General features: G+C 32.4%; 2 protein-coding genes across 2 annotated transcripts; both read right to left on the bottom strand.

The window, feature by feature from the left end:
- Window positions 1-25053: 25053 nt before the first annotated feature.
- Window positions 25054-25551, bottom strand: LOC115887044. Its single transcript, XM_030906367.1, has one exon. It carries the CDS (start codon window positions 25549-25551, stop codon window positions 25054-25056), a length of 498 nt encoding a protein of 165 aa, XP_030762227.1.
- Window positions 25552-53548: 27997 nt separating this feature from the next.
- Window positions 53549-67249, bottom strand: LOC115887043. The gene is made up of 3 exons (XM_030906366.1): window positions 67115-67249; window positions 55141-55428; window positions 53549-54949 (listed from the first exon to the last, which is right to left on the bottom strand). Exons 1-3 carry the CDS (start codon window positions 67247-67249, stop codon window positions 53549-53551), a joined length of 1824 nt encoding a protein of 607 aa, XP_030762226.1.
- Window positions 67250-72089: the final 4840 nt, after the last annotated feature.

The following is a 72089-nucleotide window of genomic DNA, read 5'->3' as shown; positions in this document are numbered from 1 at the left end:
CCAAAAAGGCCTAGATTTGACACTGCAGCATCTTATAGTGACAGCAGAAGATCATCAGTCATTGAGTGTTATACTTGTGGGAAGCCTGGACATATTGCCAGAGAATGTCGTCTCAAAGGTACACTAAGGTGTTATTTATGTAATCGTTTTGGACACAAGAAGGAAAATTGTAGATTACGTAATACTGGTGCTTCTACCTCACAAATTGCCAGTGACGCAAACAACACCAAAACAGTCAAGATAGTGAATACCAACCTCAATGACAATTATCGGAAGATTTGCTGGGTCAATGGTGTAGAAATGGTAGCTTATATTGATAGTGGTAGCCAGGAAAATATTGTACATTCCAATACACTGAGAAAATGATGCGTAAGCACTTATCCAACTAACAGTGTGTTGACTGCTTTCGGGGGTAGTTCTTACATAATCAAGTCTGCTGTTAAGATTAAACTGAAGCTGGATGAGATTGAGGTTGAAACTGTCGCTTTAGTGACCGATATCAAGATGGGCGATTTCGACATTATAGTGGGCCAGCCGGTCATAAATGCACATGGAGTATCACTACTTGTCCATTCAAATACAGTGACGCTGACCAAAAACGTCGTCAGTTTATTAGAAAATCTTACACTAGATGCAGAAGAGCCACGGCTACTTATTGTTTTGGAGGAAACCACAATCATTCAGCCATGGACGACCACTATGGTGCCAGTGCAAATCCTGAATGTTCAAGAGGATGATTCCATAGTAATAGACAGCAAGAGGTATTCCATTGGGCGTTCGTTCATCGGCATACCATCAACAGTGATCAGAGGTACCAGCTCCTGCCTTCCTGTTTCCAACCTGAGTGATACCGAGGTCACTTGGTTGAAAGGCCGACTAATTGCAAGAGGACAAAAGTGTGAGGAGGCTCCAGAAATGAAAGAGGAGGAAACGGTGAGTCAGATTAAAAGTAGTAGAGTTGGTAGAATATCTGTTAGTGGCGTAGATATAAATGAAAAATTAGATAGGGAAATAAAAGAAAGGGTGTTGGAAATTTTGAATAAATGGCAACATTGTTTTTCTAGTAGTACCAACGAGTTAGGTACGGTACAGGGTTGTGAGTTGAATATTAAATTAGTTAATGATGCGAAACCTATATGTTATCGTCCGTATAGACTGCCTGTTAGAGAAAGAGAAATAGTGAGAAATAAGGTAGATGATTTGTTGTCAGCAGGAATAATTAGAGAGTCAAGATCAAATTTTGCTAGCCCTATAGTTCTGGTTAAAAAGAAAAATAACGACTATCGGTTATGTTGTGATTATAGAGCATTAAATAAAGCGACAGTTAAAGATATATATCCCATGAGTAATATCGAAGAACAGTTAAATTTATTAGGCGAAAAATGTTTCTTTACGAGTTTAGATTGTAATCAGAGTTTTCATCAAACCGGATTCTGTGGGAAAGACTGCATTCGTTACTCCTGACGGTCATTTTGAGTTTCTCAAAATGCCGTTTGGATTAATAAATGCACCAGCTGTATTCCAGAGAGCCATAAATAATGCTTTGGGTAATTTGCGATATCACGAAGTTCTTGTTTACATGGACAATTTGTTGATACCATCAGTTACCACGGAGCGTGGTTTAGAGTTACTAGAGGAAGTTCTAAAGTTATTGTGTGATGCCGGGTTTAGATTGAATTTAAAGAAATGTTCATTCTTAAAAGAAACTATTCAATTTTTGGGTCATGAGATTGGTTGTAATGGGATATCTCCGGGTAATATCAAAGTAGAAGCTGTCAAAAACTTCAAACAACCCACCAATGCTCATGAAATTCGCCAATTTCTCGGTCTTGCAGGATATTTCCGGAAGTTTATCCAAAATTTTGCTGTCATTGCTCTCCCTCTCACTAAATTGACTAAGAAAAATGCCAATTTTCAATGGGACCTGCCACAAAAGTCAGCTTTCTCTCAACTAAAGGAATTGTTAAGCGCCAAACCTATTTTAATGCCCTTCAACCCTAAGCTTCCAATCGAAATTCATACAAGTAGGTATTTTATGAGAGAGCCTCCTCCTCATTTTCTGTGATTTTCCCTCCTTGTACCATGAGAGAGCCTCCTCCTCCTTGTACCGGTATGAGAGAGCTTCCTCCTCATTTTCTGTGATTTTCCCTCCTTGTACCATGAGAGAGCTTCCTCCTCATTTCTGTGATTTTCCCTCCTTGTAGCCATAGTAGAAAGTCTGAGACGGTTTAGAATTTACATCCTTGGGTATCATTTTAAAATTGTGACAGATTGCTCAGCTGTCCGGTATACTTTTTCCAAGCGAGATCTGATTCCTAGGATAGCTCGTTGGTGGTTATCAGTTCAGGAATTTGATTTCGAGATCTTTCGAGGTCAGTCGAGATTATTATTGTTTATTGTAAGCTTCGGCAAGTTTCGAGCGGAATAAATTTATTTTTGTTTTTGATTTTCGACGTTTATTTTCTAAATATCCCTTATTTTAATAATTTCTTTACAATCCAAACTGTCGTTCCCCTTGGAGCCTCCGCGTCGTATGAAAGGCGCCATCCTGTATTTTGGAGACCATCAGAGACAAAATCACTGATAAAAATATTAGGATAAATGCAAATCCCCAGATCCTTGCTGACGATCGTAGAACAGTGTCAAGTGTGTAGGAAAATTAGCTCATATCACCCGAATTTGTCTTTTCACATGTAGGTATTGTTTTGACACTTTAGGAATGATTATTTTTATGTGAAATTTATTAATTAAATTACTAAATCGATATTTTTATTTTGCTTAAAACGGAGCAAAATAAAAACACTAAATCACCACAATACACCAAAACACTTTTACTTTTACACTGGACGCGCGTTTCGCTAACAATGTTAGCATCATCAGCAGATGATTATAAACTAAAGTACAATCTACAAGGTGAGCGTTTATATACTCGCTCAGTGGGCCCCGAGTGGGCGTTAAAACGGAGCAAGTATTTTTTCTAGGCTGCTAGTAACCAGATAACATACATATGCTCACAAAATTTCATTTCAATACAAACTGTCGTTCTTCTTGGAGCCTCCGCGTCGTATGAGAGGCGCCATCCTGTACTTTGGAGACCATCAGAGACAAAATCACTGATGACAATATTAGGATAAATGCAAATCCCCAGCTCCTTGCTGACGATCGTAGAACAGTGTCAAGTGTGTAGAAAAATTAGCTCATATCACCTGAATTTGTCTTTTCACAGGTAGGTATTGTTTTGACACTTCATATTTCCGCCATTATTGTACATAGGCGTCTACAAGGGAGCCTCTCATAATTAAAATAATGTCTAATTATATTTCTGTGAATTTTTATCTATTAAAACAAGAACATAGTAGCCGGCAATTGAATTATGATTCGTCTCAATTTCAAACTGTTGTAGATGAAAACAAATTTGAACATAAACATTGCATTGGACAGTGGTTTTGCCATTAATATTTGAAACATCATATTTTTGAAAATATCGTCTTATAATTTACAAAAAAGGAATGGAATGAAGATTTAGAGAGTATACTTTGAAGATAATTGTGAATATCATCTTCAAGTATTTTTTTGCAGGAAACGAACTTATGTGAGGGATGTATATATGTAGCAGTGATTTTTCTAACCTGAAAAATGCGTAGGAAGAATTTGTTTCAAGTGAAAGAAGTTTGTAAGACTCCAAGGAGGCGGACTAATATATTACAGGTGACTGTAAAAAGATTAAAAAACCGTGCCACTTCTATGAAATATCAACTGCGTTATTTGAAAAAAAAACTATGATCTCAGATTCTAGTCTAGAATAACAGCAAGTAGTATATAACAAAGTGTAATAGTTAAAATACAATTGTTGTTTTTGCAGGCTTCAGTACCAGGCCCCACTGTACAATTATTTAATAAAATGCTAGAAGGACCGTCGAAGCAAAAACATGATCCACCGTTAAGATCGTTTGCCTTGACACTGGCATTTTATTCTCATAGGGCGTATAAATTTTCCAGAGAAATCTTTAATAATACACTGCCCCATTTAGGGCCAATATCCAAGTGGTATAGGTCAGTAGACGGTAGTCTAGGTTTCACCAATGAAGCTGTTATAGCTTTAAGCCTAAAACTGAAGGCATCATCCAAGCCTTTGCTATGCGATCTCATTATGGACATTAGGCATCAAGTGAAATGGACAGGTCGCAAATTTACCGGTTATGTACGGATATTTACCGGACATAGGCACCGATATATTTTTTTTATTAGTAAAGAAATGCCTTGAATTTATTCATACTAGTGATACAATTATATCAATCAATTAACGAAATTTGATGGAGCTTCTGTAAATATGTTCATGGCGGAAGAATTAGATGAGAATTTTTCCATTCAACAATAACTAAAAACAAGCTTTAAGCACCCAGTTACAAATTGTAATATATATATCTGGATCTGATATCTGTAAGATATAATAATCTGATATCTTGTAAGAAACTGTTTGGCCTCACAAACTGATATCAAGAACGGAAATGCCAAAGACATTAAGAGAAGTTGCTTCATCCAGTTAGTTCAAAAACAAAATGTTAAAGGTCTGCACGCTACACAAATTAGAATGCGACATTTACAGTGGACGAGGGAAAAAATGAAAATGCGTTTGGCGAGTCAAGTGATGCCATGTCCTATCTCCGAGATGATTTAGAGTGCCCCGAGTTTAGAGAATCAGAAGCAACTTCAGATTTTGTTTTAATATATAACAATTTATTCGATATTTTCAACTCTAGGAACTATTTTGTTAAATTGACAGGGTGTCCCAGAAATAAGTGCAAGTATTTAAGGCGTTGTAGATCTGGTCAAAAGAAACATTTTTTCTCTTTACTATTTTTCAAATAAGTCCAAAATAACAGATTTATTTTACTTTCAAAATTTAAATATAAAATGCTTTTTGTTTAAATTTTGAGAACAATTGGATCTTTTCTGAATTTTCTTTCATGTAAATTTAATATACTACCTATGTTGCCATATTATCAAGAAATTATGTTTTTTAACTTAAACTAAAAAAAAAAATTCCAAATTTTTTTCCAAAAAATTCCAAATTTTCAAAAAAAAGGTTTCCCAAAAAACCTCATAGGCGTATTTCTGAAGCTGAACACTACCAGTTAAAATACTTGCACTTATTTCTGGGACACCCTGTATATAAGAGATCTTTTTGTCCAGAAACTGCTGAAGAATTCTCTAAAAATTTTTGGACGAAGTAAAAAAATACATTCTGGCACTAACACTTAAAGGTGTATCAGTACTTAAATCGTCTAGAAAAAGAGGATTTTTGAGCTCCTTAATATGCATAGAAAGTTTTGATAGAAATGTATAATAGACAAAAAGGTTCTAAATTATATTTTAACTTTTTTAAATTTCCCAAGACCACCTTGAGTTTTTTTTAGTGCAATTCGTAGTAGAGATTACGTTAATAACTACCAAATAATTAGTAAGGAGCCAGATATCATCAAAAGACACAGGTAACGCATTAATCTGGAGCAAATCACGAATTTAACTTGTTCATGCCAACTTAAAACTACAGAAACTGGCGATAATTTGGAATAATCAAAGGAGTATTTGTCATTTCGTGAATATATAAAAAATGACATTGAAATGAATTACAATTCTGTACCTGCATTGGTCTGTATTGGTTATCTGCATGGGATTTGACGTAGAAAATGTGGTGGCATATATAGCTGGCTTTGTAATCAAAGGACTAAAGACATGTATAACATGCCCAAAGTGCCTATCTTTATTAGAGTCCGATGCTACCTGTTCACTGCTTCAACCAAGGAAAGCATATGGCAAACTTGTAAAGGCAAGTCAATTAGTTATAGAAAAATGCAAGGCTTGTAATGAAGTTCATATTTTTTATAATTAAACGCATATTAACACATTTGTCGCTGAACTGACATTTGCTTTCAACACGTCCCGTAACGACTCGATTGAGAGAGTTTTAGTTTGTGCAATGGTAAATACATTATGTTTATCGGATCTTAATTTAAAATCGGATTTTATCGGATATTAATTTAAAATACGACAATCGAATTAACTCCTGCTTTCCGGAACTTTGGAAGAGAACTCGAGCTGCCGAAAACTCTTCTGCGCAATGAACAGCCGTCTGTTCCGTCCCAAAACCCCGGGCCGACATCGTTTAAAAGAAACCTTCGAATTGGTCCCTTTAAATTTATCTCGCGCCTTCGCGTCACAAAGCCATTATTATAATATAAGGAGAGAATGTAATATCGAGCGATCAAGAAATGAAAAGGGAACATCCTTGATCCTCCGCTGTGAAAGGTTTTGCTGCTAAGCTGGCACGAAATACTCCGGACCTTATACCGTCACTCGAAAAATAGCTCCGGTAGTCTATGATTTGGCTGATAAAAATAACCGTAAGATACAACGCGTACACATAAAAGACCTAAAACCAGCCCGCTAGAAGTGCATACATAACCATAAGTAAATGTCTGTATATACATTCCTCATATGCGTGCCCTGAGACCGGTGGCGTAAATCCGAACCCCTGCTCTGATTTCAGAGCAGCAATGGTTGTGAAATAAACTGGGGTTTCTTATTAAATAATGCGGTTTATAGTCTTCCAAACATCAGCGAAATAGAGACATTAAACCTGGTTAAATATCCAAGGTGCGTTTGGTATCGCGCTGGAGTTTGTATGCCCTGTAAACCTTTCCAAATGCCAGTGCAATAATTAACCACAGCTAAGTTCGCATGGGTTATGAATGTTTTGAGGTTATTATTATTTTTTTTTTCCTTCAGTTTAACGGCCTTTAGCTGCCTGGACTATACGGCCCGTGGATAGATTTCCTATCTCCATTTCTTCTATTTCATCACTGAGAGCGCCCTTTCAGGCATCTGGAACGAATCCATACCCTCCGTGTTTGGTCTTCAGAATGGACTATTTCTTCTATTCTTCAATTAAACTTTTTCAACTTCTTTCTTATATTTTATACTAACGGACTGAATTATTGATCGGGTGCTTAAATGATTAGACAGTGAGAAGATAATAATAAGATGAATTCAAATATTACTCCTAAAACAAGGGATAAGGCAAAGGTAAAACCAAAATCAGCCTTAAAAGTAACAATATTTGAATCAGCCACCACTCTACAATTTCATGCTGCAAGCGTTTAAAAACTGGGAAATAGCTTTAACTATCACCGGGTTGATAAGCATTAATGTCGCAATATTATAAGGTTGAGGGAGGTGTAATGAGTTTAAGGTATCCATTAGGTCGACTCTGAAGTTACTATACTCAGGACATGCAAAAAATAGATGATTGAGGGTACCTTCTTCTCCGCACATGCATAAGCTGCTTGCCTGGACTCCTATTCGATGCAAATGTGTAGGCACATGACAATGCCCGCTTCGCATTCTCATAATTGTTGTAAGTTCGGATCTACTGAAGTCTTTGTATTCTCGGAACCATTTTTTTTAAGAGGAGCGTCAACAAATCCACAATACCATCTCCCTTTATTAACTGAAATCTCCTTCCACCTGTCAATCCAACTCGCCCAATATCTCTCCTTTAGTAACGGTAAAAATTCCAATGAATTGTATTTAAAATTAAGTAGTCTACCATTATTTCGGCCTATGTTTGCCAATATATCCGCTCTATCGTTTCCTGGTATTCCAGCATGACTAGGAATCCAAGCCAGCTTGATATTATATTCATCATTTTCTAACATTATTAATTTATGCTGTATCCAAAGTGTTAAATGATCTAACTTAGGACACATATAGCCTTTAATTTTCTGTAGGGCGCTCAAGCTATCACTAAATATTACAGCCTTCTTACAAACATATTGTTCTACAATTTCAATAGCTTTTCTGATACCCAATAATTCACCCGTACATATAGAATATGAACCAGATATTTGATAGGTAGCCTCAACATTTAAATTAGGACAATACAGGCCAATCCCAACACTATTACTATCAGTTTTAGATGCATCAGTAAAAAACATAGAATACCCATGAAACTTTGATTCACATATCTCCCTGAATTTGACATAAGCAACTCCTGTCTCCTTTTTAATATTTGTATTATGAAAAATAATTTCCTTCTTACAATAAGGAAAGGTGTAAAAAGGAAGAACTCCACAAACATGTATGTCCTGCACATATGGAAATATGTTATCTATGGCCTCCACCAATGGTGGTCTAGGATACCTAGCCCAGAAATTATGAAACTCATTAAATGAGGCATATGCTAGCGTGACATGTTCAATGACTGGGTTGTTTTCTATCTGAAATGTCCTAAGAATGAACTTGGTAGCCAAGCCAAACCGTCTATAATTTATAGGAATTCTACCCCTCACTGGGTTTAATGATCTAGAAAACATTTTTACCCTCTTCCAGACAGTACTCATAGAAGTAGTAGGAGATAAACTAGAGCAGAATTTTACAAAGCTAGATCTTCTTTTTGCCCTTAGAATCTTCCTACATGCCGCCCTAGTTTTCCTAAAATTAATATAATTCTCTGCACTATATTCCCTTAAAAGTTCTTTTAACGCATTTCTTTGTTCAACAATAGCCAGATCACAATCTACATCCCACCACGGATTACCAATATTTTTAGTTTTCTTAAAACAAGGAATGGCCACGCGTGCAGCTTGATGTATTTTACTTGTTAAATATGAATAATTGCAATTTTCATCGATATTTATAGGTAATTCCCGTTTAAATTTAGCCCAATCTGCTTTTTTGAAATTATATCTACGGATCAAATTTACCCTATCTAGAGGGTCAAGGCCATATCTACACAAAAGAGGAAAATGATCACTCATCCCTATCTCATCCACCAAAACCTCAAACTCAAATTCATTAAATATATCTGTACGACAAATATACAAATCTGTTACACTTTTATTCTGAAATGGATGTACTAACCGAGTAGATTTATGGTTATTTAAAGTTGTTAAATCATGCTCCTCCATTATGCCGTATAAGATCTGACCATTCCTATTATTTATCCCAGAACCCCATACAATATTTTGGGCATTAAAATCCCCCATAAATATTAGATTTTTATTATTACAAGAATTGATCACCCTGTCAAAGAAATGAGGTAAAAGAGTCACATTTGGTGGATTATAAATTAACACAATATAGTATTTATTAGTTTCAACTATTAGGTATTGAAAGTTATAAGGGAGTTCACCTATCTGGAGTGGGACAATATTGAAGGGAATTTGATTCCTAATCAACAGGGCTACACCTCCATATCCATCATCCCTATCATTTCTAACAATTACATATTTAGATATATTGAAATTTAAATCGTTTTTCAACCACGTTTCAGCTAACCCTATTATATCCGGTTCATAATCCCTAATAAGGTTTACAAGAGAGTCTCTGTTGGAGAGAATACTCCTTATATTCCAGAATATCAAAGACATGATATTGTATATTGTATATACATAGAGTTAAGAGCTAAACCCTTACTCTTTTGAAAGATAGCAAAGAGTAAAAATACTTAAGCTTGAATATAAATTACATTTTCACCCAACTAACTGTAAATAAGAAGCCAATTTATATTGAAGATTCCTACTCATAAAAAAAAACAGTATAACCTGATAATAAATTCGTCGATAAATTGGAGAATGAGCTTTATGATATTAGAAATAACTTTTTAGCTGAAGGTGAAATACAATTTATAATATCACAAGCCTTTTTTGATATTAGAAAAAGAACTAATAAGGTCTCTTCGTATGACGTAACAGCTTTTCCTCCATTTTTAGTGGTTATTAGTAGTTCCAGGGAACTACATCCAATGAACATTGGCAAATTTCTATTTGAAAATAATGTTGAGGGTATCCTACAAGTAGAAAGCAAGGGGAGAAGAAGAATAGGAGTTAATTTTAAAACACCAATGTATGCGTACAATTTTATAGAAAAAGGCCCACGTAGAGAAGGATGGAAAATTTTCATTCCCGAACGTATGATTACCTCGAAGGCTATAGTAAGAAATGTTGGAGAGGAGATATTTGAGGAGGACTTTGTCAAATACGGTAAAGGGATACGAGGACCTGTAAGAACAGACATAATAAATGCAAAAAGGATGTATAGAAGAGTCAAGAGCGACAATGAAACCAGGTATGAGCCTACTAATACTTTTGTAATCATGTTTAAAGGTAATTTAATTCCCATGGAAGTAGATTTATACAATACTATTCACAAGGTTCAAGCATACAAGAACCCAGTTATTATGTGTTTAAAATGTTACCGATTTGGACATAGTCAAAGATATTGTAGAAGTTTGCCAAGATGTATCAGATGTCATCAGTCTCATGAGGAAGAGATACCATGTGAAAAAGATGTTGCCAAGGTAATATGTATAAATTGTTCTGGAGATCATCCTCCATCTAGTAAGGAATGCTTGGAATACAAAAGACAGGTTAGGATCAATGAAATTATGGCCAATCAAAATATATCATTTTATGAGGCTTATAAATTAATGCCAAAGAATAATGAGGTTGAAAATTCTAATTCCCATTTTCCCAATACTCTTAGGGCAACTATCCAAACCAGAACACCCAGATTTGAAAAGCAGCATTCTTATGTATCGGTTCTCAAGAGAAAAAAGACAAGATCACCTTCCCCTGAAACAGTTAACAGGAAACAAATTAAGGAATGTCTATTTCCAGATTCTTCAAGAATGGTCAGTTCTCCAATACAATCCAATTACTCGCAGATGTCTGTCCAATCCAAATCTGAAATGGAGTTGGAAAGCATCATTGCAAACTCACAAGGGGTTCCTGAAGGAGGAATGTCCAATCAAAATAATATAACAGATACAAGAACTAATATCAAAAATCAAATAGCTGGGAAGATTATAGTCAAACAATCTGTAGGGAACTCAAGTAAGTCAACAATGTAAATAATTTTTATTTCAATTTCAATAGCTTTCAGGTTATTATTTTTAAGTTAAGAAGAAATGTTTACTTTGTGCGATGATTATAAACTGTTAAAAATACAAATTGAAAGTGATAAATTCGAAGTTCTTGTGCAATGTAAACTTTTGCGCTATGAATGGATAAAACAGTTTTCACAATTATTAACAAATACAAATTGGATTACAAAGCGACGCTTTCCCAAGCCTGTGCGATATGAATTTCGTAAAATATTTTTATGCCAACATTCAAGTTTAAATAAAAGTGACAAACCTAGCAAAAATAATACTTCTCGAAACCTAATGTGCCGTGCAAATATTGACTTTAAATTTAAGGCAATTAACAGGAACACAGTGAAAAACGATCCTTTGTTGAAAAATGACCTTAATGTTGTAATTAAAATTGACAATAGACACTTACATAGTCTCAATGTAGCACAAGCATTCCGTTTACTTCGCTGTAATGATCACACAAAGGAACCATTTTTGACGGAATAAAACTGTCCGCTTTAGCGTTGGGGGATAATTCTACTCCTGATAATTTTTTTGATGATAGACTAGAAGAAGAAAATGAAAATATTGTTGAACAAAAAAAAACAATTAAATACTTTTTCAGGAAAAGATCTTAATGACAATTTTGAAGCTCAAACAAATGTCGAAAATGTTGTAGAAGTAATCCCTATGAATGATAGCAAGTGTTACGAAAATGCAATAGAAACAGTAAAAACATAATTTTTAAGAATTAATATTATAAAAAAAAATCCTGACCTTTCGTCTACGGCAACAATAGAGCGTTTTGCTTCAGTTCTGAAGAAGATCGAAACACCTACACAGGCAATAAGTTATATTATATATATAAAAAAAACATCAAAGTTCAACTGACTTCCATTTCAAGAAGGAAAAATAGAGGCTTGCCCAATTGTTTATACCGCATTTAGCTTTACCAATAATAACACGTTAAATTACTGACAACCCAGATAGTGCAGATCTTATACTATGGTGCAAATAGGTGCAGTGTACTGTGACGTTAAATGACTAGCAAAAAATGAATAAGAAAGATTGTTTACATGGTAAATCAATTAGATGTTAATTATTATGATTTCGTAGGTTTATTAAGGATTACCAAAACGTGCTGAAGAGTGTGAAAAAGAGCAAGACGAAGTAATTGCTGGTCCAAGTGGTTTTAATTTACCTGCCTCACAAACAGCCGAGGAACTTTCTATTGAGACTGAAGTTGAGTCGGAATTTGCTTGTGGTAGTATTGATGGAGAGAAACCAGAATTTAAAAAGAAAAGATATGCTCAAAAATTTCAGGAGAGTTGAACGAGTAAATATCCTTGGCTCAAAAGTGCCACATATAATCAAGTGTATTGTAAAGCTTGTAATAATGTGTTTAGTTGTAGGACATTTAATATTAAAAGACATGAAGCAACTAAAATCCACTTAAAAATTATGATTAAACAAAGGAACGCTCCTAAAATAAATACAATTATTACAGATAAAAACATATTACAAAAACATCAACTTGTTAAAAAAGGAGAACTGAAAATATGTGCATTTTTGCATGAACATAATTTGCTATTTTTATTAGCCGATCATTTATCAAAATTGATTCCTAGTATTTGCCCTGACTCTGCTATAGATAAGCAAATAAGTTGCTCTAGAACAAAAGCTACCTCTATTACTAATAACTGCCTTAACGTAGAACAATTTGAAGAGATTTCAGTAGTTTTAAAAGGACATAAATTTTCCCTGAAAAATGTCTTTAAAAAATTGTCATTTTATAGGCATAATTATATGGTGAATATCATCGATCGTCATATTCAAGCTAACTGGTCGTTTTTTTCTAAACTTACCGTAATATAACATTTAGTTGAACTTCTTTAAAAAAAATGTTTTGATATATATGGAGCAGGAAATATGAAAAAAATGAGGTTCCGGCAGATTTTCAGTCAAGCGGAAAGGGAGAAATTGGAACAACTTTGTATGTCTTTACAAACGATATTACTCTGATATCCTACTCTAAAAAAGAGGAAAGGGGTTATTTTATTTTCCTCAATGGGGCATCAGCAAAAACATACAGATTCTGATACAGATACGTATGTAATAATATCCTACTACAACCGAAACAAAGGTGGGGTAGACTTACTAGAATAGAATTGAACATTCAATGAACTCTAAGCCGTCGTACACAAAGATGGCATATGGCAATTTTGCAAACAAAAATGCTTGTTCTCCACCAGTCCTTCACAGATAACCCTGTAGTTTCGGAGAAGTCCAAATTTTTTAAGGACCTTGCCATACAAATGGTTGAACCTCATCCTCGAAGAAGAGAACAAAATCCAACATACCAAGAGAACTGAAATTTCGAAAGACTCGCAAAACTTAGGAAAACGAAAAATTTATAGTGTGGTCACCAGCAAATATAGAAGAATGACTAAATATTTAGGTGAAACCTGTAAGCAGGCAATATGCCTTCAGTGTGCACGGATTATGTGATTTTGTGACAAATTTCGAATGACAAAATAAAACAACCAAATAACGAATTTAGACATTTTAGTCCATAAAGGTTGCCATGACGACCTTTACGGCCTAGGCCGAAAAAGAAACATTTTACGGACTGAAATGAGTCCGTAAAATAGCTGTTTTTGGGAGCGTATGACAAAAACATGTTTTTAGTGGTAATATTGTCCCGGGTTAGTTACTATTAATTTTGTCCTACTAAAATATGCGTCTATAATATGTAGGAATAAAAATACTGATTATTTGAAATAAAATTTTCACCAAAAATATGTTATTTCATATAAATACAAATTAAAAAAATTCACAAATAAATATTAAAAATTAGTAATTTACTTTTCTTTATGAGTACGTGTGTTCTGGTAGAAGACGGGTCAGAATATACGTATTAATCAAATCAAGTAGATAATGTAAAAATATTACAAAATATATCTTACATAAACGTAGTACAAACATGTAAGTCAATAAAAAATAGTTTAATAGAATTATTAGAATGTATGGGAAAAACACCTGATGTCATTGAAAAAATTCAAAATAAGTGGCAATCAATCAACCTCCTATCATGGAATAAGAAACAAAATACAAAAAAATGTTGGTATGAAGTACATAATTTTAGAATCTGTGCAAATGTAAATCCATTTGAAGAACTGTCGGACTTTGCGCTAGAATTATTAATAATACCTCATTCCAATGCAGAGGTTGAAAGATTTAGTAAAATAAATTTATTTTTATTTATGAGTAGTCTGGTAGTCAACGAGTCAGAATATATATCCCACTAATGGGATCATTACTGAAGGGTTAATCTTATGACAAATTTAAAGACGAATTTTAATGGAAGTGACACAGATGAAACTTCGAATGTTAGTAACTCTAGTAGTGAAGAGGAACCCTTATTTCAAATAATGCTTTAGTGAGATGAGTACAACGAAATATTTCCTCGATGAAATATATAGCGATAGCACATCAAGCGGTGTGAATCAAAAAAGATATTACGCCATTCTACAGCAGCATAATTGGACACATACTTTGTTCAAAAAAATTGATCCTATTTTAAAAGGTTTCCGCAATGATTGTTCATTTACCTTTTGAACAAATAAAATATATCCGAGCGGATAAAAATATGCCCGTATATGGCCTTAGTGCCGACAGTGTTTTGAAAAATGACATTTTGAATTAGTATGGAAGAAACAATATAACAATTTAGGTTAGACAATCAAGCGGTGTGAATCAAAAAAGAAATTACGCTATTCTACAGCAACGTCACTGGACACATACTTTGTTCAAAAAATTGACTCTATTGTAAAAGGTTTACGCAATGATTGTTCATTTACCTTTCAAAGAAATAAAATATATCCAAACGGGTAAAAATGTGCTCATATATATAGGCTCAGGGCCGATAGTGTAAATCAACCTAAATTTGTACAGTAGATAACATGCCTGAGAATATGTCAAGTTAAATTATAATAACTGCCAAAATTATGAACGGTAGCTCTGCAAACAAAGACACTGCTTTAAAAAATACAACTAGCAGGAGAATTTAGACGAAATATTAGTAACATATCACTTTCAACTAACATGGCCCCCAGCCAATTAAGACGAAAAATGGCTTTAAAATCAGATGATGTAACCTTCTTACGCAGTTTAAGAACACTAAAACAAGCCAAATATGAATTAGTCGCAATGCAGCGCTCCGATAATGAATAATAATAATGGCTATTTGGAAAATGAAATGTGAAGTTAGTTCTTTGTTCAAAAAATTGATCTTATTTTAAACGATTTAAGCAATGATTGTTCCTTTACCTTTCGAGGAAATAAAATATATCCAAACGGGTCAAATTATGCCCTATGTGGGCTCAATGTTGACAGTGTAAATGAACTTTAATTTGTACAATAGATAACATGCCTGAGAATATGTGAAGTGAAATTATAACTGCCAAAATTATGAACGGTGGCTCTGCAAACAAAGGCACTGCTTTAAAAAGACAACTAGCAGGAGAATTTAGACGAAATATTAGTAACATATCACTTTCAACTAATATGCCCCCCAGCCAATTAAGACGAAAAATGGCTTTAAAATCAGATGATGTAACCTTCTTACGCAGTTTAAGAACACTAAAACAAGCCAAATATAAATTAGTCGCAATGCAGCGCTCCGATAATGAATAATAATAATGGCTATTTGGAAAATGAATTGTGAAGTTAGTTCTTTGTTCAAAAAATTGATCTTATTTTAAAAGGTTTAAGCAATGATTGTTCCTTACCGAAGAAATAAAATATATCCAAACGGGTCAAATTATGCCCTATGTGGGCTCAGTGTCGACAGTGTAAATGAACCCTAATTTGTACAATAGATAACATGCCTGAGAATATGTGAAGTGAAATTATAACAGCTGCAAAAATTATGAACAGTGGCTATGTAAATTAAGACAACTGCTTTAAAAATGCAACTCGCAGGAGAATTCAGACGAAATATTAGTAACATATGAGTTTCAACTAATATGACCTCCAGCCAATTAAGACGAAAATGGCTTTAAAATCAGGTAATGTAACTAATAAAATCAGAGTAGTTATTATAAGGGGTATCCTCCTCCTCCTCTTCCTCCTCATCACTCACATTCGCATAAGGGGCCGTTCACTCCTCCCACTCCCAATACATATCTTTTCACATATATCCCGACATGCATATACCTCAGATCGCATAAGGGGCCGTTCACTCCTCCCACTTCCAATACACATCTTTTCGCTTATATCCCCACCACATCTTCACCATTTATTATTAAATCGTTAGAGTTGTTCGATCATATTAGTAGTCTCTCCAAAATGAGTGAATCAATTAGAAATAGTATTCAGTCAACATCTCAAGAACATAACTCTTTATTTAGTGTGTTAGAATCTCCACCTAGAGAAGAGGAAGAAACTCTAACTGTTTTAAAAAATAAGACTGAAAATGGAGATGATGAGAAGAATAAAAAAGTGGTCTGTGCTATATGTTACGAAATAATGGATTTCAATGAAACATATGTCCCAAATAAGTGTTGTCATTTCTTTTGTTTACATTGTATACTTAGGTGGAGTGATGTAAATTGTGGTTTAAGGGCTATAAATAAATGTCCAATGTGCTGTTCACCATACACATATTTAGTACAGATTCGAGAAGATGTTATTAGATATCATTTTACCATCACAATAAAAAGAGGACCTAATCTGTAAAATAATAAAATTTTAAGAAGAGATATTTTCAGTTTTATTTTACTACACCATAGTTACATTACATACACCAAACCGAAAAACAAATGTTGAATATTAACTAAGAAAGCTGAAATATTAACATTAAAATATATAAAAAATAAAATATATATCTTAGATAATATGATTTTCATAGTACTAAAAACAAAAATACTTTTAATAATATTTATAATGATGAACACAGTATAAACCGAAAAAAAATGTTGAATATTAACTAAGAAAACTGAAATATTAATATTAAAATTGTATGCATTGTTTTAGCAAGTGTTATTTAAGAAAAGTGTGTATATTCAAATAATACATATATAACTCTAACCAAAATCTTAAGCAATGCAAAACTAATTAAAACTAATTTTAACAAATATATATATATATATAATATATAAAACTATGTAAAATTATATTATGGTAACATATCCTATATGTAATGATAGAAATGAAATATTACCATATTTCATTTTTACCATTACATACAAAACAACATGTAGGATGTGTTACTATAAATAGTTTTACGCCACATACATCACACTTATAATTTTCTAGAAGTAAACACATAGGTTCACTATTAAGTTCTGATGTGAAGTGTGATGTGACATGCCGATGTCTAGCATTATCATTGTCTATGTGTTCTTGGTATAAATTAAAACATTCAGTACACACATTATTTTGTAAAAACGGTCTTTCATCACTATCTGTTATCCGGAGCACTGTTATAAAATGTTTATATATGCAGAATACTCCGGATGTCATAGAACGTCTATACTCACGAATGTTTAAATAATGTGTTCGTACGTTGAGTGAGGTGAGGTGATCTTCTTGACAATCTTCCTCAATTGCCGAATCTTCGGAATTTGACAATTCTGCAAAATTATTTAAATCTTCTTGAGAATGAAGAACCGCGGGATTTCATGTTCTTCACGGTTAAAGAGGTACTATAAATAGGTCTGTTTCTCCGTCAGATGATACACTTTACCATAGAGGTGACGATTATAAACGTGGTAGCTCCGTGAAAGTGAAAATTATTGTGTTTAATTTCTGTGCTATTTTGGTAAATATATATTTTTTTAATAATGAATCCTTCAAATAAAATTAATATTTTACAAATTATTGATTTAAAAAATGTTTCCAATCATCAAGTTATATTTGATTCAAAACTTAACTCTACAGATAACACTAACATACAACAACCATCTAACGAACAAATTACAGACACAACTATTTGTATTGATGAAACACTTGACTCAACAAACAATACTAACATACGAGTACAACAACACTCTAATGAACAACTTACAAACACGACTATTTGCACTGAGGAAATATTTGACTCACTAGACAACAGTAACATACAATAAATAACTAATGAAGAAACTACAGACACAAATATTAGTATCGAGTTCCAAAAAACTGCACTTAAAAATTTTTTAAATGAGTTCGAAAATAAGGAACTGATATTATCTGACAACAAACTTTCCGAAATACAAAAAATCTTTGACGAACAACAAAATATGACACATCAGGAATCTTTATTGAGTTCCAAAGAATCATTTAACCAATTTTTCAATTACAATTGTAACGCAAATTCATTATCACCCAATAAAGATTCTTGTACAGATGATTGGATTCAGTTAGGGCAAAACTCAAATCCGAATTTTATTGAAAACAATTCTTCCATATCTAAGCAACTATCCCCATTCATAGAGCAATTTAGTTCAGAAGCTATCAATATTTCCAGTCAAAAAACATCATTTATTGTAAAAAAAATTTAAAATTTCAAAAAAAAACAGTTTAGTACAATTATCTAATATAAATCTTTAGGTTTTGCCCTTCAAGTCTTAATTGAATGTGATAAAAAGGACAAAACCTATTATGAAAAGCTTAAATATGCGAAGAAATGTTTCGATTCGATGGGGGATTCATTAAGTTAATTTTTTTTTTCATAACCTTTGAAACACAACAATTTAACTTTAATAAAAAAATATCTAGTATATACTTAAAATATTGTTTTAGAATTAAAATATCAAAATGTATAATTGTTCATCTTGTGGTAAAATGTTTACACGTAAAGACAATCTAATGCGTCATATGAAAAGTACGTGTAGCAAGTCAACTTTTTTAAATAGATGGCTTGGAAGGGCTGATGCAGTTGAAGAAAAACGTAAGATATTTTTTTCTTTGAGTTTATAACTTTTTACACCAACAAATTATTTCTTTTACAGAGAAATTTTGTAAAGATTGTAAGACATCTATTTCAACAAGTTTGTGGGCTGGTCATCTGCGATCTAATTCCCACAAAAACAATTCCAAAGTAATAGAAGAAAAGGGAATGCAAATAATAAAGTCTGCATTCAAGGAACGTATAATATCATACAGATTATCAACTGAAGAGAATATATTAATTATTAAAAATTATTTTCTACATTTGGAACCACAAATTCTGAAAATATGTCATGATCAACTGGCAAAACATCAATGTATTAAAATTAATATGGAACTCTTTGGATATTATTTTCATCCTAGTACTGAAAACTATGATATCAAGTCATTTAATACACCCTTTAAATTAATTTGCCACAGTGGAGAAGTAAAAAACACCATAGAGAATTTTTCAATAATCATAGAAGAAAAGGCCGACGAATTTGCTGAAAGGGATTCTGGTAATTTTTTCAATTTTTTAATATAAAATTATATTAATTTTATTTTATTTTTTTCAGGATGGATAATGCTTAATCTTCTCTATTTGGAGGTAAACATAAATAAATTCAATCCTTTGAAGGCGTCCTCATTTGTTGAACTGCCAGTTGAGATTGCAAGACGTCGAGCCGTCATCAATATATGGAACAATGATAACTACTGTTTCGCATGGTCCATAGTGGCAGCTCTTCATCCTCCAACAGGTCTTCCTTTTGAGACATCATCATATCCACACTACTCAACAATTTTGAATATTGCAGGTATTGATTTTCCTATGTCATTAAAAGACATAAAAAAATTTGAGAATCAAAACAACATGTCTGTTAATGTATACGGCCTAGAAAAATATTACGATAAAATTCAAAATGAACAAAAATATGAAATAATTGGACCCTTACATTTTTCAAGTAATAAAAAACCCACACATATCAATTTATTACTAATTAGTGATGATGATGGAAATTGTCATTATTGCTACATTTCCGATCTGTCAAGCTTAGTATCTAAGCAATTAAGTAAACATCATGAAAAAAAAACATTTATGCAATGGTTGTTTACAATTTTTTTCAACCAAAGAAAATTTAGAAAACCATAATAGCCATGACTGTGATCATGTAAAAATTAATTTACCTTCAAAAGAATTGCTAAGGGATAAGTTTGGAAATGTAGCATATGATAATATATTGAAATATGTGAATTTTCAAAAACAGATGGAGGTGCCTTTTGTAATTTATGCTGATTTTGAGTGTATTTTGAAACCATTAGACAATGAAGATGATAATGCAAATCCAGATAGTTCATATACATTAAAAAAATTTGAACATATTCCATATTCTTTTGCAAAATTTTGCAAATGTTCATTTAATGATGCAAATTCCAAATTTGAGAGATTTAGAGGTTTGAATAGCGAACAAGTTTTTATAGATTCTTTGGAACAAGGTGTAACAAATTTGTATAATATTTTTTTAAAAACTCCTAAAGAAATGAATACTTTGACTGAATTAGAAAAAATTAAACACAATTATGCCACAGATTGTCATATCTGTGAGAAACCACTTTTAAATGATAAAGTTGCGGATCATTGTCACATTACTGGGAACTATAGGGGACCAGCACATTCTCTGTGTAATATAAACTATAAAGTTCCATATTATATTCCAGTTATAATACACAATTTAAAGAATTATGACTGCCATCTGTTTATAAAAAACCTATGTGGAGATAAAGAAAAATTATCAGTAATTGCTCAAAATAAAGAGAAATATATATCTTTTGAAAAACATATTCATGTAGACAATTATTTTGATAATAATACAAAAAATTTTAAAAAAAGGAAGTTGTCATTGAGATTTATCGATTCCTTCCAATTTTTATCATTTTCTTTAGCTAAACTATCAGACACCTTAAAGGATGAGCAATGCTTAGAAATTAAAAAGTTTTTCAAAGATGAAGAAAAATTTAAATGAATTCGTCAGAAAGGTGTATTTCCATATAGCTATATTGATAGTTTCGATAAGTTAGATGAAGAACTATTACCTGATAGAGAACAATTTTATAATAATTTAACGGAAGAACACATTTCTGATGAAGAATATAATAGAGCATTAAAAGTCTGGGAATTATTTGAGTGTAAGTGCATAGGAAATTACTCTGATATATATTTACTTTCAGACACTTTACTTTTAGCAGATATTTTTGAAAATTTCCGTAAAACGTGTTTATCTACATACAAGCTAGATCCGGCACACTTTTATACATTTCCAGGTTTATCTTGGGAAGCTTGCTTACGGTATACGGGAATAGAATTAGAACTACTAACAGACCCAGACATGTTACATTTTTTCAAAAATAGTGTTCGTGGTGGTGTGAGTTCATGTGTAATGAGAAAATCTGAAGCAAATAACCCATTTATTTTAAACTATGATCCATCAAAACCACATAAATACATAATGTATTATGATGCCACAAATTTGTATGGTTTTGCAATGTCTCAGTATCTTCCAACAGGTGATTTTGTATGGCTATCGGAAAAAGAAATAGAGAATTTAGATATTTATTCAATTTCTAATACTTCAAGTGAAGGATTTGTTTTGGAGGTTGACTTAGAATATCCTGAAAATCTCCACGACTATCACAATGATTTTCCTTTTTGCCCTGAAAATTATAAACCACCAATTTCGAACTCCACAAAATTAATACCTAATCTAAATAATAAATCTAAATATGTTATTCACTATCAATTGTTGAAACAATGCCTACAAAACGGACTTAAATTAACTAAAATTCACAGAGTTATAAAATTCTCACAATCTGATTGGTTAAAAAAGTTTATTGACTTAAAATGAATTTGATCGTCATACATATAAATTGGCAAATAATAGTATATATGGCAAAACCATGGAAAATATCGATAGAAAAATGGATATAAGGCTTGTTACACAATGGGAAAAAAAATAGAAGAAAAGATGGGGCTGAGAATTTAATTGCAAAACCATATTTTAAAGATCTAACTATTTTCTCTGAAAACTTGATTCTTACTTTTTGCATTTGAATAGCAAATGCAAAAAGTAAGAGTCACTTATAACAAACCCATATATGTTGGATTTTGCATATTAGATATATCTAAAACTGTTATGTATGATTTTTTTTTTATAATTTCTTAAAACTTCTCTATAAAGAAAACGTTTCTCTTCTTTATACGGACACAGATTCTTTTATTCTTGAAATTGAAACAAATAATGTTTATTATGATATGCAAAAGAATATTAATAAATTTGGTACATCTAATTATTTACCCAATAATATGCATAATATGCCAATAACAAAATCAGTTGTTGGTAAATTTAAATATGAATATGCTGGTGAACCCATTACAACTTTCTATGGTACGGGCGCTAAAGCCTATTGTATAAAAACTGACAATGGTTTGTTAAAAAAGCGAAAGGCATTAAGAAAAATGCTGTAAAAAATCAGTTAAATTTCATTCATTATAAAGATGTGGTCGAAAATAATTCTAAAACCTTTTGCCATATGTATGTATTTCGTTCAAGACTACACAAAATTTTTACAGAGTTAATCAATAAAATTGCGCTTAGTTCGGAAGATAATAAAAGATATCAAATTCCATTCGACTTTAAAACTCTTGCTTGGGGTCACAAGGATATTTCATTTTATCAGTGGAATGCTGATCATCCAGACCTAGACATATTATTTTAATTAATATATGTTTTTATTTTATAAATTTAGTATAAAACTCTTTAACAATGTATTCTCCTTCAGAATGATTTAAACTTTTTATCATTCCTCTCTGGAATGTTTTAAACTTATTTTACCATTCCCTCAGGAATGTTTTAAACTTATTTTTAAATATTTTAGTTTTATACATTTTAAACACTAATGTAATTTATTTAACATTGTAATTTTATAATTTTGTAATTTACATACTTTTTGTTAAACTAATATCTATATATTTCTAATCCAGATAATAATGTATTTTTTTAGAATTTAGTTAAATTAATAATCTAGACAATATAATTTTATATCTTAGGTTAGTATACATTTTTGATTAATAATTTATATATCATATGTATAATAATGCAATCAAAAACATTCCTACTTAAAGAATAAATCTTTAACTATATTTCATTTCTTATTAATCCTTCTTAAGATGTGTTTGGAAAGCTTTGATAGAGATATTGATGATGCTGCTTATAAAACTTATGAAAAACGAATTTCAACTTTTAAAAAATGGAAAGGAAGGTTGAAACCAGAGATATTAGCTAGAGCAGGCTTTTATTCTATTTCACATAGTGATGTGTGTAAATGTTACTATTGTGGAGTTGAAATTTACGAATGGTATTATGATGATTGTCCTATTGAAGAACATCACAAATTTGCTGCAATATGTAACTTAAATGAATGTTTATGGCTAACCAAGGATAAAAATGATCGGAATGTAATATTTAGATCTAATAATAAAACATTTTGGGAATGTAAATTATTACTTATTTTACTATTAATTAATTTATCTATTTTTTTCAACATGTATTTGTTTTATTAATATGTATTTATATTAGTTTTCAACAGAGAAATAGTCAAATGATATTGTACCATCTTCTTGTATGGAAGTGAATGTTAAATAAATAACTGAAATATTTATTTTATTTTAATGTCTCCTCCAACCCATTTTATCCTCCTTTATTTTATATTTTAAAATGTTATTTATGTTCATTATCCCCCTACTGTAATACGATCTGAAATATGTTTTTCCAATAAAACAAATATTACATATGATAAAAATTGTCAATTTATGAAAGTTGGTTTAATCAATGCTAATACAATTAGTTTCATACAAAAAATGAATAAAGTAGAAAATGCTACTAAGTTTTTTAAAGTTTTATATCATTATCCGAATCAAACTATTTTTGATACTAATTGGATTGAAAGAACTGAATTAAAATCTACTTATTTTCAAAATGAGTCATCCAACTGTACCAATTTTATTAGTAAAAGAAGTAATGAATATAATATTTTTAATATTGTTAATTTCTTCTTAACTTTTGCAATATTTTTATATGTTACCATTTTAATTATTTTTTTTTATTATAAATATAAAACAGGAAATTTACATTTTCATTAAATCTTAAAAAAATTGTACACAATAAGCAAGGCGCACGAGTCGTGATGCGTGAATAGGTGGGGACCCACGCATGGATATTTGGGGATTTGAATATTAAAGGAACAGTAGAACTTGATTTTATTTAGTTCATAGAACATGTCTTCCAAAATCAACTACAGCTTTGGAAAGCTTTTAAATTCAAAAATTTATTTTCTGAATAAATCTTCAACAAAGTTTGTTCTTATCGGTATAAGTGTGCAAGATTTTTTACCGAAAATTATAATTGGTGGAAAAAATGGATTCTCTATAACTCTAAGTGAAGAAAATTGGAATAGTGTTTGCAGTCAACGAGATGTTATTGAACAGTACTTCTGCTTTCCCCAAGTTGATCAGTCCATTTTAAATATTGAAAACTTTAAAATAAATTTTGAAAAAATTAACGGTTTTCCGATTATAAGCATCAAAAAACAAGATTCAAATTATATATATCTAGGACAAGAGTCTTTGGAGAATTTGTGGCGTTTGAAGGAAGTTGTTGATTACAGAATATCAATTATGAAAAGACAAGAATTTTCATTTTATTTTAAAGTATTTCAAACAAACATTTCTTCACAAGATAGCGATGTCATTGGTAATATTTATCAGATTTTACAACCAAATCAAAACCCAAACAGTGAAAATGTTTCAACAATGTTGGAGTTTCTAACTTTGTATCCTGAAGAGATGGAAAACAAGCTCAAGAGTAATGGACTTAAAAGAAAATATTATGAAGAAATCGGTGACCTTTCAGGAACAGAAAAATAAACTGCATATATTAGTGAAGTGGAGTTTTGCTTATAAGCAAGCTCGAATAAGCGAATTTAGAACTTATTATTTAGATAAACTCCGTTTTAAAAAAAGAATTAACGATTGTAATCTTATTCTTGCACCAATACTAAGTACACAGAAATAAAATATATTTAACACGATTTACTAATACATGTATTGCAATCTATATTGAATAAAACCACATTATTTACTAATCAGCATTTTTATTTCAAATTATATACAACTATACAACATCTTTTTTATTAATCCATGTATTAAACTTTTTATCTAATCCTAACCATTTCACATAAACTTTATTTCGTTTTCTTCTTATAATCTTTTCAATGAGGTATACATCAGAATGTCTCACTTTCTGTAACTCCTGCTCATAGAATCCACCCAGAATTTCCTCACCCCTATCATCTTCAATTAAGTATGTTCTGGGATTTGTCATCTTAACTTTTTTAATTCTAAATATTTCATTTGACCAATTTGGAGTGTAACCTTTGGAAAACGCCTCGCGATACTTGCTTATACGCACATGATCTCCAACTTTAAATTTAGCAAGTTTTGAATCTACTGTTTTAGCATGAGTAAAGATTGATCTTAAAATTTTCTTTTCATTTTGTTTATTTACTTGGTTTGGTTTCATTCCAATTGTTGAATGTTTGGTGTTGTTGTAATCCTTAACGATATCTTGTAAAATATTAAGCCATCTATAATTTCCTTGCAAACTAAACATTTTCCACATTCTGGTTTTTAATGTTCCGTTTACTCTTTCTACTACACTTGCTTTTAAATTGGAAAAAGTACTATAATGATTAATTTTAAATCGTTCAATCAGTTTTTGGAAATGTTGGTTGAAAAATTCTGTACCCCTATCCGTTTGCAAATTTTGTGGGTTGGTTTTTAAAGTAAGTAATATGGTTTTCATTGCTGTGGCAACATCCTTACCAGATTTTGTTTTTACAGGTTCTGCCCAAACATATTTTGAAAACACATTTATAACAACTAAAATATATCTATAACCCCTGTTAAATTTGGAATATGGTTGCATTTCTACTAGATCTGCCTGTAAAAGATCATTTAGTCCTTTAACAATTACTCTTCTTCGCATAAATTTTTTTCTAGCAGGTTTATGTAACTCATTAACTACTCGTTCCTTAATGGTTGTCATACTTTTGAAATTTTACCAAAAGGTATTTTGTTTTTGAACGTAGTTATCCACAAAGCTTTTATACGTCTCTCTCCATTCTTTTAATTTTTGTATTTGTTCATCGTTATTAGTTTCAATCAAAATTTCATTAATTTTAATATTTCTTTGACTAGGTTATCTAGATATTCTTTAACTGTTGTTAATAGAAAATCTTTTCTTTTATTTGCAGAATTTTCTACTTCCGTTTCTATTTTTGTTAGTTCTTCATCCAATATTTTAGAGATAGCATATATAATTTGTGAAAGATTTTGTATATATCGTCTACTATCTAAAGACACATCAGCTAATTGTGCACCATTAAGAGTATCGTTTATAAGTTTACTTTTAATTTGATCAATATTATCAATATCATCTCTTAGATATTTAATTCTTTCTTTTTGATTTTTAATTATCACTTCTCTAATTTGAGTGTTCATGGTCTTATTGATTTCATCAATATCAGCATTAATTTTTTTATTTTCTTCTTTTACATACTCTTTCAACGATTCTAGACTTGCATAAAGTTCATCCAATTTTAAATTGAACTTCTCTAAACTGGATTTTATTGTAGAAATTTCACTTTTACTTTTATTTCTATCTTCAGTTTCCAAAATTTTTTCTGATTTTAATTTTGTAATTTCAGCTAATGTATTATTAAATTGCTGTCTTAGATCTTGTAGTTCTTCTATATCTTTTTTATGGTTAACTATGTGCATATTTAATGCTGTCGCTGTAATTTTCTCAGTTCTGTCAATTTTATCATGAACATCCTTAAAATAAGCTACTTCTTGATTAACTCTTTCGTAAACTTTGTTTGTAAAATCTTCAAATTTTGTTTTAATGTCATTTTTAAAATTTCTTTTAATTGATTCAATTTGTGATGTATCGTTAATGGAATTTTTAATTTGTTCTATTTCTGTTTTTAAATTATTAATTGTTTTTATATTATCATTAAATTGTACAATTTTATCTTCATGTTTTGTAATTTTTTCATCAAAAAACTTAATTTTCTTTGCAAAATTATTATAGTTTGATTCATTTTCACTTAATCTCTTATTTGTGTTGTCTATACTACCTTGAAAATGTTCAATTACTTTATTTTCAATATAGTTTACATCTGTCTTAAACCTATTTAAAATTTTATTTTCAACATTTGATAAGACTGTGTTTTCCAAGGTTGTTGTATTTAAAATGTTACGTTTAGAAATATGACAACCAAATTTATCAACAGACATGGTTTGATATTGGTAAACAATTGATTTGTTTATAACTGTCAATTCGTATTTATAGTATAACTTTAGCCTCCCTTAATTCCTCAATTATAGATAATATTTCATTGTTGTGGGCTGTATTGCCAGCATCTGTAGATGCTAGTAAAAGACGAAGTCGATCCACAAGTTCATTTATATTATCCCAATACACATAATCTGTATTTGATTTATTTATTTTTAAAGTTAAACCTTTCCCTTTCTGGACAGCACTCATTCTACTAGTTCTAAATGGAGCTTTCGGTTTAGCAAAAGCTTCAGTCAACCTTTCCAATGGTGTTATTGTTTTAGTTTTTGTAATACCCTTTCGTTGCAAGTAAGGTCCAATTATTGTTACATATTTATGTGAACTATTTCCTTGCACTTGCTCGTTGGGATCAAAATTTCTACGATATGCATTAGTTCTTTTTAATATGTCCATATAATTTTCTAAATCTTCATTTTTATATCCAACAGGTTCTTTTTTAAAAGTAATTCATATAAACCAACCGTTCCGGGATATTTTATACCTTCCACATGAATATTTTTACCAATTATTTCCACAGGTTTTTGTGTTAAACCCAAAAAAAATTTATCTCTTTCGAGATCATGCACTATTCCATAATTATGATCAAACTTAGACTTTGTATCTCTCACACCTTCATCTATATATGTTTTGGTAATTCATGGAAAGCATTCAACCAATCATCATATCCCGAACTCCCAACATATGTTTGAATAGTTTGTCTTGTCTCTTCTAATATATCTGATAAATTTCTACTTTCTGAATGGTTAAATTGTGAAGGAAATGTTTCTGCAATAATACTTGTTTCTTGTATATTGGGAATCTGACTTATAGATTCTGTTGATCTGTTAAAAAATGATGGAGTTTCAGGTGGTAATATAGGAGTTTTGCCAGTTTTCGGAGTTATTTTAACTTTTGTAGGTGTTGAAGTTTTAAAATATTCTTCTTGTAAGTCAACAGGTTCTTCTTTTATGTGTAAATGTTCCGATTTTCCAATAGCTGAGACTAGTTCTTGTATAGGTTGTGTTATTGGTTTGTAAGTTTGTTCTAACTCTGCTTGTGTTGTAGATGCTGCTGATTTTAGCATATGATACTTTTCTTTTACTGCTTGTCTTGACTTTATCAACTCTTTAGCTAAACGTTTATCCATGTTAGATAATTTTTAAATGAGGAAAAACCACAAAACTCGTCTTATATATAAATATAGGAGTCAAATTTATTTCTATATCTACCATTATTTAATTGACAATCTTTATCAATTACAAGAAAACCATAGGGTTCCCTCCAACATTTAGCACAAATATTTTTAAACTGATCAAATGTCATATCTATCATACAATGATCATTATATATATGTTTTAAACTTGAAGAATCTTGTTTAAACAAAATCAATAAATTTGAATTTTCACGAATTAGTTGTTTAAGAATAGAAGAGTAGCCCTGAAATATGAAAAAACAATCTGTGTTTGTATGTCTACCATGTGTAAAATAATCTCGAATAATTGATTGATTGTGACAAGGAATATCGTCGAAGATAATAACAGAATTTGGTTTTATTTTATGAGGTGAAATAACATTTTCATCATTATCATATTCAAAATAACCAATTTCTTTCATAGGTTCTAAAAGTTGTCTTAAATATTTATATTTCGGTTGATCTAATGATTTTGAATATATATAAACATTTTCGAATCTAATACCATTAGGATGTTCAAGCAATGTTAGCATAACATTAGTTTTACCACTTCCACTACAACCAACAATTAATCCTCTTTTCGAACCACCACCAAACAAAGCACCATGTTTCCTAAATTGTTTGTGTGAAACTTTTTCATCATGGTTCTTAATAGGTAAAGAGAATTTTTGTTTTTCGATCTTCATTTTTAAAATTACTAATATATTCCATTGTGTGTAAAAGTATTTATACCCTAGCAGCAATAGTTTATTTTTAGTATTTAAATACGTTTTAATGATTGTACATCACTCCAGTGAGAACAAAACTATAAATAGGAGACGAAAAAAAGGTTTTGGTTTAGTAAACAAATTAATTACCAACCTTCCCTTCGAATTTCACATACCAGGATATAACTACTGTGGACCGGGTACAAAATTGGAGAAGAGAATAGCCAGAGGGGATATTGGTATAAATCCATTGGATGCTGCTTGTAAACAGCATGATATAGCATACTCTCAATCTGAAGATTTATTAAAAAGACACGCATCTGATAAACTGTTAGGAGATCAGGCTTGGAATAGAGTAAAAGCTAAGGATTCTTCAATCGGTGAAAAAGTAGCTGCATTAACTGTTGCTGCCATAATGAAGGGAAAACGAAAGCTTGGAATGGGTATAAAAAAGAAAAAGGATAAAAAAAGTGGAAAGCTTAACATGAAGAAAAAACGTATAATTCGAACACCTGAAAAAATTGGGGGACTTTTACCACTTTTGCTCCCAATATTGGGAGCGTTAGGTGCACTAGGTGGAGGTGCTGCAGGAATTGCCAAAGCAGTCAACGATGCTAAAGCATCTAAACAGCAGTTAGAAGAAATGCATAGACATAATATTGCAATGGAGGATGTTTCTAAGGGAAAGGGATTATTTATTAAACCGTATAAGGGAAAAGGACTTTTTATAAAACCGTATAAAGGTGGTAAACTTGGTATAAAAAAAAAGACCAAAAGATTAACATAAGTTTTCCACGTAGACCGCTTACAAATATTGACATTATTAAGTATGTAAAGGTAATGAAAATTCCTAATTTCAGAGGTGTATTTATGCTTGATGAACTTCCAAATACAATATCTTTAAAAGAGTGTGGTGTTGTTAATTTAGATAGGAAGCAAAATAAAGGAACACATTGGACTTCATACATTAAAAATGATAGTCATGTTGTATACTTTGATAGTTATGGAAATTTAAAACCACCTCTTGAACTTTCAAAATATTTTAATTCAAATGGTGAAGTGAAAGTATTTTACACATATGAAAATAAACAAAAAAATAATTCATACAACTGCGGACAACTTTCTCTAAAATTCTTAAAAAATAATATATAAGCTAACAACATGTAATAAAATAGCATTTACACAATGTCTACAACAATAGCAATATCAGGAAACAGTTCAGTTTTATCAGCTGATTTCAATCCACCTATATATTTGGATGATGAGAAACAATATTTCTTAGGTTTAGCAGATTTTGAAACTTTTATGACTATACCCAATATAGAAAAGGGTCACAATAAACTTTATATAGGTGATAAAGTGATTGTTATTCCAGATGGAACTTATGATATAATTGATATAGAAACCTATATAAAAGACAAAGTTAAAACTGTGTTTGAATATGAAAACGTTGCTTTTTTATTAAAACCTAATACTAATACCCTGAAATGTACCTTAATGTGTAGCAAACAAATTGATTTTACAAAAGATGATTCAATAGGAAAAATACTAGGTTTTAAAAGTAGAATCATAGAAGCGGATAAAGTAGATCAATCAGATAATGTTGCTAATATAAGTAAAGTCAACGCTATTTGCATTGATGTAATATCTGTGTTGATTCATTTAGTAACGGAAAACCTGTTCATATTATTCACCAATTTTATCCTGCTGTAGCTCCAGGGTATAAAATAGTTGAATCTCCTTTACCCATATTATATTTTCCAGTCAGCGTTAAAGCAATTAACAACATTACAGTAAAAATTGTTGATCAAGACGGAGATCTTATCAGTTTCAGAGGTGAGACTATTACAGTAAGATTACATTTAAAAACAAACGGTTTATAAAATGGTTGTTAGATATAATAGAGGTAATATAAATTATTCTCCAGTTATTATTCCTAAAAAAATCAAAACTTATAAAAAGAAACTGACACAAAAATTATTCAGTGTCAAATCCAACACCAATCGATTAACACGAAAAAATCATAATTTTCTAAAATCGCTAGGTTTTAAAGTCTTAATATAATGAGCATATTAAATGTAAACGAAAAGTTATATATTGATAACTCTATTGTTAGTTCAGAATTACATACCTATCAACCATACATTTCTTCAAAATTTGATTATAATGATGAAATACGTATACCAATCCAAGAACTTGATGCTTACACTCTACCATCAGAAAGCCTACTTTATATCGAAGGAAAGTTAACAAACACAGAGGGAAATTATACAAAGAGATTGCGATTTACGAACAATGGTATAGCTTTCTTATTTAGAGAAATTCGTTGAGTTAAATGGTATTACTATAGATGCTTTAAGAAATGTTGGTTTAGCATCGACATTAAAAGGTTATCTATCCAGTAACACAAATGAGAGTCTAAAGTTGCAAAATGCAGGTTGGTTTCCACATAGAAAAGAAGAGGATAGAATCTTAGTTGATGATAATGGAAAATTTTCTATATCTATACCATTAAAACTGTTAATGGGATTCTTTGAAGATTACAAAAAAATTATTATTAATATGAAACAAGAATTGGTTCTTATCAGATCTAATAATGACTTGGATGGAGTTTTCTTTAAGGATGATGTAACACCTCCATCTACAACCTTAGAAACCCCAAAGGTTTCTTTCGAAAAAATCTATTGGAAAGTACCACACATTTTAGTTGATATACCACAACAACTAGCTCTTACTAGAATATTGGAGTCAAATAAAGATATACTGATTGGATTCAGAAGTTGGGAACTTGTTGAATACTCTTCTCTAACTGAAACAACGCGGCACACATGGCCTGTAAAAACAACTAGTAAACTTGAAGCTCCCCGTCATGTAATAATTGCCTTCCAAGAGAATCGGAAAGGAGATGTTAAAAAAGATATGAGTCAATTCGACAATGTTGATTTGACAAATATAAGATATTTTTAAATTCTGAAAGATATCCTTATCATGACTTATATTTAAATTTCAAAGAGAATAAATATTCATCTTTATATGAAATGTTTGCAAATTTTCGTTATTCTTATTATGGTACTTCTAATGAACCTATATTTAATCCTGAAGACTTTAAAAAGTTTTCACCAATTACACATATTGATTGTTCTCACCAAAAGGAGACACTTCAAATGGGTTCAGTAGTAATGAGGATTGAATTTGAGACAAACAGTGCAATTAAAAAGGATACATCTGCTTATTGTCTTATTTTACATGACAAATTATTTAGTTACAACCCTTTGACAAAGATTGTAAAACAGTTATGATTTTCTCCCCACTCTCTTAATTTTTAAATTTAATATAAAATAAGTGGTAAAAATCTGCAGTAGCAAACATGTCATCAAAGCTACAACTAGAAATACAAAAATTTATTTTTAAAATACAAAAATTGAAAGGGCAAATTGCAGATTACTCAAGGCAAAAAAGTCTAATTAAAAAGTTTAGTGAATTAAAAATATGCGCTTGATTGTGGATATACAAGGATTTAAAGATGAGAAAAACACATTTTTACCTAAAGAACTTGCAGCCTATGATGGTCAGAGAATTTCACATTATATGTTTAAGAAACCCTATCCATTAGACTTTCTCTCACCAGAATGTCATAGACAGGCGGTATGGCTAATGAAAAACCATCATTGTATCAATTGGAATGAAGGATTTACACCTCACCATTATTTTTCGACAATAATTGAAAAACTCACTGGAGATGCAAAAGTGAAATTTGTATATGTTAAAGGAGCTGAAAAATCAGAAGTTGTAAAAAAATATTCCAAGAAGTCAGTTATTGAAATGGATGAACAACCAACTTTGCCGATTGGAACACCAAAATGTTTTTATCATTCCAAGTCAACTTGTATGTGTGCATTGTCGAATGTGTTGTATTTGTATGATAATTTTTTTATGAATGAATAAAATCCATATAACATTTATTACATCTTTTATTATTAATATAATATCAATACCTTACAAAATATATTTTAGTTATTTTACTAAATTAATACTTCTACATCAACTAAACTATTGGATGAATTGTCTTCGTTAACTAAATTGCTATTTATGTTAATGTTTACATCATCATCTCTTACTTGTTTGTGAAATATTTGTCCACTCTTAACAAATCTGTTTAAATATGTTACTTGATTTATAAAATCTAAGTCTATCATTGCACAGAATAACTCTAATATATCATAATTCTCATAATATTGTCCACAAGCATTCATACCTCTTTCATATTTTTGCATCAAATCATAATATATTTTTTCCATATCTCTAAGTTTTTGATAAGTTTCATTTAGGTGTTTATGGAATTCTTGATGAATACATATAACAGCACTAATAAAATCAATATTCTCATTAGACATATTTTACTTTAAAACAAAATATAATCTTTTAAATATTTTGGAAAATTGTGGTGTCGATGAATTCTATTTTTTTTTCGATGTTATCTTCTTAGCTTCTCTCGGTTGTGGTAATTTAGTTTTAAATATTCTTACTAATTGGTCTCTAGCTTCGTTCAAGTGGAACCTGTCTTGCGCTTTTATAATTTCTATTATAACTTCGGAATCCTTTTTTATCCTCAAAAATGGAACAATGTAACTTAGTTCACATGCAAAATATGTTTTTCCCAATTCGCACAAACTCCAAAAGATTAAGCTTTTGTAATAAAAAATCAGCACAGAACTCAATTATCCTATAACAATCTTGAATGAGTGGAAACAATAAATCAGGGTTTTGATTACTTGATATCACTTTGTGGGAAATTACTTGACGAAAATCAATATATTTCTTAAATAACTTTTTAATGACATTAGCTATTTTTTTAGTGTTGCACATTACTCTTCATGGGAACAATAAATTTACTTTTGCGAACGTTTATGAATTGTTATTTTACAAAATTATAAAGAACTACCTCACGTTCTTATGTTGAAACTATATATGATCTGACAATATAATAAAGAATAATAAAAATGTGGAGGGGACAAATCGTGTGGGGATATAAGCGAAAAGATGTGTATTGGAAGTGGGAGGAGTGAACGGCCCCTTATGCGATCTGAGGTATATGCATGTCGGGATATATGTGAAAAGATATGTATTGGGAGTGGGAGGAGTGAACGGCCCCTTATGCGAATGTGAGTGATGAGGAGGAAGAGGAGGAGGAGGATATCCCTTATAATAACTACTAATCAGATAATGACGCAAGACGAGATAATCTTACGCAGTTTAAAACTTCGATTAGAAATAAAATCATTATCGGCCGCATCGACCAGACCTAAATATTAACCAACATTTTAGTGCAAGTGCCGCAAGTGGTTCAAAAAAAACTTATAATCGGAAATTTAACAGGAAGTTATACGATACTGAAAGTTGGCTGTGTGGTTGTGAAAAAAGAAATGTTTTTTTTGCTTTATTTGTCTTATTATGAACAATCCTCGAAGCGATCCTGTATGGGTAGAAAAAGGAATGTGTGATGTCAAACACTTTGGCGAAAAGGTAAAAAAACACAAAGTAAGTGCTATTCATTTAAATAAACACATAGAATTTTCAATGCTAGACAAGGTTGATATTAGATCTGTAGGCAATTTGATATTTTTCACCAAGAATAAATAAATGTTTTGTCTAAACGGATAACCGATAATATTTATGACAATCTCCATTCGCAGAAAAGTATCGAAGAGCCCATATCGCTGAATAAGCAACAGCAGCGGTCCCGAGACTGTTTATGTTTTAAACAAAATATACCGTTTGGTACCGTTTTTTTTTTCGTAATCACTTAAGTAATTTTTGTAATCATAGTTTTTTTGTAATTATTTTGTCTGCAATATTTTTCTTCAATATAAGCCATCCTAAATCTTAATTTTATTTTTTATTTTGACCCGGAAACGCCTACAAACTTCAGAAATGGGATAATGTTTTGAAAAAGGTCGAGTTTGCCTGTAATAACACGGTATCTCGAACAACAAATAACACGCCAAGTCAATTGTTATTTGGGATAAATCAATTAGGCGACATTAATGATTGTATTAAGTTATGACTTGTTAAGAGACTTATAATTGCGAAAAAGTGCGCTCAACGTATCGAAAAAGTGCAAAAGTGTAATGAAACTAATTATAATAAAAAACGTAAAGACGCGTCAGTGTATAGTATGGGCGATTATGTAATGATAAAAAACGTTGACACTACCGCGGGAATCAATAAAAAGTTTATTCCCAAATTTAAAGGGCCATATATTGTTAACAAGGTATTGGACTGCGATAGGTATGTGATTGAAGATATTGAGGGGTTTCAGTTAACTCAGTTGCCATACAATGGAGTTGTAGCTTCAGATAGTATGAAGCCATACGTTGCATAATTACGAGCATAATTATTATTATACATGTTTTTAATCATTAATTATTAATCACTTTTTCGTTTTGTCTTGTTTATAGTAATTTTGTAGTTTTAAGTTTTAGTGATGTTTTATTGTATTAGAGTAAGCCGGGACGGCTCTATTGTCAGTTTGGCCGATCTGTAGGCAATTTGATATTTTTCACCAAGAATAAATAAATGTTTTGTCTTAACGGGTAACCGATAATATTTGTCACAATCTCCATTCGGAGAAAAGTATCAAAGAGCCCATATCGCTGAATAAGCAACGGCAGCGGTCCCGTGCAGATTTGACATTTAATAGTGTAAACAAAAATTAACTTGCTGTCATATAGTGCCAGTTTTTAAAAAATCTTTTTTTTAGTGAATTTTCATAATAATGAATAAAAATTCAAAATAGCGGCCATAAGAAAACAAAAACTTGACTGTTGTGCGTAATCTAGAAGGCTGAGAAATTTTCTGAAAACGGCATTTAATTGGCCGAAGTCAAAACTACCAACTTACGTTGCAACAGATGCAATAGTTCTGAATTCTCAAGATATTGTCATTTAAAATAAACGTATTATTTTCATTTTTTTACATAAATCTGAAACTAACCAAGATACCAGGGTTTTCTTCATAGGTGTTTGCCAAACTTCTAATTACGCAACTTTTGTCCCATTTAATCGAATTCGTATCTCTCGTGGTTTCTGAGATGCCAATGTTGAGCATCGAAATTGTCACCACCCTATATACCCAGACGTTTATTCATAAAATGTTATAAAAGCTGCTTCCTTTAATGCATTAAAACAGTTACATTCTACAGAGAAAGGAATTCCCAAGGAGTTCTTCCCAAGTTCACAATGGACAAAAAAAGTTTTTTTTATTGTTTTAACAACCACTACACTACCAAAGAAAGCGAATACATGCTAATATCCGCAATGCATCACAGCGAAAGAGGTGACAATAAGTCAGGTAAATCTGTAATTATTTCATTCTATAATAAAACTAAAGGTGGTGTGGGTCAAAAATGTACTACAGATTCTACAAACCGGCGAACTAGGCGCTGGCACACGACCATCTTTTATATAATATTGAATATTGCAGGTGCCAATGCGCATGTTTTAAACGGATGTTACAAAAACAAAAATACCATACACAGGGAGGAATTTTACAAAATTACTTGAACATTTCTAAATTAAGTTATTGAAAATTAATAAAAATGTTAATTCACAAGTCTGAACAAATTTTAATCAACGTTAAAATAACAATTTTTTTTATAAATCTCTTCATTATTTATTTTTAACTGAAAATATTAGAACCCAGGAACGCCACAAGCGGTAAAACAATTAGCCAGGCCACAGTTGAGGGTTAAGCTATTTTTATACTTTAAGGATAGCAGTTTTGTTGGAAATACACAAACTTCAAAATGGATTGCCACTAGAGCTCATGTATTTACGTCAAATAGCTTAAAATTGAATTATAAACAAGTGGTTCTTATCATGCCGAAAAATAAGTAAAGCTGAATATTTGAACTATACAGGGTGGGCCACTGAAAACAATGGCTATAATTTTTAAACCAAAAAAGATCAAAAAATAAAAAATACCGTTTTTATAATATCGAGGGGGAATACATATGACGTATTTTTTGAACCACCTAAAGGATGATTCACACTACCTCTAAAGGATGATTCACAGTACACCGGACTGTGTCCGAGCCGGGCACGTTCTGTTAAGTAGACACCGAGCCACGTCCGAGCCTTCTGTTTATGCAACACCGAGTTGATAACGGGGCTCGTATTAGTTCTGAATATATTATAAAACACAGCCCCATATACACACGAAGATTTAATACGAACAATGCCACAGTTCTCGCAAGTGGAATTGGTACCAATTACAGTTGATGAAAGAACAACACCTGCTCAAAGGGCAAGATGAAGGACCTATCATCTTCATTACATCCTTTCATTGTCCAGTTTTATGCATTCCCTGTCATCAAATACTGCTGTAAGATTCACTACCTACTACAGACATGATAAAAAGTGTACTTTGTTTATATCATGGCTGCAGATTGCAGTCGGGGTACCAGGAAAAGTACATGGACATCATTTAAGTGTCTCACTCGATTTATAATTTTCCTGTTTGGTATTTAAAGATAGTAGAAAGATTTCCTAATGTAATTTTTTGCGAGGATGCCGATTCTCTACACCAAAATTTTTTAAAACGTCAATTTTGACAGATACGACGCCATTTTGATTTTTTTGAAATGGAAACCCCCACATATTTTAGCATGGTCCGGTAGACATATTTTAGCTAATTTCAAAAATATATAGTTTAGTATACTTTGCACTTACCGTTTTCGATATACAGTGGATTTAAAAATGAATTGTTCCAGAATCATTTTAAGTGTCTCACCCAATTTAAAATTTTCCTCTTTTCCATTTTAAGATAGTAAAAAGATATTTTAATGTAATTTTTCGCGAGGATGCCGATTTTCTACATTAAAATTTTTTACAACGTCAATTTTGACAGATACGACGCCATCTTGATTTTTTTTAAATAGAAATCCCCACATATTTTAGCATGGTCCGGTAGACATATTTTAGCTAATTTCAAAAATATATAGTTTAGTATACTTTGCACTTACCGTTTTCGATATACAGTGGATTTAAAAATGAATTGTTCCAGAATCATTTTAAGTGTCTCACCCAATTTAAAATTTTCCTCTTTTCCATTTTAAGATAGTAACAAGATATTTTAATGTAATTTTTCGCGAGGATGCCGATTTTCTACATTAAAATTTTTTAAATCGTCAATTTTGACAGATACCACGCCATCTTGATTTTTTTTAAATAGAAATCCCCACATATTTTAGCATGGTCCGGTAGACATATTTTAGCTAATTTCAAAAATATATAGTTTAGTATACTTTGCACTTACCGTTTTCGATATACAGTGGATTTAAAAATGAAATCTTTAGAATTATTTTAAGTGACTCATCCAGTTTACAATTTTCGAATTTTAAAATTCTTGAAAATGTGAAATTTGACAATTACTACGCTTAATTTTTTTTATTTTTTTATACTTTGATTCTTCTTCAATATATTCTTTACATACGGGGTGATTCCGGAAACTTTGGCAGCATATTTTGCAGATAAAAATAAGTAAAAAAGTTCGTATAAATGTCCTAACATGCTTAGTTTCGGAGATACAGGGTGTAGAAGTATCATTTTTATTTCGATTTTTTCCAAATAATTTGTAAAGTAACGTTAATACTGTGATGAAAATTGGTGTCTGGGAGATTTTTGATATGAGAAATTTGATTTTGATGTCAATATAAATCCAATTTCTAGGGGGCGCCACATACACGTGTTTTAACTGTTTTGAAGAGTAATAACTTTTCGTCCGTACTACTGAGTATACGCACTATAAAACTACTGAGTGAAAAATTATTCATTTATAACGATTTTTACGTAAAAAAGGTCTGTTGATAAAAATTGTTACGAGTAATGGTTCTCGAGATATTGGGAATCGAAATTATCAATACCTGTCATCATTGACATATATTAAACATGTGGACTAAATAGTTACTAGTCTGAAATCATAAATTTGAAATGTTTTTTTGCCAAAAGTTCAACAGAAACTGTTTTATCATCATTTTTCCGCAGAAAAATTTATAATTAATTTTAAAATAAATAAATTTATAATTAATTTAAAAATAATTACAATTTCCCACATTTATTATTTCAGCCAAATATCTATCTACTCAACGTGTTTATTTTTTTGTCAATAATGACATGTATTGACTATTTCCATTCGAAATATCTTGAGAATGGTTGCTCGTAGCGATTTTTACCGAGAGATATTTTTTACGTAAAAAGTCAAGAAAATGTATATTTTTTTACTCATTAGTTTTATACAGGTATGGGCGAAAAGTTATTACTTTTCAAAACAGAGGAAAATTTTAAATTGGGTGAGATACTTAAAATGATTCTGGAACAATTCATTTTTAAATCCACTGTATATCGAAAACGGTAAGAGCAAAGTATACTAAACTATATATTTTTGAAATTAGCTAAAATATGTCTACCTGACCATGCTAAAATATGTGGGGGTTTCCATTTAAAAAAAATCAAGATGGCGTCGTATCTGTCAAAATTGACGTAAAAAATTTTAATGTAGAAAATCGGCATCCTCGCGAAAAATTACATTAAAATATCTTTTTACTATCTTAAAATAGAAAAGAGGAAAATTTTAAATTGGGTGAGACACTTAAAATGATTCTGGAACAATTCATTTTTAAATCAACTGTATATCGAAAACGGTAAGAGCAAAGTATACTAAACTATATATTTTTGAAATTAGCTAAAATATGTCTACCGGACCATGCTAAAATATGTGGGGGTTTCCATTTAAAAAAAATCAAGATGACGTCGTATCTGTCAAAATTGACGTAAAAAATTTTAATGTAGAAAATCGGCATCCTCGCGAAAAATTGAATTAAAATATCTTTTTACTATCTTAAAATAGAAAAGAGGAAAATTTTAAATTGGGTGAGACACTTAAAATGAATCTGGAACAATTCATTTTTAAATCCACTGTATATCGAAAACGGTAAGAGCAAAGTATACTAAACTATATATTTTTGAAATTAGCTAAAATATGTCTACCGGACCATGCTAAAATATGTGGGGGTTTCCATTTAAAAAAATAAGATGGCGTCGTATCTGTCAAAATTGACGTTTTCAAAAATTTTGATGTAGAGAATCGGCATCCTCGCGAAAAACTACATTAGAAAATCTTTCTACTATCTTTAAATACCAAACAGGAAAATTATAAATCGAGTGAGACACTTAAAATGATGTCCCTGTACATTAAAGGATGATTCACGGTACACCGGACCGTACCCGACCCGGGCACGTTCCGCGAAGTAGACACCGAGCCACGTCCGATCCTTGTGTATATGCAACACCGAGTTGATAACGGGGTTCGTATTAGTTCCGAGTATATTAGAAAACACAGCCCCGTAGACACACGAAGATTTAATACGAACAATGCCAAAGTTCTCGCAATTGAAGACTCTGGTGCAAGAAGGGGATATGTGCAAAATTTTGAAAAATGAGATTATTATGCCTATAGGTAGCAGAACATCGTCTTTATCGGAGGCGCAAATTTGGGATTTGTGCGATAAATAGATACTGAGTTATAAGAAAAATGCACATATCCGCTATGATGTACTGGTGCAAGAAAGATATATGTGTCGTGTAACTTATCCCGTTCTTGCAGCGCAAATGATTGTACTTTTAAAACACGCCAAACATATCCCGCTCCTGCAGCAGTAAAAAATTACGCAAAGTGCGTAGTGCGTAGTGCAACGGTCTATTGTCATTGTCGTTTAGTTTTGTTTTTCCAGCCGAGTCAGACGGTATTGCGCGTAGTAGGGTATGTTTGTTTTGTCCGCAAGTCAGGCTATTATTGTATTATTATGGATAAACGTGGTGAATGTGCAAGACTAAGTAGCAATAATGAAACTGAAAGTGAGGCAAAGGAGAGTGAGCCATTTCAGAGTTCGGGCAGTGAATACCAACCATCCTCGGCAGGGTTCTCTTCTGTGAATGAAACCGTAGAACCTGTAGAAGAAAATGAAACAATGAAAGCAGGTAGTAGAAAAAGAAAACGTAATGTGAAAAGTTGGAAAAGGAGTGTACAAAAAGTTCAACGGGCCAGAGGAGAAAGTTATAAGTCCATGTCTACTGGAAAAATGGTACTGGAACGCAAACAAGGCACTGACTGTAAATGTGAAAAAGAGTGTTTAAAAAAGGTTTCCCCTGATGAAAAAAACGAAATATTTACGGCATTCAATGCTCTTGCAGATCAAGAAAAACAAGATTCATACCTCTCAAGTTTAATAACTGTTAACACGATTAAAAGACGTCGTAAAAATGTTGTCAATTCACAACGAAATTGCAGCTACAAGTATAGGGTAAGCTACTTAAAATACTAATTTTTACCACGTTTTTATTAACCCACTTTCGTGTCTGTCTGTCCGGTATAAATCTTGCAATCGAGTTTGAAGTTAACCGATTTCAATAAAATTTGGTACATGTTCGGTGAAAATACGTAATGTTATGTCCGTAAGGGGTGGCCAAGGGGTCAGAGGAGTTCAAACGTAAAAATTCAGTACTTTTAAACCAAAGTTGTTACTTACTCGCATATTCAGTTTCCAGTTTGAGGGAAATCTGCGTCGGTGGTGGGTCGTTAAGGGGAAAAAGGGAGTTATTACAGTTCTTAGTTGGTTTAAAAACATGGTATGTTAAATAATGTTTTTTATAAATAATCATTTTTAATGAGTAATCTAATATTGTTTCAGTTGAGAAAGGGTGCATTCGAGTTACCAGTCTGTAAGAAAGCTCTATGTTTAATTCATGGAATAGGAAAGAAGCGCTTAGAACGTATTGCAATCACCTAACACTCAGTGTAACCCCCGTCCAGGACAAACGAGGTAAACACGTTAATAGAAAGAATATAATTCCGGAACCTGTGAGAAATAAAGTTCGTGGGCATATCGAAAGCTTTCCTAAGCAAATATCGCATTATTCTCGAACAAGAAGCAGTAGGCAGTATTTGTCTCCTGATTTGAATCTTAAGATTATGTACGATCTATATCTTAAGAAATTTGAACCAGAAATTTACAAGCAAAAACAAGACAATCTACCGTTTAAACCTACAGTTTCCTATGATTTTTATGGTCGTTATTTTCGCGAAAATTTCAATATGAGTTTTGGCCGTCCGAGAAAAGATACGTGCAAAAAATGTGACATATTGGAAAACAAGATTCAGGGAGCAGAATCAGAAGAAGAGAAAAGTAGTTTCGAAACCCAAAAAAAACTACACCTTTTTAAGTCCGAATGGTTTTACAAGGAACTGAAAGAAAAATCCAAAGAAGCGGAAGACAATGATCATGTCGAAGTTCTGTCTTTCGACTATCAGCAGAACATGCAAGGGGAACCCCAAGGTGCCATCTGGGGACGCCTTTTATTTGCGACAACTATGGGTTCAAAATTTTTGTATACACTCGGCGAAAAACAAAACGGGACATTTTTTTATGTATGACGAAAGTACCTGTAAAAAAGGAGCCAACGAAGTTGTAAGTTTTCTACAATATTATATCGTGAACGTACTTGGGCCTGATATAAAGATTTTGTACTTATTTAGTGACAACTGTTGCGCCCAAAATAAAAACCATGCCCTTGTTCGATATTTAGCCACTTTGTGTTTTACAGAAAGGTTTGACGTAATTATGCATCGTTTTCCCGAACCAGGGCATAGTTTTTTACCCTGTGACAGGTTCTTCGGGATAATTGAAAAGAAAAAACGTTATATAGATCGCATTTTTTTACCGCAAGAGTACATGGAAATTGTCAAGTCATCTTCACGTAAATTTCATGTCATTCCTGTTACCCACACTATGGTGTTGAACTACACTGATCATTTAAAAAGTTTTTTTTATCCGTATCCAAAATCTAGATCAAAAGAAAAGTTTGGCATTTCTTCTTATCGCGTATTCAAATACACGAAAAATGGTGAGGTTGCCTGTACCCCTTCGGCTAGTACTAATGCTCCTTTAATAAATTTTGTTTTGTTTAGAAGAAATGCAAACCCTACATTAAATGGTGTGGAACAAGTTTATTTAAATAGGCTGCCATTAAAAGATGCGAAATATAGAAACGTTATGGTTTTGGCCAATGAATATGCAGGCAAAAGTGAGATGGAGTTTTACTTGTCTCTTACATCCGATAAAGATTTAGGAAATCAAGATTCGGAAGTTAGTGAGTCCGAGAACTCTGATGAATAAAGATACTACTCGTATATCTGTAATCTTTTTTGTTATTAATTTGAATGTATTTTTTTTATTTTGACTTAAATATACATAAGATGTACATGACTTCCAGCTTCCTTTGCTTCTGAATTTTGTGTTAAAATAAAATGTGTAGGAATATTTTGGTAGGGTTACCTTTTGACATCTGCACAAGCGCGTGCGGTCCATGGAAGCGGGGGAAGCGGCGCCGGCGTTTCCCTATACGTTGAGACCAAGCTTTATAATTAATAATTCATAGCAAGTAATATGAATCTAGGTAGTGGTTTATATGTGATCTGTTAAACATATTTTTCGACTTTTTTTATTAACTTTATCGAATCGCTTCCCCTTGTATAAATTTCACCGCACGCCACTACATCTGCAAATGTCAAAATTAAAAAGGACATAACAGTTATGAATAAAAAATATATAGATACGCACGGATTTTTGTCCTACAAATCTTATTTTAACACTTTTGCTCTACGCCGAACAATAAACCCACAAAATCCAGAGGCAGAGAAGGCTCGGACATCTTCTGCACCTAATGTTTTAAAAATTCGTTGCTTTTGGGTCATATAACTATTTTTCAGTTTTTATTTGTTACAAGTTCGTTTCATTAGAAATATAATAATAATTCGTCTTAGAAATATAATAAAAAAATGTATACAAAAGTATTGCATTTGTTACTTATCCCTTTCTTGCACCATCTTATGTAGCCGAGATTAGAATAGGATGAACATATGCCGTTTTTGCACCACACAACTTTTTTTCTATTTTTCTAGTTTATTTCTGCGAATAAATTTATCTAATTTAAACAAAAATATTTAACTTTTCTTCCTCTTTCATAAATAACATTAAATGCAATCTTAAAAAAAAAGTTTTTTGCCTCTCCTGTAAAATTTAAAAAATGTTACATATCCCCTTTTTGCACCAGAGTCTTCAATTGGTATTGGTACCAATTGCAGTTGATGAATAAAGAACAACACCTGCAGGGGAAACACCTGCTCAAAGGAAAAGATGAAGGATCTATCTTGTTCATTACATCCTTTCATTGTCCAGTTTTACGCATACCCTGTTCTCAAATACTGCTGTAAGATTCACTAATACTTACTACAGACATGATAAAAAGAGTACTTTGTTTATATCATGACTGCAGATTGCAGTCGGGGCACCAGTAAAAGTACATTCATGCTTACCGCAACGTGGCGGGAACGGAGCGGATCCGAGAAAAAAATGTACGCCGACATTTCTGTGACGGGGCATGGACGAGTTCCGGCGAAGCTCGGATCGTGCTCGGCCTGGCATGAATGTATATGTATAAAGAACACTTGACATTCTTTGGCCGTGTCTTCACCGATGCACGGCTTGGACACGTCACGGTATAGCGTGAATCATCCTTAAGGCGGCACCCCTACTCACTTGAAAATCTTAAATTGCAACACCCCACTTGTGGCGCCTTTTTGAAAAGCCCATGAAAAATGCTAAACGATGATCATAAAGTTTTTAGGGTGAAATTGAAAAACTGCCCCTTACACCAAAAATTAGGTGGACATTAATGAAAAAAGTGATTTTTTCAGCATACGTTACAAATTAGGACCCAGCTAAATGAGGTATTTTTTAAACCACCCCGACCCACCCCTAGGTGCCACCCCTCACTTCTAACCTCAAGATAGCGATATCCCACTTGTGACACCTCTTTGGAAAGCGTATAAAAAATGCTGAACGATTGTCATAAAAAAGAACGAAAAAAATGGAGCTAAAAATAAAAAAAATGTCAAAACGTGTCAAAATCAATAGAATTAATTATTTTTGTATCCATGTACCATTGCGAGAAAAAAAACTGGTACAAAGAAATTTATTATAACTCTTAATGAAGACCTCATACACTTTTAGCAAGATGGAGCCCCTCCGCATTATTCTATTGTCACAAGGCGGTGGTTGGATAAATATTATCCAAGGCAATGGATCGCCAGAAGGGGTACAATCGAGTGGCCGCCAAGGTCACCTGATCTCACTCCTTTATACTTTTTCTTGTGGGGTTACACTAAATTCATAGTCTACAAGACAAAACCAGGTTCGTTGTAAGAATTGCGGCAGAGAACTGAAGCATGTCGAAATATATAATATATATACTTTCCAAAAAGTGAGAGAAGAATTTTAAAATCGTTTGTATTTTTGTATGGAACAAAACGGCTGTAATTTTGAGCAATTATTAAAATAAATTATCATTTTAAATTTCTTTCAAATTGTCACACCTACATTTCTTATCACTAGTTTCCCGTAATTAAGTTGAAGTCTGTATGACCATCGTGTAGCAATTTCAATTAGCTTTCTAAAGAAGTGTCACAAGTGGGGTATCGCTATCTTGAGATTAGAAGTGAGGGGGTGGCACCTAGGGGTGGGTTGGGGTGGTTTGAAAAATACCTCATTTGCCTCATTTAGCTGGGTCCCAATTTGTAACTTATGCTGAAAAAATCACCTTTTTCATTAATGTCCACCTAATTTTTCAATTTCACCCTAAATACTTTATGATCATCGTTTAGCATTTTTCATGGGCTTTCCAAAAAAGCGCCACAAGTGGCGTGTTGCCATTTAAGATTTTCAAGTGAGTAGGAGTGCCGCCTAAGGGGTAGGTCGGGGTGGTTCAAAAAATACGTCATATGTATTCCCCCTCGATATTATAGAAACGGTATTTTTTATTTTTTTTTTGATATCCTTTTTGGTTTAAAAATTATAGCCATTTAAGTTTTCAGTGGCCCACCCTGTATATAAATGGACAGTATTGTTGGAATAACAATGGAACCCAAACCAGATTGCAACTTAACAAGTTGAAAGAAAAAAAGAAATTTCGGATTAGGACTACCAGATAATCACGCATTAAATAAAAAAGTAATATTATTATTTGAAAATCCACAACGGAAAATAATTTACAAACACCCAAAAGATTCAACACGACCATTATTTTATATACTTAGTTGATACATTGCATCTCTCAAAATAATAAGGAATAACTGGATAAATCTTAAATTACAAGAAATTATATACCCAGATTTTTAATTCATACAATGTTATTAAAGCTGCTTCCTTTAATGCATTAAAACAGTTACATTCTACAGAGCAAAGCCAATATTTAAGATACGGTCACGCATTTCGCCTTAAAGCTATGTATGTACCCTACCTCTATAGAACGTCAAAATGTAAAGCTTATTTTGAAAATTTTTAACCAGGGGAGAGTAAATGTCTTGCGAGAGTTAGGTCCAAAAGTACCATATTGTAAATAATTGGTAGGATATAGTTAGGGCTATTATCCGGTATCAGTGATATTGAAAGATTATTTTCAAAAATAAATAATTACTACTTTACTTTTACTTTGAACTATATGAAGTTTTATAAAAAGTAATTTTAGGATTAGAAGACATTGGCCTAGAAATTCTTGTAGTAACTTCAGATAATCGCGCCCTATAAATAGTATGTCATTATTTGAAAATCTAACACAACTGTAAATAATTTACAAACATCCAAAAGATCCAACACGACCATTTTATAGTGGATGCATAGAGCAGGGTTGCCAACTTTCAAAATAAAAAATAGAGGACGAAAGGTTAAAAAAGAGACACAGATGAAACATTTTTTGAAACCTCGCGCAAATGTCTAGAATTTACCAAAAAGTTATGTCAGTGGTATGCGATTGATAGGCTTTTTCACTTTCTTAACAATATTTATACTCAAAACTTGTTAAAATAAAACAATTTTTAACAAAACTTTTTTCAAAACATGAACCAACAATAAGTAAACATAAAATAGTTAAACATGTTTATCGCTTCCACAAATATTTCTTTTTCGTAAATATTTCTTCGACTTCTTTTCGGTACAAACGAGTGGGAGTAACGAAATACACAGATTAACAATTTTTTACAGCACTGTGGCGATACACATTTTTTAGATTTTGAGTTTGGTATGTAAAAAAGAGAACTTTTTCAATATGCGAGAGAAAAGATTTAATGATTTATTATTATTACCGGGAATATCATTTTGTTTTTTAATAAAATTATTTAAACAAACTTTGCAGGCTCTTAAACTGATTTTTTGTAGTTTTAAAAATTTCCCCACACAAACACTGGGTAGGGTTTTCTAATGAAAAATTTCCTGCGTCATAAGTTTCACAATAACTTTGTAAAAAAAACAACTAATTTTGTGGATAAGTGAGAGATGGTTTTTACATTCAATAAATTTTACAGTGTTCATCTATAATTTTTTGAAAAAGTGCCCAGCATAAAGATACTACAAAGATTGCAGGTTCTCTTGGTAATGTAAGTTTTCCACTGTCTTGTTCCATGAATGATCCTTCTTGGGTTAGAATCCAATTTTTATTAATCATATTATTAGCACAATAAAAGTTCGAAATGTCCTCAAAATTTGATAATATTTTTGATTTTGAATGAGCTTGGATGGTTTTAAGACTCTCTCGTATTGCAGTTTCCATTTGTTGCTTTTCAACATCAGCAAATCGAACAGTCGATATAGGTTCTTTACCTGTATTTTCTTAGTTTTTTTTTTATATTTAGGAACATTCTCAAAAATTGTAGGCACAGCATTTTCTGTTAATTTAGAATGTCTGTTGCCTGTGAAATTAGTGACAAAATATTCTGTAGCCAAAGCAGTTTAAATCGCCATTTAAAAATTGTGCATAAAATAACAAAGAAAAATATTAGTATTTCATCTAAAAATGTCTTAACTTTAATAGTAAGTGCTTGGAAGAAGACTGTCGCAACATATCATTTAGATTTATAGGTGAATTAAGACATCATCTTCAAACTGTCCATAATAAAGTATGGAAAAAATGTATTATTTTTCCAACCTTAGAGGGCATGTAGTCATTTCTTTTGTAAATTAGTTGTTACCTACCACAGATTTTATTATGTTGTTATTTTTTAGAATTCCAAAGCTGGTTTAATCTGGTTTTACAATGTGTCATTTGTTCGGCCTAATCAAAATAATCAGCACTGTAATAGGTCATATAAACCAAGGGGTGGGTATATAAAATGAAAATGTTAAATTATTATTGTTATAATTCAAATAACATTTTAGGGCATAAAATATTAAATAATGCATCTAGAGTAAGGGCTGTTAAGAGCCAAGGCTCCTGTAAAATGAAAAACAAATGCACCAGCCAAATTATTTTAACAGAAAAAAATTACCAATTTTTAACTCATTATGGACATAATATAAGTTTAGAACATATTCGTGTTCCAAAAATAGATCGGATGGATATTGGTGCTAAATTTATAAGTGGAAACTCAGTTAATAGGCAAGTACAAAAGTTATATTATTTTATATGAATTTCTATAATGCAATATTTAACAATAATAAATTACAAAAATGGTATGTTTTAGGGTTCTTGATTCATATAGAAGTAACTTTGATGAAAATAAGCTATCAAGATGTGACCTTATTAATAGAAAAGACATAAATAATATTAAAGATTCAATTAATATTAAACATTAAAGATGGTGTCCGTCATAAAAATGACTCCATCAGTGTAGACCTTTTAATTAAACAATGCGAACAGGTGATGAAGTATTGTTATATAAGAAGCAAGGTCAAGAATATCCAAGATCCAACTGATTTTTGTTTAATTTTTATAAATAAAGTTCAAGAAAGTTTATTACATCAATTTGGAAGTAATACTTTAGCTATTGACAGTACACTGGCTTAAACATGTATGATGTTGAATTAACAACATTAATGATCATAGATGAGTTTGGTGAAGGGTTTCCTATTTGCTGCATTGCTATTAAAACAAAATGTGGTACATTACATCCAAAAATATTTATGTCAGATATTACTTTTGTCTATTACAATGAATGGCTTAATTTAGCACACACAGCAATTTAATTTGCTAGGTGCTATGAAACTATAAATATGAAACTATAAATGTAAATGTAATGTAACACTGTATTTTATCACAAAAATAAATAAATAAAGGATTAAAAAAAAATTCAATGGGTACTTCAATTGAAAATCGACTATATTGCTCATGGCATGTAGATCGTGCTTGGAGAAGTAACTTAAATAAAATAATAAAAGTGGATAAGAGAAAGGAAGTTTACCAAACTTTGAAGGTTTTACAAAATACATTGGATATCTCAGAATTTTAAAGAAAAATTACTACTTTTGTAAAAAATTTGTTGGAAAACCCAGACAAAATTGGTTTTGGAAATTATTTTCTCCATAATTACACAAACAATTGTACCTATTGGTAGTCTTCCTCAGCCAATTGTGTATCGAACAAGCTGCTAACAATTACATCATCAGATTCTGGTGGCAATGGTATAGGTTTTTCAAAAGCTCTAAATCTTGACACTAAAATGCCAAAAGCATTTTCAACGATGCGGCGAGCTCTTGATAGGCGATAATTGGCACTAGGAAAAGGTATCCCCTCTGACATAAAGGGGCAATTACTAGGCCCCCTCTGGAATTCTAGCAAAACAATGGTCGATGCTTTTCATAATATAACAACAGTACGACGAACGCTTATAACGCAGAATTTCTCTAGACGGGTAAAGGAGGTAGCTGAGAGAACAAAACCTGGGCAACTAATTGTTGAGGTAGATTTTGGTGAGGCGGTGAAATCAGCACAGGCCATTGAGAAAACAGGAAAAGGTCCTTTCATCCAAAAACCGTATGAGTGAGAGGGGGGAGGGGGGGTTAATCACAATAGTTCGTTTAAAGGTTTGTTCCCACAAAGAATTACTGACAAGTAAGCGACAGGTTTCGAACTAATGCACCACGCAAAGTCCGTTTCTGATCGATTCGAAACCAGTTTGTAGGAACAGTTGACACTGCCGATAATTTACACCTAGGAAAGATCGAAAAGGAAGAAGAGATTGCTATCATAACCTCATTTATTTATAAATAATTCAAAACAGTTTTTGTTTCTTTTTATTTTTATGAAATACGTTTAACTGCCATCCATTTTAACTAACTTATTAGTGTTTACTGTGGGCCGTTTTACCATTTTCAAATAATAATACTGATACCTCAAATAATACAAAAATGATGGAGTTAGTTGTCTGTCTCGGAGAACTTGGTAAATATATCTTAAGTTGATAATTAAACTCAATTTGCGTCCATTATATATGTAGATGTATTAAAAACATAACAATCTGTTATCTTTCAAGGTGAGTACATCGTCATTCAAAGTGCAGCATCGGATAAAGGTACGTTTTCATGCTCAAGCAATTGGCGCAAATTGGCTTGTGCATGTCCGATTTGCACAAGTAACTTGTTGCATGAAAACCGAAATCGCAAACTTGCACAAGCCAAACAATTTGACTTGAGTGAATCTGTAGCGGCCAGATAAATTGCTTGTGGTTTGCGTAAATGCATGAACGTATAAACACTCCAACTTTTTAACTCAATCGCCTACTTCCGCGCATGTCTGTAGCAGCAAATTTCGTACCTCATTAGTATCCAGCTTTTCGTTTTCAATATTTGTTGTTATTTTATTATATAACAAAAAGGAATTTATATGTATATAATACTTTACTATTTTTACATATTATTGTGTAGCCAAATCCCAGTGGTTCCCCGTCAAAATGAAGATCTAAGCTGGATCCGTGATCAATATATGCATTTGTTTACATGAGTGAGGGCCACTCAGATTTAGATATTAGATATAGACAATAAGTATTTTCAAAATATAATATCATTTTAGACAATACGAAACTGTGGACGAATTCAAGCATTAAACATTTAATCAAATTATGTAAAAAATATGACAAGGATTTTTCATCAGGAGTGAAAAAATATGTTTGGAATAAAATTGCACAACAACTCACCAAAAAGTTTAAGCAAGTTTTCACTCCTCAGCAAAGTGATACCAAGTGGAAGGGCCTTAAAAGCAACTATAAGGCAGTAAAAAACATAATGAGTAATCCGGAAATAATTTTAATTATTGGAAGTATTATGATTTAATAGATCAATTACTATTTTCTTAGCCGGAAATTAATGCTATTGCAACATGTTCCAGTGCAAGGGGGCTAATTGAAGACAACAGGAGGCAGCTCCACTTTTCGGCTATTTTTATGTTTTGACATTAAACAATTTTTCATTACGATCCGCATCGTCTGGTGCAAAAATGAGGCAGCTCCTAATCTCTTACAGGCTTTCATATAATAAAAACAGATATACCCGGGGCAAATTCGGAGCAAAAAATTGGTTCCACCGTCTGCCGCTGCGAAGCAGCACCGTGTTATTCACACAAGGTTTGTCGTACCAGATGCCTGCGTTGTTTACGTTGTGGTGCTCCTATTTTTTACTAAAAAGAATACGTGATTTAATAGTTTTTTATTGAACTGTTTATTTGTGTTTGTGTAATCGATCTTGGACAAGTGTGGTTGATAAACTGTTTTTATATACCTGGGTTTAAGAGAGAAATGGTAAGTTTTTTAATGACAAAAAAGACAGGCGAATATAAGATTATTATTCATTACAGGATCTACCAAATTCACACGTCACCTCTGATGAACTGGACGACTCGGATAAAGATTCCGATTTTATACCGGACAAGGACAAAAAAAAGGTTATGTGTCACTTTTTTACGCCTCGGCGAATGTATCTACGGCAACAGATGGCGACAGTTTCAGAACACAGTTCCAGACATAGACAAGTTCCGAGCGCAACTCAGAACGCAAAATTTGGTTCTATTTATGTTGATCTGCGTATTGTGTCTATTGGGCCCACTATCTCATTCTAATATAACAAGAGAGAAAGAAGCAGCCATATAAAACGTAATTTCTAAATAGAAATTAGAACAATCGCCTTTCGTCATCATGACAACATCATGACAATTCGTCATGTTTGTTAATTTTTCTTTTGATGATTTACCTTTTTTTCCAAACTCTCCATTTTATTGACTTGTGGATATGGATAAGGATTTTTTTTTTGTTTCAGAAGGGTTTCAGATAGGTATTTAAAATTAGTTATTTATAATTTTAGGTTATACTATTTGTTATTTTATTTGCAGCAGGAGCCAGTATCATCTATTTTTTATATGTATTGGTACCCCCTTTCTCTGATAGATATGTTAAAGATACCCGGTAAAATAAAAGTAAGTATATATGTTATATTTATCAACCTATTAAGAAAAAAGTAGAAGTAGTAGTGTCAAAAATATTTCCAACCTCTCTTAATATAACAAATTAATACATTTCATTTTTTGGGTAGTTTATAGGTGGTTTATAGTAACCAGATAGAAACTTAATTAATATACCTATTTTACTTTTGTTTCAGGATTAAAACTGAACTTGAAAATGGTTCAGGGTCATGATTCTCGTAAAGTTTTCTTTGCTTGGATATTCACTTTGTTATTACAATTAGGCAGTTGCCACAAACTGATGGTTAAAAAATGTAGGTACTTATTTTAACTTATTTAACAATGTGATTTAATAATCTTAAAATAAACTAATTTAAAAATCTGCCTGAATGTCTGGGAAAATGTAGATACCTATATATGTAAAAATGCTTATTTTTTCCAAAATTACTGATAATAATTGAAGGGGTGCCTGCAATAACCAGACAGCTCCACTTTTTTCGAAAATTAGATTTTTAATGTCCTTTAAAAAAATGGCCGATCGTTTCCTGCAACAGTCAGTTCTTCCGCATTTAAAATTCGTAGGTGGGTGGAATAAACACTGTTATTTTTTGTTATTATATTATACAAATTTTATTTATTTTTATGTATAAATAATTTTTTTTATTAATAATATATAGGGTAAGTCCGGTGTAGTTGGACCACTTTTTTTGCTCCTACTTTTACACTTCTATATTAAATTTTAGAAAGCGCCATCTAGCAAAAAGAAGTAACTATATAGTTATTGTGCAAGTATTTATTATGCAAAAATACAAAAATTCACAAAGGAAACTATGAGTGAAATTTAAAAAAAAAAGTGGTATCGGTCGAACTATCCCGATGTCCTCGGGTTAGATGGACCAAGATATATGGGATAGATCGACCACTTTTTAAATCAAAAGTTATAAACTAAAAAATATACATTTTAATAAAAGTAAACGAATTTGCATCAAGAACTAAAAATAAGGATACATAAACAACATTAATTTCTTAAAGGGACTAATTTAGGCACTGTTTTTAGAGGCGGTTTTGCCGCACCGGTCACACATCTGTGAATATTTCATACAACCCTCGTGTGACCATCTATCACATCGAGTGCACTGGAACCAGTCATCCTTTTTCCTAGTCACTGAGTAGTTTTCGCCGCAACCAGCACAATCGTTTTCATCCCATTCTTCGTCACCGCTTTCGCTGTCTTGCAAAATAATTTCACTCTCTGAGTTGCTATCATCACTATAATCTTCTTTTAATCTCTTTGTTATTGTTCGTTTCTTTTTAGCTCTTTCTTTGCTCGATTTGTTTTTTATTTCGGCCTTCTGTTTTTTTTGTTTTTGCAACTCAATATTTTCTGGACTTGTCAAAACATTGGCTACTTGACGGGCACGCTTTCTAACCGTATTAACAGCAGATGTATTAATAACAGGCGCAATTTCATTCAGGGCTTTTCCTGGGGTAATTGCTGTTGTTTGGGCTTGTTGTTCATTTGGACAGTTTGGAGGGTTCAAACCATTGTAATCGGGATCTTTGGAGCAACCAGCAACTGGCGATAGTGTCGGAGCAATGTTTGGATTAGATGTTAAAGAAATCGCGTGTCTGTTTGGAATACCATCAGTTTGATTAGCAGAATTCGAAACTAACGTATCGCTTAAGTACGCATAATCTGGAATGATACTGGGATTAAACGGTAGGATTCCTGTGGCTTTGAAGCCAGAAATGGCGTTTTGAACTGTAGCTGATTTGTTCCAAGCTTCTCCAAGTAATTTGCCGAATTGGTACCGGGTTATTTTCCTAGAAGGATTTGTTTTCATAAATCGGTTACACTCAGAATAATAATGTGATTTAAGTGATTTAAAGAACGACCTATCTAAGGGCTGTAGAAAATGTGTCGTATGGCTAGGCAGACACAGTAAAATAATTTCATTTGCTTCACAAAATTCTAATACTTCTACAGAGTTGGTGTGCGATGTGTGCCCATCTAAGATAATTAAGGCGGTACCAGCAGGCTTTCTTGGCAGGAAATGCTCCTCTAACCATTTCTTATTTCTTATAACAGCATTGATGTAAGCTGATTTCTCGTTCATTACAATGGCAGACCCTGGAGGCATTCCGTCCTTATGACATTCCTTAAGGTTTTTTCCTTTTAAAATACATAGGGGGGGGGGTAGAAAAACACCTTCTGCACTGCAACATGCTACAATAGAAATGGTTTCCCCCTTTTCGCCAGAAGTTATGTTGGATACAGTTTTAGACCCTTTTTCCGCTATAACATACCCAGGTTTATTATTTAACTGTAGGCCACTTTCATCAATATTAAAAATATTTCCTGGCTTCTCAAATAATTGATATTCGGTTAAAACATTTTCAAGAACAGAAAAATACTCTTCCACTACGGTCTTATTCAATCCCTACAGCACGCGCATTTGATACTCCTTCTGCCTTTCTAACTGATAAATCTGCATGCCTTGATAAGAATAACTGCAACCAATCATACCCGGCTTTTTTCTTTATTTTATTAATAAAACTTAAAATTAAGCACAACTTTAAAGTTGTGCTTAATTTTAAGTTTCTCAGCAAGTTCAAAAGCCATGCTTCTTACCAGATCACGATTTGGAGTAAAACCATACTTCTGCATTTTTTTAATGTGGGAAACTAACTTCAGTTCAGCTTCTTCATTCAGGCAGGACTGCTTCCCCAATGAACGTGACTTTTGTAATTTTATTCTGTTTTTAAGCGTAGTTTTAGGTATTCCATATTCCCTTGGAGCTTGATTAACACCTAATGTACCCGTGGAAACAGCATTCATTGCATTTTGAAGGGCCTCTGCGCTCCAAGTAGCTCTATTGACTGTGCCTTTCCTTTTATAAAAAGTCGGCATTATGACTATCTAAAACAAAACAATGGTCTAACTAACCCAAAAAATTACGGTCCAACTAACCCATTTCAAGGGTTAGATGGACCACCTTGTCAATACGGCCTAGTACTATTCAGCGATAAAAATATTAGGTTAAACTGTACTTTGTTAAGGTAGCAACAATCTACTATACAATCGGCAAAAAATACTTACATATATTTTTTTTACAGCATGTAATACTAAACTATAGAATTTTTTTTATTACTAACACGTGCACACTAACTAAGCTTCTGTGTGACTGAACGCCGCCAGACAAACAAAAACAATATTTTAATATTTGGATTCGTCCAACGGAGGGGTGCCCGGGTGTAAATGTATAAAAAATTAAATAACACGTAGAATTTTGGGACTGGTCGATCTAACCCGATGGTCCAACTACCCCGGAATTACCCTAGTTTAAAAAATAGTACAATTTTTGCTTTTTTTATAATTTCCCTTAAAATACGTAGTAGTATTTTTTCGTTCTGAAAAAAACTGAACATTTTCACTTAAGCTGATTTATTCCATACCCCACGTTCCCTTTACGTGGTATAGGGAATAAATCAGTTTAAGTGAAAATTTTCGGTTCGTTCAGAACGAAAGAATACTACTAATAATGGCTAATTTAAATTTCCCGCCAACCAGAATGTGCGATAATGTCTTACGATACGTTTTATACCTATTTCTTTCTTTTTCATATGAAGCACACATAATAAAGAAAGATAGCAATAAAGACGCACGTCCTGCCATGGCCCTGCTTCCAGAAGAGTTTGGCAGAATACTAGGAGAAAGGTGAGAGTTATGAAAGAAGAGCGACGTACTGGAAAGGACTGTAAATGTAAATTTAAGTGCTTCTCTAAATTTACAGAACGTGCTAAATCGGAAATATTAAACACATTCAATCTTATTGGCGACAAAGAAAAGCAAGACGTTTATCTTGGATTGCAAATCCATATAACTCATATCATTAGAAACAGACCTAAGTCCGGAGAGGGACCTAGACGGAATTGTTCATGTTCCTACATGTTAAGAGCAGGCATTGGGGAAATAAAAGTATGCAAACAAAGATCCAAGAACATGTTCCAGCACCAAAAAATATGCATGTGGAAAGCATTTAAATCGACCCAATAGAATACTCGAAGATATTCTTCATCAAGTCGACACCTTTATTCAATCATTTCCAAAAAGAAGATCCCATTATAGCAGAAATAAAAATGAGAATAAATTTTACCTGTCTCCAGAACTAAATATGTCTAAGATGCACAGAATGTATCTTCAAAAATACGAACCAGACGTTTTTAATGGTATGGAAAATGAACAAAAACCTAAACTTACCTATGATTTTTTGTCGCCATTTTATAACTAAATACAACTATTCCTTCGGTAAACCAAGGTCGGATACATGTCAAACCTGTGACCGACTTAATAACCTCATTGCAGCGGAAAAACAGGAAGATGTGAAGAACACTTTGTTACAGGAAAAAGAAGTACACGAAAGAAAAGCAAAATATTTTTATATAAATTTAAAGGAGACGATGGAATTAGGGAAAAAAGATAGAGAAAGTGAGGTGCTGGTGTTTTACTACCAGCAAAATATGCCACTTCCACATTTAACTAGTGGCGATGTATTTTTCAAGCGAGTTACCTACAGTTGACAGTGGGAATATAATTTCTGCATATTGTATGTTGGCAGCAAGGGTAAATCCTATTTCTTCATGTATGACAAAACTATCGCAAAAAATTGGCGCCGGAAGGCACGTATAACCGCCGATACTAAAATATGTTAATATCTCAAAAACTGCGACTGACTGATTTTGATGTTTTACAAATTTTGTTGCAAATATTATTCCTAATCTTAATTTGAAAACCGCGTTTCGCTAGCTACTGTAATTTTGGAGTTACGATTTTTTAAAATTTTTAACCCCCTCCCATACCCCCTTTCCAACCTCCCACCCCCACCAAAAACTAATAGCCAGATTCTCGGGTGCCACAGTATTTTTGTGCCTAATTTGGTTAAAATCGGTTCAGCGGTTTTTGAGTTATCGTGTTACAGACGGACAGACAAACAGACAGACACCATGAAAATATTTTGCATTTAGGTCATTTATGACCCAAATAACTTATTTTGAGTGAAATTAAAAAAACTTTTTTTACCGATCTTAATAGCCTACCATACTTATTGGTATGGTCGGCTAAAAAGGCCAAAATGATGTTGTAAGCATGCTACATTACTTTATTGAAAATTTCGTAGCTGAAAAAGTGAAAACTCTGTACATTTTCTCCGACAACTGTAGTTCTCAAAACAAAAATCATACGATGGTACACTATCTTTATGTTCAAGCTCACACTGGCAGATTTAAGAACATTATACAACGCTATCCGGAACCTGGTCACAGCTTCCTACCTTGTGACCGGAGTTTCGGTTTGATTGAGAAGGAAAAACGGAAACGAGAGAGAATAGTTCTACCTGCAGAATGGGTACAGCTAGTAAAAAACACCAGCAAAAATTTTACTATAATCCCTGTCACACAACTACATGTTTTTAAATTTTTCTGACCACTTTAAAAACATTTTTAAAAAAATGGTAACCAACCTACCAAAAGTAAAATTTCGTTTATCTAGTTATCGAAAGTTGGAATATAATGGTAAAATGATAATGTGCAGTACTATTGCAAGTGCTATGTTCCATGAAGATTTTGTCCTTCAAAAACCAAGCGCTGTGTTAAGCTTACCAAATCCCGATCAGCACCTATACAACGGGGTTCTTCCCATAAAACAAGCGAAATATTCACGGGTAATGGATTTGGCACAAAAATATGTTCCACCAGATTGCATGTGGTACTACGAAAACAAAAAGTCGTGTATATTCCATTAAGTAAGTAATATTTGATGAGATGAAAATCAGAAACGAGTAACAATATAACCAAGAAAAAGACTCAGTGGTGAAATCCTACGATTATGTTTAGGTTTTTCTTATTAAGGGAATATTTAAGCTCTTGGAAGCAATCAATTTTTTATAATTTTGATTGTAAAATGACGTGTGTCTATTATATCTATTCCAGTAAATTTAAAAATCCTGGCGCCAATTTGCTTTGTTTGCCGACGTCCCCCATCTTTTAAAAATTACAAATAATTTTGTTGACCACTGTTTTTCAATTGATGGTAAACTAATTAAGAAGGATATATTGTAGAGCAGACCAACATCAGTCTCCGATTTAAAAATCGGCAAAATATCCCGTTAAACTATTCTCACACACTATGTCAAGTGCAATATCTCGATGTGGACACTGTGGTAAAAATGGTAGATGATTTTTAAAAGACCTAGAAGATGGAGTGTTCATCCTATAAACAGTGAACCTACATGATTTGGTGAATATTATCATTTATATGAATGACTGAAAAGTTATCCAGAATAAAGGAATATTTAAGAATTTCTCAGCCAACAATCTCTTATATCTTAGGGCTCATAAAACCTAAAATTAAAAAAGTGTATACTAACGTGCATAAACGACCAATTAGTCCCGAAGAAAGATTAGTAACACTCAGGTAATATGTTATATAATATTTATATAATTTATACAAGGTAAGAATCAAGAAATTCTTTCTCAAACGTTTGTAGTATGGATGTTGCAGTGTTTAAACCTTACAAAGCGTACTGGAAAAAAGTATTAAACCAGATCAATATTGATATGATGCAAATAAAAACTTCTTATTTTCTATTCAGCCAGAAGCTTTAATCGTATTACATTTTATAATTTTTATATCAAGTATATTTTATTCCAAAAACCCAATTTGTTTAAAAGTGCAAATTAGTGCAAAGTTAATAAAAATATATTTTAAAAACAAATGTTCATAGTGTATTTAAATAATTATCTGATAAACTATGGTTATTTATTCATATGGACGGATCGGATGCGGCATTCTCGGTAAAGAAACGAAAAAAGAATTACTACTTTCCAAGATATATGAAAGACAAAACAAAAACCTGAGCAAGCATTATATTAAATGCGAAACGTCGCCGTCGTATAAAAAAGGAAGTTTGTTTTAATTCATCCTAGCCACAAACCGAAGAAACAACAAATAAAACTTGTTATTTATTAATACATACAATGTTGGTAATTTCGGCGTATGCTTGTGTCATTCTGAAAAAATGTTCATGTATGATATTCGGGGTCATCGGGTCGATTTATATGTTTATGTGAGAAAATAAAGCAGAAAAAAGATCCTGGAAAAGTTTCATCATTAGAAGCTACCAAAGCAATTCACAAAACGAGAGAGGACGCTTTCTTCGCATTATTAAAAGAAAATGAACCGACCTGTTTAAGACTTTGTTTTGATTGCCAGAAAAATTACTACCGTTTATTTTTTTATTACGAATTACTCTACAATTTTACGTTGTTGGAAGTATTAAATGTAGAATGTCCCAAAATAAGTGCCTCAGCTACGTATGGACCGAATGAAATTACAGAAAGGGTCCAAATGAAGTGTCTTCATGCGTATATCATTGTCTTCAGAACATTGATTTCAGAGGTTAAAAAATATATAAAAAGTCCTTCGACGAGGGATGTGGTTTCCAAAAAAAAAGAAAAAGATGATAGCAATGCTGTAAAGTTTTTAGTTCGTTACATGTCTTTGATTATGATATATGATGTCTGGGCACAACCCTGTTATTGTTTGGCACAACCCTGTTATTGTTTGACACAACCCTGGTATCGCTCTGTGGGAGCGCGCGCTGTCAACATCGCTTCTGTCAATTCTCTGTGATCTAACTTCACTTTTGGTTGGACCGTTTGGCCTCTTAGACGCCATTAGTCCCAGTGTTGAGAAATGGTGGTCATTTAAATCTGGCTGTATTATCTGAATCAGCTGCCATTCGAAGCTACAGGTAAAGCTGAGTTATTTTCCTTTTAGATTCGATATTATTAGTGAATATTTTTAGGGTAGAGTTACGGATGTCCCAACTTGTATTTGTATTTGGCTGGCACGTTGGCGTCCCTTTGCTTTTGTCCTCCAGAATGTCATTTGGAAGAAAGGACAGATTGTTTATTATTTATTGAGCCCTCGGAAGTATTTCGAGGTAGGTTCATTTTGTTTATTAGACGGTGTTTGATTTTAAACAAGAGTTTCGTGTTCTTAGGGTCTTACGGACGGACATTGTCTTACGGACAAGTGTCCAAGGTATGGACTATTTTTCAAGGTCCTAGTAGTGTTCTCTTGTGCCACTATCTTATGGACGGATGTCCCATGGACAAGTGTCCCCAGTAGGATTGATTTGTCTTACACATAGAGTGCCCCAGCGTGGATGTGGCTTGAGCCCCGTGCTGCTTCACCCCCATTTCTAAGCCTGGATCGCCGACAGACAGTACAGAGATGCTAGACCTCCTCGCGCTGCTACTGTTTGAAGCAGGGTTACATAAAAGAACAGCTAAGTGTATATTTAAGTTCTAGTTTTGCATTTAACATCTAAAATGTTTTCAGTCTTAAACAGTAACGTACATTTTAAACAATAGCGTACAGACTATATTTAGTGGTTAGATTATTAAGGATATTTATGTCGATGCAGTAGTAAAAGTGTGATTTAGATTTTAGATTTCATAATATCACGCATTGTAATAGTATTACTTTCTATAGACATTATTATTACGCTATACTAACAGATGAATAACGAGATAGATTCTAGAATCTACAGGTTGCAACACATCTGATTTAACACCGTATAAATTTAACAATTTAAATAAAGTAATGCTACTTTTCCTATATTTTCTATAACGTTACACGCATTGTATTTTCTTTATAGTCTTTTCATAGAACGTATTTAATATTATTTACATATATAGTTTTACTCAACAAGTAACCACTATAATAATTATATTAATTGTACAATGCTATTTACCATCAGAATTCATCACGAATAAATATAGTCATTAGTTTTAAGTATTATACAACTGTGTTTTCTTTCTCTGTACATGCCTGGCGCCCAATATCTATATATCTTTTGTTTATTACTATTGATTAATTTTCTCTCTAGTGAAATACCTTATCCACGACTGCTCTCCGATGAAAAGCTGCCGTTCGCAGTGGTAGTTGTTTAAAAAACGCTACAATGCTATTAAGCTAGATGCTGCAAGCTCCTAAAAATGTGAAAGAAATGGAGATGACCTTCCCAGTACGAGGAAATTTTTTCCATCCACCTGATCGTTTATTTGGAATTTGTAAAAAAGAGTTTAAAAAGCAAGAATTGAAAACGCCAGAGCTACATCGACATAATTGGAAAATATGCAACCCTTAGTCCGGGACTATACATTGCGTTTTAGCGGGACCCGTTCGGCGGGACAGATACAACACATCGTTTTAAATGGGGCCGTTTATATACCTGCCGTTGTGCCACACCAACCGGATCGCGAGCGCACATGCTGGCGCCAAACGGGACGGCCGGACGAACGCCAACGGCGGGATACGATAGAAACACACGCATTTGAACGAGAGCGTTTATATTGTGCGGTTCTGCGGCGCAATTCGTTGTAGGTATTTATACTTTTGTGCAATATGTTTGATACGGACAAGTTCATACAGTGCGTGCAAGAGTACCCAAGTATATGGGAGAAGGCGTCGAAAGAGTATAGCGACAGGAATGAAAATGAGAAGAGCTGACGGAGTGTCGGTGAAACAATGTTCGATACGTGGGAAGCAATGACAGAGGCTGAAAAGCAGGAACAAGTTAAGAAAAATATACACTCTATATGTAGGTATATTTTAGGTTCATTTATATTGACAATTAATTAAAATATTCATTTAAAACATATGATGCCTTTGGAAAGCTACGGCCCCTGCTTCCAAAAAATAGTCAGCGAAAAATTCTCTCACGATAGATCCTTGTTATTTCCCTATGATTTTGTAATTTCTTAGGTACAAAAATATTGCCCACTATTGATACAGCTCCAGATAATACACCTAATATAATTCTGTATAATGAGGGGTGCGGTGCACAAAATCGCAACTCCATTTTGGCGAATGCACTTTTTAATTTTTCGCTTCAGAATATCTGCATTATTCCAAAGTACTTAGAAAAAGGGCATACCCTAATGACCGAAAGACCGCCAGCTTTACGTTTGATTGTTCGTTTTAAATCGAGTTTTTATGTTGAAGTGTTTTACCTTTTCGATTCGAACAAAATTTCTGATGAGACTGGTAAGTACTGTAAATTGTTATATAAAATTACTTTTGAGCGAGTTCTAAAACAAAATTTTTCTCAAGTTAAAGTCGCGTTTCGAAATTTGAAAATTTTTAATATTTTTAACTTTCCTAAGTATTAAAAAAAATCACTTTCGGTATTTTTTTTGTATGTTACTTATTCATCAATAAGTAGTTATCACAAAAAGTTTTAATCGGCTCAGATTGCGCCTAATGAAGTTATGATTACTTTTAGAAACTAATGTCATCAAAAACAAGGATCTGGTAGATGTGTGGTTAGAAACACCCAAATGAAATCGAAACCAGACAGTGTATGAAAAAATGTTGTCCCTTATAAGTATCGACGAACCTTCTCAAAACATAAAAGATAAAGTTATGAAATGCAGTCAGTTGTTTGGATTGAAAATGTCAAGTAAGTGGCAACAAAACATTCTCGTAATCAACTTTTACATGAGGTAGCTTGGCTGGACCAAATAATATTTGGCAACAGTAACGACCCTAACGAGAGTACATCTTTGGATAGTGATGATCAGCCAGGACCTAGTCGTCCAGTAGGAAGACCGCGAGTATCACTTGAAGAAGTTTCAATGAAAACAAAACGAAAGCGCGTAATGGAGATAACTAAGAAAATACCTGCAAATGAGATTAAGTTTGCAGCCAGTGTTTTATCAGGGGCTGATCATAGGTTTCCTCAAATGTTACTGGTTTTACTACTTTCGAAGCCTTGGCACTTATGTTAGATCTAGATTTATCTATGAGAAAATATATTCTTCTTAGATATGCCATCAATCTTAAAGCCCAGAACTGCCTGCCTAGTTATCATCAGGTGAAGAATACAAAAAACACTATTTTACCTTCCAAATTGAATGTTACTGAAATTTATGCAGAAGTGGATTTAAAAAGAACTTTTAGAACAGCCTTAAGCATTTTTAAGTTGATAAAATTGCAGCAATGACGCCACTAACGTTATTCGATGAGGGAACAGGCAAAATTTTATGGAAAAATGATAAGCCTTCGTCAACTCTATACTGTAGACCTATCAAGTTTTTATTTCAAAAGGAAAATGCTAATCTTGTGCGTTCTACGGAAAAGACATGAATACAAAAATTGAAAAGTTGCAGCCTATTGAAATAAAAACTAGAGAAGGTTACATATGTAAGAGCGAGTAAGAAAAATATAATATTTTTTTTTTGTTTATATAGCATAATATATGAATGGTGTTAATATCAATTTAATATTCAAACAACATAAACAAAAGAAGCTAAACTCACCTTAGATGCCGGGACACTTGTGTAATGCTCTCACTCTATGATCACGCAATTTGCAATCTATAAAAATAAAATATACTTGAGCATCACTGGAAAACGCACATGATCACATCACCATAATCGAGTATATAAAATAGTTAAATATTTTTGTTGTTCCGTAGCTAAGCGACAAGGCGTCTGTCCCACACACAAAAGGGATGGCCACAAAGCGACATAGCATAATGTTGTTGTTCCGCAGCTAAGCGACAAGGCGTCTGTCCCACACACAAAAGGGATGGCCACAAAGCGACATAGCATAATGTTGTTGTTCCGCAGCTAAGCGACAAGGCGTCTGTCCCACACGCAAAAGGGATGGCCACAAAGCGACATAGCTTAATGTTGTTGTTTCGTAGCTAAGCGACAAGGCGTCTGTCCACACGCAAAAGGGATGGCCACAAAGCGACATAGCATAATGTTGTTGTTCCGTAGCTAAGCGACAAGGCGTCTGTCCCACACGCAAAGGGATGGCCACAAAGCGACATAGCATAATGTTGTTGTTCCGTAGCTAAGCGACAAGGCGTCTGTCCCACACGCAAAAGGGATGGCCACAAAGCGACATAGCTTAATATTGTTGTTAAACAATTTGAGTCATACGTAAAAATATAAAACACTCCAAAATAATAATACTAAATACCATTTGATAATTTGCCAGGTATTATAAATCACACCCAATAAATATTACTAAAATACTCTTTGATAAATAGCTGTCCATTACGTATCTATAATAAATAACACTAAAACACTCTTTGATAAACATCTATCTTTTAACTAAACTATATTAAAATGCCCTTTGATAAATACTTGTCTACTATAAAACACACACACACACACACAAAAGTAATACTAAAATACCCTTCTCTATCTACTACTAAAGCTCAATAACTGTTAACTTAATAATATTAAACTACTCTCATACAAATCCCAGTAATGCCCGTGAGTGAACAAAATACACTCACCTGTATAATACTTCATTCTTTCTATTCAGTCCCAGAAATATTTTCCACACAATTATAATCTGAATTTAATATTTTTTTGATAAATGGCGACGTCAATCTAAATAATCATCAACAATGCAAACCGCATCGTCTAGGAAACAACATTTTATACATGCGGTCAAGAAAAGTCAATTAGAGATTCAAATAAAATATTATTTCTTAAAATAACACAATTTAATATAAACAATTTTTTAACGGAAAACAAGACTCTTACAGTCGGCCATCCTGCTAGAAGCTCGTCCCGAGCTTGCCTAATCGGATTTCATTAGGATTACGCCTAATATCGCCTAATTATCGGATAAATACGCCTAAATATCGGATAATACTAAATCTCCATATTTACCATATCCTTCACTAGCAGCTGAATCTGAAACTTCTCCACATGCCTTCCAGTGTCTCACTGCCACCGTTCGTTTAGTCAACTTTACGTTTGTTTCAATAAGTGGACTCAATATCCACCGTGTACCTATCATGTGAGAATTCGGATTTTATTACCATTGGTCCGCTGCAGACGGAAAGTAATCTACGGCTGATATGACTGTTGGTGCTGTTTTCTTGATAAGCACCAAATCACCTATCTTGGGCTGTCTTGCTTCTTTACGAGTTTTATCAAAGTAAACTGTCTGTTTGCTTTCAGTCAGCTCAGTTATTCTGCTTGTTCTTTCTCTTTCAAGTAAAAGATTATCTACTACCCGAGATATTCATGTAACTGTATAAACCAAACACTAATCGGTTGTTTGTCTTTGATGATTTGATTTGATTTGATTAATTCCATTTAATATAAATACAATGGTACTTAGATTATAGGATCTCCACGAAGAATATATACAGAAAACAAGAACAATTTTAAGATATAAAATTACACAAAGACAAATATAAAACAAATATACCTGAATTTATACACAAACAGAACAATTTTAATTCAAGAATTATTATTATATATCTGCCGATAAGCCTTGAGTTTTGAGGTCCCGGAAGAATTCGTTTAGCGTGTAGTAGCTCTTTGATATAGAGAATTTATTTAAATTAATTTTTTTTTGTTTAAGTTCAGAGGTTCAGAGTGATATCTATGGACGAATTCACTTGAAGTTTTTCCGGTGTTCTTATTTGGCATATTGTTTATGTTTATATTGTTGTGTCCTTTAGAGTTGAGATCATTTAGAGTTCCTTTAGAGTTGAGATCATCAGTGAATTGTGGATTGTGTAATTGTAATGTTCAATTTGACTATCAGCTCTACACGTTGCCACCGCTAATTTGTATGGATGTATCCGCTTGTTACAGCGTCCTTCGTCCGTTGTCCCAATATCTCCTGATAGTATAGGTTCCCTTCCGACATGGCTCGTCGAATCCTTGATTCCAGGAAGGCTTAGGTCAGCCTCGTTTACGTTTGTCTCTAGGTGTCTACTGCAATACTTGCTTTGGTATTCTGTCGTCAGCCATTCGTTGTACATACATGTGGCCGTACCACTGTAGTTGTTTTTTTTTGTATATCTTTACAATGTTACCATCCACCTTCATTTTTTTTTTCATGTATTCTCTCGTTCCTAATTCTGTTTAAACGAGAGATTCGGGCTGATCTTCACCAGAAGTCCATTTCGGTAGACAACAACTTCTTTTTTGTTTTTTTTTGCTTAACAGCCATACCCCAGAGTCATATAACATTGCGCTTTTCAGAATCGCGTTATAGATCAGTTTTTTTTTCTGTGATCCGAGATATTTTTAAATTAAAGCACCAACGCTACTTTCACAGGTATACTTGCTCGTTCTTGACAATAAGCACTGAACATTTTAGATGTGAAAACAGATCAGTGATAATCCGAATAGGTCGTTCAAATAAAGCAGATATGTCATCCAAAAATATCAACACTTTACTCGTCTTTGTTGTACTGACGGCTTTCATGAAAATAAACTTAGTAAAGGCATCTATGGCGTTAAATAATTATGATTCTTCTTTCTGCTTTTTGGATAAGTCCGAAGTAATCAAGATAGACGGTATGCATTGGAAGTTCTTTCTTCTGTTGGTCGTTTTCTTTATTCAAGCACAGTCTACAGCACTTAATGTATTTCCCACATTAGCTTTCATCCGGGGAAACCAATAATACCTAGTAAATTTTTTAGCAGCTAAGTGGTTCAAATCATCGTGAGAAGTTCGAACTACATGAAATCACATTTTTTTGCAGAACTACCCATTGTAGTATTTTGGCTTTAGTTCTGTAGACTTGTCCTTCACGTATGGGATAGTCTTTGTAGATTCTCCTAGCATGTTCAGTATCCAGCAGTTCTGATAGTAACTTGCTCACTTGGTGATATTGGCACTGCATGACTGATCGCAAAGTTATTTTCTGTACATCATTTATTCCAGGAGAAGAACTAGCTTCAGACAAGAAAGTTCATCTTTCATTACACGAACGCTCCGTTGTCAGGTAAATATCCACCGATCTTTAAATGCCATCGATTTGTAGTTCTAAATTGGTAGTATCCAAAAATTCAACTCTGCCATCACGATGTCCTTTCAATACACAACATCGAGATATATGTATAGGTAAAGTCATAGGATTTGCTTCACTCTTCTATATAGTGTTACATGTACTTTCAAAATCTATGTATGCTTTCGACGTTCGGCCATATACTTTTACTACTCTGTAATATTTTTGACTGGTTTTGACTATCAGGTCGTACCGAATCTCTTCTGTCTCGTGACAAATTTTGAAAAATTTCCAAATTATTTCATATTCTGACTTTCTCTTGTTGTTTGAACTCTTTTCTAGCCACATTCATACGTCTTTTCTTTGGTCTATCTGCCATCAGTTAAGTCGTAGTTAAGTAATTAAGTTGTAGTCGAAGTAAGTTGGCCGCTATTTCTGTCGCCCATACAAATTAAATACATCACTAGTAACTGTAATTTTATTAATAATAATACTACATATTTATTTATCCACAAATAATGATCTAATAACATAATTTGGGCATGTCAGATATCTTAAATAAATACAAACTTATAATAAAAATATGTATAAACTGAAAATACGCAAAATATATTATACATAGACCTGAAAAGCTCAGATCCACTTCTGAATTGTAAGAGCGAGTAAGAAAAATATAATATTTTTTTTTTGTTTATATAGCATAATATATGAATGGTGTTAATATCAATTTAATATTCAAACAACATAAACAAAAGAAGCTAAACTCACCTTAGATGCCGGGACACTTGTGTAATGCTCTCACTCTATGATCACGCAATTTGCAATCTATAAAAAATAAAATATACTTGAGCATCACTGGAAAACGCACATGATCACATCACCATAATCGAGTATATAAAATAGTTAAATATTTTTGTTGTTCCGTAGCTAAGCGACAAGGCGTCTGTCCCACACACAAAAGGGATGGCCACAAAGCGACATAGCATAATGTTGTTGTTCCGCAGCTAAGCGACAAGGCGTCTGTCCCACACGCAAAAGGGATGGCCACAAAGCGACATAGCTTAATGTTGTTGTTCCGTAGCTAAGCGACAAGGCGTCTGTCCCACACGCAAAAGGGATGGCCACAAAGCGACATAGCATAATGTTGTTGTTCCGTAGCTAAGCGACAAGGCGTCTGTCCCACACGCAAAAGGGATGGCCACAAAGCGACATAGCATAATGTTGTTGTTCCGTAGCTAAGCGACAAGGCGTCTGTCCCACACGCAAAAGGGATGGCCACAAAGCGACATAGCTTAATATTGTTGTTAAACAATTTGAGTCATACGTAAAAATATAAAACACTCCAAAATAATAATACTAAATACCATTTGATAATTTGCCAGGTATTATAAATCACACCCAATAAATATTACTAAAATACTCTTTGATAAATAGCTGTCCATTACGTATCTCTAATAAATAACACTAAAACACTCTTTGATAAACATCTATCTTTGAACTAAACAATATTAAAATGCCCTTTGATAAATACTTGTCTACTATAAAACACACACACACAAAAGTAATACTAAAATACCCTTCTCTATCTACTACTAAAGCTCAGTGATAACTGTTAACTAAATAATATTAAACTACTCTCATACAAATCCCAGTAATGTCCGTGAGTGAACAAAATACACTCACCTGTATAATACTTCATTCCTTCTATTCAGTCCTAGAAATATTTTCCACACAATTATAATCTGAATTTAATATTTTTTTGATAAATGGCGACGCCAGTCTAAATAATCATCAACAATGCAAACCGCATCGTCTAGGAAACGACATTTTTATACATGCGGTCAAGAAAAGTCAATTAGAGATTCAAATAAAATATTATTTCTTAAAATAACACAATTTAATATAAACAATTTTTAACGGAAAACAAGACTCTTACACATATGTGATATTCGAACTAATATGTTAACCATGTTGGACGGTAGTGTGGGGAATATATTATCCGAAACCAATTCAACAATGAAATGCGTCATTTCCGGAGCCACACCAAAAGATATGAATACTTTAGCAGGAATTAGCCGTCCCGCTAATAATGATAACTATCGTTTCAGGTTGTCAACTCTGCATTGTTGGGTCCGTTTTTTTGAGTGCCTTCTCCACACTGGATACCGACTGCCAATAAAGTTGTGGCGGGTTACTGAGAATAAAACCATAGTAGAAGGCAACAAAAAAAGAATCAAAGCGGAATTTAAAGCTAAATTGTCTTTAATAGTGGACAAGCCAAAACCAGGGTATGGCTCAAATGACGGCAATACAGCCAGAAAGTTTTTTCATAATCCACAAGTTAGTTCGGAAATTACAGAAGTTGACAGGGAATTGATAGAGAAATTTTCAATAATCTTAAGAGTATTAGCAAGTGGTAATGCCATTAACTTAGATAAGTTTAGGGTATTGCTAAATGAAACTAATAATTTATACATTATCCTTTATAGGTGGTACAATATGTCAAGCACAGTACACAAAGTGCTTGTTGATGGGTGTGAGATAATCGATGCATTTTGTTTGCCTATCGGAGAACTCTGTGAAGATGCGCATGAGGCCAGGCATAAAGAGGTTATGATAAGCACAGATTATCTCACACTCGAAAATGCTCTAGAATAGACACAAACAAAGATTTAATGCGTGTCCTTCCCCTTACACCATGTAAGTCATGATGTCATGATGTGTTTCATTTCTTCAAAAAGGAAGGTGCAAACCAAAAAACATGCGGGATCAAATGAACAAATACAAAAATATTTAAAAAAACAAGATAGTATCAATTTAGGATTTGATTTTAGTTTATCCAATCTTAGTGAACTATCGAATTCAGACTAGTATGAATTTTTTAAAATAAGGTTACATATAATAAGGTTACATTCATAGTTAAATATAGTTTAGTTTTATATACAAGGTTGTTCACCACATACGACACGGAGTATTGTAGCTAAACGACTAGATTTTTACAAATTGTAAGTTTTGGGTTCGTTGAAGGACTATTAGAGCTACAATTTAATAATATTTTTACAAGATACAGAGTGTCCCAAATAAATAAAAAATATCAAAGTTTTATTTTTTTAAATGGAACACCCTATATATTATTACATTTTTAGTTTCTACGATTAAAATAAATGTAAATTTGATTAAGGTTTATTACGCTTAAACCTTACCATTTTTGAAATATTTTCAATTTTGTGAAATTGCAGTATACATTTTAAGGCTTCATTTCTCCGAGGGTATCAAAGTTTTTAATATTAAATATTTACTGAAGTTTATTTAATGATCAGTTATTTTGTTTCAATAATAAAAACTTTATTACCTTATACAGAGTGTCTAAAAATTTATTTTAAATAATTACTAGCTTTGTAACAAAAATATTTTCGTTACATTTTTCCTTTTATATCGTTTATACGTTTTTTATATATTATCGATTTTTTTGCGGAACCTCGATAGTGGTACACATCACTAGCGATGGTTGTTAGTTTAAATTGTTTAAATATTTTATATATTTTCTGGTTGCCTATGGGTTACCGATAATAATTTGTTTATTTTAATGAAAACGAAGGTTTATTATTAATATTTTGTTTAGTGTTAAATAATTAAGATGCAATTGTTACACACATTTTTTTGAAGGTATGTAGGAAATTTTATCGTATTTATTATTTTTACTATTAATTAAAAATTTTTATATTGACATTTGGTACTTAACGCATGTCTAAATGAATGGGAGAATTCTATAAAGGGACTTTTTTGTTTTGCCGAAAATCACTCTCTCTCATCTCGATCTTCTTTGCTTAAACACCTAGTTTTTTTTCCAGACACCGGCACGAGGTACCACTTGGAAATTATTTATTAGTTTATTTTTTTAAACATTTCTTACTATCTAATATGATTTAATTATTTGATTTAATTATTTAATTAGCTTGTAACTTTAAATTCCTTTTTCTATTTTATCTTTTTATCTCACAGTTCATTTTTTTATCATCATTTCTTTATCTTCTTATCTTAGTAGCACGTGTATGGTAGTTTTGTAAAAAATTTTCTAATACCTTTAACTTTAATTTAGTACTAATTATTTTTATCTTTCTTATTAATGTACTGAGACGCAAGCTGTCGAACAGGAATCCGCAGAGGTGTTCTATTTAGCAGTCTCAGGGGCCATGAATAGAACCAGACACTGCAGGAGTACTCTCAGAGACGAACCAGGAGGGACTCTGGTAAGTAAGGATTTTTTATAATATTTTTATTATACGACTTATGTCACCTTTAACGAATCCTTGCTTGCCAGAAGGCAACTCTTGCTTTATCTGGACCCTGTAGTGGTGGTGTCTATTGGCAGGCCATTCGACAGATAGATTTTTGATTTTTGTTGTTTTGGGTCACTCTAGGGAACGTATCTTTACCTCGTATCTGCCATTTACCTTACCTTATCTTTATCTTATTGGGCGGATGCATTATCTTTGTTCCTGGAGTGACATATCTTTTCTTTTAGTTTTTATCTGTCGAATTGGGCATTTATCGTTTTTCGTATCTTATCTCTATCTTTCTATTTACCTTTATCTTTCTATCTAGTTTTTTAATTTATCTTTTAATATCGCATTTTAGTATTAACTTTTGTTCTAATTTAAATTTTCCTATATTTCTAGTTTTTTAATCTTACATATTTTTTTATTCTTTTTACACGTGTCTACAAATTAAATCA

The sequence above is a fragment of the Sitophilus oryzae genome, unplaced genomic scaffold (assembly GCF_002938485.1).
Source record: "Sitophilus oryzae breed Bouriz unplaced genomic scaffold, Soryzae_2.0 scaffold_551_pilon_pilon, whole genome shotgun sequence".
Classification (NCBI taxonomy): Eukaryota; Metazoa; Arthropoda; class Insecta; order Coleoptera; family Curculionidae; genus Sitophilus; species Sitophilus oryzae.
This window is presented reverse-complemented; position numbering and strand designations above follow the sequence as displayed.

Coding starts and splice junctions, on each gene's coding strand:
- LOC115887044 (XM_030906367.1), bottom strand. CDS start 25,551: ATGTTTAGTTTGCAAGGAAATTATAGATGGCTTAATATTTTACAAGAT.
- LOC115887043 (XM_030906366.1), bottom strand. CDS start 67,249: ATGCAGTGCCAATATCACCAAGTGAGCAAGTTACTATCAGAACTGCTG. Junction 55,429..67,114: donor AAGCCAAAATACTACAATGG/GTAGTTCTGCAA, acceptor GTTTTGTTTTAG/ATAGTCATAATGCCGACTTT. Junction 54,950..55,140: donor TTACTCCAAATCGTGATCTG/GTAAGAAGCATG, acceptor CGCGTGCTGTAG/GGATTGAATAAGACCGTAGT.